The sequence below is a fragment of the Hyalella azteca genome, unplaced genomic scaffold (genome assembly GCF_000764305.2).
Source record: "Hyalella azteca isolate HAZT.00-mixed unplaced genomic scaffold, Hazt_2.0.2 contig15077, whole genome shotgun sequence".
NCBI lineage: Eukaryota > Metazoa > Arthropoda > Malacostraca > Amphipoda > Hyalellidae > Hyalella > Hyalella azteca.
This window is the reverse complement of record NW_025944942.1, coordinates 36,401-108,489: the sequence shown is the minus strand read 5'-3', so window position 1 is coordinate 108,489 and position 72,089 is coordinate 36,401. Positions and strand designations below refer to the sequence as shown.

Here is a 72,089-nt window from a genome sequence, read left to right as displayed (position 1 = left end):
TTTTAAATCATTTTTTTTCGATTTCTCTCTCTTTCCTATTTCCTCTCCATATATCTGTCCAAATATATTTTGATCCAGAGTATGAATAATTCTGGATTACAATTAGTTCTTTTTAGCTTCTATTCTGAATGTTCATCTCACTAATTGAAATCTAATCGAAATTATTCAAACATATCCTCACGCCATTTCAATATGCTACACTATTTAAAACTTATTTGCTAGGTCACTTTCAGCTCACGGATCTAACATTGTTGGGATCAATTCAATGAATAACTAAGACCTCAAGCATCTAACCAATGATCGTAAGGAAAGAGAAAAATAATTTAAATTCTATAAAAATTATCAAACTTCATATGCATGTATATAACTTTGCGTTCCTTTAACTCTAATCACTTTGACATAACTTCGGGCTCTAAAATTTGAGCCTTTATGAAAATGAATATATAGAAACATAAAAACGTATTTCTTTTAATCTAAAACTATGGAAAATCAGAATATAATGCAAACATGGCAAAAAATAACAGATTTATTCTAGTAACAATATTCATTGTCACTTATACAGATCATCGAATATATTAACAAAATATCACGTGAATAAAGAGACTTAAGACCAACGTGTCTCAGTGTGGTGGGATTTAGATGCAATGAAAGTACAAAGTGCTGCTGAATTAGGTCACATCAAAAGAGAATCAAAACTTTTAACGATAAATGACATGAGTCCTATTGCAATTCCTTATAACATGTATTCACATTACATTCATCGTACCAAATTCTACCGTTATATTCATTTAATTCAACATTCTAGAAAATTTCGGAAGCTTGTTACCTTCTATCTATTTCACATTGCTATTTAATCGGCTGGGTTATTTTCTAGGAAAAAATCACTGGACAAAATGGCATTGTGGCCCGGAATAAAAGACCTTCCTCACTATCATCTCCCAAGCCTCGTTACCCCCTCCCCTCCCCCCCTCGGCCTCGTCGGAGTATCGAACTCCGATCTGCAAACACTGGCCTTGTCAATCAGCGGCCCTCGCCAGCCTTATAGACCACCCAGCTTACGAGGAAATCTTCAGGATACCGGTCACTTATCAAATTTCGGGGCCGGAGTAGAGAAGTCAAACAAAAAAAATTGAGTAAATAACGGTGGAACAATGAAGAAAAACGTGTAAGTGAAACAAAAATATAAAAACGATTAACTAAGTGAGAAAAAGCACCACAGCTCTTGAGCAATTGTTTTTTACCATCGCAAGGAAAATTTCCAAGTGCGATGGAAATCGATTAGGATAACTTTAAATTTACGCACTTTAGAGGCTTTGCTTACTTCGAAAATCCCACTCAAAAGACAAATGCAGTTTATCTCAAAACTATGAAACAGGAAATTAAAATCCTAAACAAGGACCGTCTCGCCTCATAATAAAAAAATTCGCAAAATTTCTTTTTTTTTCACAAAGCATGACTAAAAGTTGAAGAGCTAGGCTTGAGGCAATTTAAGATTTATTTATCAAATTAGGCGGAATGATACTTCTTGAGAAGCCTGCCATTGAAACCAACTCCATTTATTTTTTGTCTCGGATTCCCTCTATGTAATTTTAGTTTATTATCATCTCGATGGCTGTATGAGTCACCCCTTCGCAGTAAAATCGGGCAAGAAAAAGTTCATGTATATTAATTGTTAAGTCTCTGAGGTAATGCAATAATTTTAGAAATTGGAACCTCGCCTTAATGAAGGTTAGCAAAGTTCGTACCAATCGCGGACATGAACATTTAATTGTGTTTCCATTTCTGCAAAGGAATGCTCTCTCAAAATCTACCATGCCGTAATACTTACTCACTTATATTATATCATTCCTTCACAATGTTTACACAATTTGTAAAGGCCAATAACCCAACAATGAGCTCTTCTTCAGAGAGGCTTTGTTGATAAGTGGATTTCCTTCTTCAGAATGCAGCCGCTCGTAATTCAGTACAGGTTGATGTGCTTAGATAAGGTGTAAAGGATAGAAATAGTTGGGTATTTTAATGTTATGCGAGGCGATAATTTTTGTTCTAAAATGGTTTCTTATTTTGAATTTGTCATTTTAGTTTAGAGTTTATGGAAGGCTATAAGTGCGGAAGGAGAAGGTGATACGATTATTCTGTCGTGGAAAGCCGGAGCGGAGGTATGTGCTGCGTTAGGATGTGGATATGTAAATATATACGTGAATAGATTGATGTGAACAAATTGTGTAAATACTTTGGTTATATATGTATGAATACTTTAATGTTTAGGTAACTATTATTTATCTGTTTTATTTGTTTCTTTTGTAGGAAAGCCTCAAATCTCAGAGTCAAGAGTTAGTCTCGAAAGCCATGCATCCAAGATGAAGTGTTAAAGTGTTAATGTGCCGAAGTTATTATATATTATTTATTGTGTTCATTGAAAGTGTAATAAACTGTTTTAATAAGTACTCGTTAATATCCAGAACCTATACGATCCTGTAGGCTAGTTGGGTGTTCTGAGAGCCCCAACATAAATGGTGCCGTGACTCTTGCAGTGACCTGTGATCGTGAAAGTGTTTATTTAGATGATCGTGTACTCTAAGTGTTTATTTAGATATCTTGGTGCATTCACTTATTTTTTCATGTGAAAACTACACGGAGGCTTTCCTTTTGCTCGGCTTGACCACCTAATTTAAGAAGTGTTTTTCCGCCCTATATCGTGGTAATTTTTTCGCACGTTCACACTGAATATGGATAGCGCTTGGGCCTTGCCGCCAACCTCTAAGGAATATAGAGAAGTGTTGAGCCAGGACGAAGAGGAGAAATTCATCGAGAACTTGGCATACCTAGGCAAATTCTTGACCAATGTTAAAAATGGGGAACATAGGTTGCCATTGTCGTCTAAAACTCGATTACAAGAATTTCGCGATGCATGGTGTCCCTTTCTAGGCTTAGGTGTGAATAGTGGCTCAACGATGACACAGAAGAAAGCAGGCAATGTTAGTGCGGCAGCTGTCGATTGGGAACGAGGCGGAGCGGTCCCGAAAAGACGTGCTGATAGAGTTGCCCAACCATGTGTGAACAGCCCCAGTGAAGTAGAGTGCGAGGACGAGAAGAGTTTCGCCAGCGATGAAGTGAGTTACTCAGTGTGTGATATAGAGGGCAGCGGAGAGAACAGCAGTTCTCTCCGTCGGAAGAAGAGATCGTGTTGAGGAAGAAGAGGAACATCAAGAGGAAGAACGCTGATCACGTGAAATCCCAAGGGATGGTTGGCGAATGGTTAAATGTATCAGCAAGATTAGATAGTCGCAAGGTGCCACCAATAGAGAAGTTTGACGCGGATTCAGGGCAACATTTGATGGCATATCTGCGTCGCTTCGAAACTTTCTGTGAGAACAACTTCAGAGGCGACAGAGACATGTGGATCGGTCAGCTCGAGTTGAATTTGAAGGGCGAGATATTGGAAGCATTCAAGTCAATGAGAGAAGGACGACTCCTACAACGATGTCAAGAGGAAACTATGCGACTGGTATGAGGATATGAAAGAGTTGCGCCGCGAGAAGAACGAAACGAACTTTACCAAGGCTCGCTGTACCAAAGAAGAACCGATTCATCTATTTTGTAATCGTCTCGAGCGCTTGTACCGGCTAGCTTATCCGCGACGCAAGGTGAACCAAAGCAAGACGCTGATGGATAAATTCACGAACTGTGTCCCCAATAACTTCAAGAAGGCCTTGAAATCGCTCAAGTTGAGTCACAGCATGAAAGGAGAGAAACTCACATGGGAACTTGTCAAAAAGTGTGCGCGTCATTTCGACATCGAGAGTGCCAAAGAAGCCAGAAACTGCAAAGCCGTGCCAGAAATGCGTGTCAACTTGAACCAGACTAAGATGAGTGATGCATGTGTGCAGGTCTCAGATTTGTTTCCCAGCAAAGAAGTGACAGCTACAGGACTAGCACACCGTTACGCCATGTCATCGCCAAGGAGACCACAGAACACATGGTATAGAAATATACGCCGACTTCAAGCTTGTTTGCCTTCCGCTCCCGAACGTGGCGATTCAGCTTGCCGACACTGTGGTCGCATTGGTCATTATGCTCGCGAGTGCAGAAAAATGAGAGGAGAGTGCTTCCTTTGTGGCTCTTCTGATCACTATGCAAGACAATGCCCTGCGTATAGACCTCGTGGAGCCAGAAGTGGGAACGAACGCCGAACAGCATCACAACCACCGCACGACCGCCACCCAGTGAACGAGCTTTCGAACCGAAGAGCTAGTGCTAACTTGAATGCAAGGATACCGTTAAACTCCAACGCTCCTGCTCAAAGGAGGTAAAGCCGGAGCGTGAGCGTAAACCATCCTCGGACCACGGCAGCCTTAAGCTGCGCAATAGATTTTCGGCTCTAGTGGATGAAGCAGATCAGAACGAAGGCAACAACGACAACGGTGGTAACGACCACAATAATGGTGATACGAACACCAAGGAACATTCTTAAATGTTTTTAACTGTATGGGGTGAATGTCAAATATCTTTGAGCATGAGTTAGGATGCCAGATCAATCAAGTAATAATTATTTCAAGAAACTCTACTACTCACAATTCCTACAATCTGTTGACCGATAAAAAACCAGTCCGGTTCGGATTTGTCAGAAGATGCTAGATTTTTCTGAGTTTATATTGAACCAAATTTGCTGTACTTTACAAATAGAAGTCCTACATTAGACCTAAAAGTTCACCAACGCACCTAAAAACTCAAGCGACATCACTAACAATGTACAACGTTTATAATTCTTCAGAACTTTCATTTCACGTTTATTCATCAATTATATTCAATTCCCCACAGTTAGAAGAATGTCTGATGAGAAAGTATCACAGCTTATGAATTTATTTTAAAATAAGAACACAGAGAACCGTCTTCATAAAAGCAACAGAAACCAATCCACGTACATATGAGGTGTGCGATATATGAGACGTCGGCCATCTGGACGGCAGTCGTCGTTTGAGAAATGAGACAGAAAAGAATACTTAGTGTCGTGCAAGCATAAGAATATGCAAATTCACGCAATACTTCTATCTATTGGAAAAAACTGCGAAAAGAAATAAGTGAAGGCTAAAATATTGAAGAGTATCACGTCGAAATCTTCCCCTTACTATTCCAGAACGAGAAAAGGCGCTATAAATGGAATGAAATATTTTTTAGCGACGATAACCCTGAAGTTTGATGCATATAATATTAGCAAAGAAAACAAAACAAAACTTCAAAAACCTTAATATACAATTTCATAAATTTTTATCCCAAGAAGAATGTATGGTCGGAAAATAAAGGTTCCGAATTATGTCTTCTCAATAAACGAAACAACCGTTGAACACGTGAACGTTGTATTGCCGTCATTACTTCAGAAGCAGCGCCAGCGAGCTGAATTGCATTTCAGGCCACGGAGAGTTTCTTTGATAGAGTTTGCTTCGTCGCTTGCTAGATAACGACGAGCAACTCGGAGAACGTGAGCCCGATAGACCGATCCTCTTCACTGTCATGTAGACCAGTGAGCCCGATAGACCGATCCTTTTCACTCTCATATGTAGACCAGTGAGCCCGATAGACCGATCCTCTTCACTGACATGTAGACCTGTCTCTTATACACATCTAGATGTGTATAAGAGACAGCTATAGACCGATCCTTTTCACTCTCATATGTAGACCAGTGAGCCCGATAGACCGATCCTCTTCACTGACATGTAGACCAGTGAGCCCGATAGCCCGATCCTTTTCACTCTCATATGTAGACCAGTGAGCCCGATAGACCGATCCTCTACACTGTCACGTAGACGAGTGAACTCGATAGACCAATCCTCTTCACTGTCTTGTAGACGAGTTTGCCCAATAGACCGATCCTTTTCACTGTCATGTAGACCAGTGAGCCCGATAGACCGATCCTTTTCACTGTCATGTAGACCAGTGAGCGCGATAGACCGATCCCTTTCACTCTCATATGTAGACCAGTGAGCCCGATAGACCGATCCTCTACACTGTCACGTAGACGAGTGAGCCCGATAGACCGATCCTCTTCACTGTCATGTAGACCAGTGAGCCCGATAGGCCGATCCCTTTCACTGTCATGTAGACCAGTGAGCCCGATAGACCAATCTTCTACACTGTCACGTAGACGAGTGAGCCCGATTGACCGATCCTCGTCACTGTTATGTAGACGAGTTAGCCCGAATTTAGAGCTATTGATATACCTAAACGAACCATGTTCTAAGCAAGGAAAAAGTAAGCAAGTCTGAGCAAGGTACTCAAAAAAAAGCGAGACTTGGGGAATTATAAGTTATCTTGAAGTAGACCGGCATTAAATCATTTAAAAAAAAATTCGAAATTATACATCCAGTTTGAATCTGTTAGCATACATGCGACTGTCATTTTCATGAATGCATTCATTAATCCACAGGAAAGTCCGTGATAACAAATCTCAGCATCCCGTATTCCGACATCTTATTATATTTATTATCTCATTCTAAAATAATCTTATTATATTTCCGTCTCATTTAGTAATCTTTTAAATATTTATCGAAGTTTATTCCTTTGCTTATTTATTTGTTTGTTTTAAGAGGAATGTATCGGAGTTGATCGAGCGCGTATCCACGATACTTATTAATTCGGGCTCTTGGCGTGGATTACAAATTTTATTTTTAACAGTGGAATCGAGTCACTGAAAAACGGAAAGAGTAAAGGAAATTGAAATAAACAATGTTTGCGAGATTTTTAATTTGATAAGTGTTAATTTAATTTAAAAATTTAAATTCCTATTAAAAATTCAAAAAGAGAGTTGAATTACAGTGAATTTCATGTGATATCTAAGTTCTAATATTTTATTTTCAAATAACATCACAATTGAGGTTCTAGCTGAATTATTCACTAAATTAAGAGCATCGAGTTACACGGAAAATGGATTCTTAAATCTCATTATCTATCACACCAAAACTTTGTATCATTAAATGAAATTTAAAATAACTTTTGCATTCATTTGATAAGTGCTCTAACCCATCCCTATTTTTCAAGGTCTTCTGGTTGCAAGATGAAAATTCAATTTCATTGCCAGGTAATTTCCCAAGACGATTTTCCTCGTACATCCCGCCTGCACCGCTCCAAAATAACTTTTTCGCCAGGCTTCAAGCACATAAACTTTCAAAAATATCAAATAGATAATGGAAGCTGCGCAGGAAGTATCTTGATAATAATTGTGTAGGTTTATTTTTGCTTTCGTTGAACTGCATTCTTTAAAAATTTTGTTTTACTAATGTTTTTGGAACAAAAACTATTATCGTCTGCTCAATTCTTAATGTCAATGCAGAGAATGGTACAATGAATAAAAGTATTTCAAATCACAGATGAATTCTCAATTCTAGATGCACAATCATACTGTAAATACCGCCAATGTGTACAAACAATACCGTCAATATGTTGAGTATTTTGGTGCATTTCAGTTTTTTAAAACCCGTTTTTTACTTCGGTGTGTAGGCAGCCGCCAGTCAGATTTTCAGGTGCAGTTTTCTTCTCGATTTACTATGAAGGTCGCGAAGTAATGAATGTGGCCCGTTTATAAGATTGATTTTGATTGAAACTGTTTTAAGCCAAACATTCACACAGAACACAATGACACACACACACACCAAATTAGTTGACGACTTTATTTCCATGGATCGACGGCAAAATTATCACGTACGATAATGTATAACTGATGAGACGGTTTAGAATTAACAGTTATACCTGCCCACTTAGTTCCGTGCGTCGTTACTGAACTAACTCAAGTCATCATTTTCCATATCTATTGCTAGCGCTAACGAATCAGTCAGCGTCGCATAATCGAGTTCAGCAAACTTAGAATAATTTGTTCATATTTTCACAGTTTGATGCAACTGTGTCATTTCTTCGAATAGTGTGTAGGGGCGAATGGTGATAGGTGTTCTTCCGCAAAATCAGGCGTTCCTAATTAGAATTTACCGAATTCAGCAACCCGTGTCGCTCATCGTGTAGTTAATACACAAAATCGGCAGAATTTGCTTGTGGCGCAATTGTGAAATAATTATTAGCAGCTTCACAAGTTCAATTCCTCAACTCCGCATATTTCCAGTTCCATTATGATGATCCATTTAAAATTAAGGTTGCATTTTGTTGGAGGAGCTTCTGAGAGCAGACGAACGTGAAGGAAAATTTTCTGTAGGAGCGCCATGCTCCCAGTATTCTAGGGAGTTTTCATTTCTATAAAACAATCTATCTGTCCTAAAAGTGACAAAAAATTCTGAATATCATTATCTCTGTCTTTAGAGTATAAAACGTTATGATTAATGACAGCGCCTTTCTAGCAAAAAGACTTTCTTTTGAACAATAGCAAACAGAACTGCTACCACATGACTAAGAAACAGAACTCGAATTTTTCAGAACGCAAATAACTCATATTTATCCGCATGGAAATGTCAAAGTTACTCCTGACATTCTTCCAGTTATTTTACGGCACGGAAGTATCTGGCGGTATTATCTTGAGAAATAACGTTATAGAGCTAGCATTCGGTCTCCCGATGGAGCCGAGTCTACGTTCCGAAATTCAGACTCGCAATTCTTTAAGCAATTTGCTCCGCCTTCAATTTAATTTCGAATTTCAAGTTCAATTTCTAATCTTCTGCTGCGTCCGTTTTTTCGTCTCTCTGCTTCGAGTTTTTGGCTGATTAGTATGGAGAAGTATCGATGCACTTTTTGCGACGCCGAATCCGAAAATCGTTCAAGACTTGTTCGAAGGTTTACAACCAACAGTGGCTGTAAAAATTGAACTCCGAACCTGCTAAAAAAATTGGTAAGCAATGAGAATTCGAATTAAGCAACCGATGCCGAAATTTCGAGTTAACGATCAAGGCAAACCGAGTCGACAAACTAATTTACATCAAATGGAAACATCATGACCATCTATAATACTAACAAAATCAGATGAACGGCAGTCACAAGGCAGATGAACGAGTCCTGAAGTCAATCAGGCAAAATAACTTTAGAGGCATAACATGAAAAAAAAATAAAATTTTTGCTTGGCGGTAATACCCAAAAGATTGAAAACCTTGTCCTGAAAAATAGTTCTAGCAAAAATTGAGACTCGTGCATTACACTAATGTTGTTTATACCTTTTCTTGTAGTAAAGAAACTTGAAGACTTCTTCGAGACACAAACCACATTGGTTCGACCACAAAGACCTTACATCACATGCCTCATACTATCTGGAGGGCCAAAGAACCACAAGAAGGAGGCTCACTGCGACATCATCTCTCGCGCAGCACAGCTATAGGAAGCTTGCACCAGCATCGTCAAGCGGCGACGCAATGCTCCAAGACGATAGCAGAATCCCTCACAATCTAGAGTGGGTTTCCAACTATCAGCCTACAAATAACGGCACTCTTAACAACGTTGAAATCATTTCCTAAGTAATTTTGAGTTTCAACTTTTGAAATGTGTCCACAATTCTCTTTGAAATGTAAGGGATTGCATTAGGATTTGTGCAATTTATCATTTAGGGTTTTGATTCATTTTTGATGTGACCTCGTTCAGACGCGCTTTGTACTTCTTTTGTATCGGAATCCCTCCATAAAGGTGCGTGTTTGTACTAGGTCTTTCATTCAAGTGATAATCATGTGTCCATTTCGTGATGGTTTGTATATGTAGGTGACTATGAATATTGTTACTAGTATTAATCTGTTACTAATCTTTTACATGTTTACGTTATATTTTGATTTGTTAGTTTTTTTGTACATATTAGTATTCTCGTATCATTTATTTATTTCTATAGCTATTCATTTAAATGTTCGGAGGAACTTAAAGTTTTGTTTGCTTATTTACATTTAATAGTCCCCAACAGGTTGTCCAAACATCATTTCAAATTTCAATTTAATATGTTGCTAAACTTTCGTTTAATTGTCAATGAATATTGTATATTTGAAATGGCGTTGTAAAAAATTAACTTTTTGTATATTGCTTTTCGATCTGACAACGCCAACAAAGAACATTTTTTAACTTATTGGAAAAATAATATTCTTGTCTTGATCAAAATAATATAAAGAAACAACTTATGCCAACTATACCAATACATCAGACATTAAAATAGTAGGAACAAGTTCCATGGTCAAAATTACAAATTTTCTTGGATGTACACTTCTTCTAACAAATTGTTCATAAGGTTTGTTCAATCGATAATTTATCTTTTTAAAAAATAAGCCATCGTTGAATACCAAACTGTATAACGCGTCAAATTACGCGCATCATCTACAGTTAGGCTTGTCTGTCGGCATTGTAGATTCGCGACGACTACGATATTGCGCTGGTAGAAAAGTTGCCCCTGACAAGAACAAAAGAATCCAAGAAACTCATCTTGCGATGTGATCCACAAAAAAGGGTTTCGTCAGTGTGGGAGCCTGGCGCGAACAAATGAAATAACTTGTGCGCCACATTCTTCCACAGAAGGAATAACTCATTTGGGCGACCGGATGACAGCCTGGCGGTGCAACAGGAATGAGCTGGTCTCGTGTACTGAACATTTCAGCCATCAGAAAAAATATTGTCGAAAATCATAGCGAAATTTTTTTATTAATTCAACCCGTTCAGTTATAACAGACATTTTGCATTAATGAAACGAATACATATAGGTTTGGGGAAATTTTCAAGTTGAACTTCAAAAGTTATTAAAACTAATCGTATTTCAAAAAACGGCTGAAGTGACAATCGTTAAATTAAGAGACTTCTTGCTGTTTTAAAGTGAAGAAGTTTCTAGGTTAAGGAGAATTTTCGAGTTTAATTTAAAAAATTATCAATTTTACTAAAAAATAAATATACGGCATAAATTACACTCGTGAAAGTATAAAAGACTTTTAGACACTCTAAAGTGAATAAATTTCTAGGACTGGTAAAAATTTTAAGTTGAATTTAAAAAGTTATTGATGATAATCCTACTTCAAAGACCGCTGGGCTGACACTCGTAAAACTATAACAGACTATTTGCCGCTTCCATGAAAATAAATTTTAATACTTATGACAATTTTCGAGTGAAAATCAATAATGTTATGATTCCTAATGCTTTTTCATACTCGACTGAACTGACGCTCGTGAATTATAATTGACTTTTTGCCTCTATGAAGTGAAATTTCTAGGTTGGAAGAATTTTCAAGCCGAATTTCAAAATTAATTAATGCTAATTCTATCTCAAAAATGGCTAAACTAACACTCGTAAAATTATAACTGGAATTATATTTATCCAGGTTTAGAAGACTTTCAAGTTGAATTTCATTCGTTATTAATTATAATCCTTTTTAAAATCAGCTGAATTTACACTCATGAAATTATAACAAACTTTTTGTCGCTTTTAAATGAATAAATTTCTATATTTTTGAGGATTTTCAAGTTGAATAATAATATATCATATAGTATAGGTTCAACTCCAAAATTGACAGACGCCAAAATTTGTTGAAAATCAATAACACTAGAAAAAAATGAAGAATGGCCTCGTTTGAATTAATTGATGTACAGCGAGAGGCTCATGTGCCTCTTTTTACTGCGATTATTTATATTCCTTTTTTCCTTAAAAAACTAATAAAATAATACTCAAACTCACACTGATGGCCGTCAAATTAAGCCCGATGGCTTCGGTTTGCTTCGACCGTCGTCTTTGTATGATATAAATCCTAGCAGGACAAATTTGCTCCTTCTTGATGATGATCACTTCAGAGTCATATCCTCAGTGCAGATATTACTTAAATGTAAGGTCATCTGTTATCACTTCACAATCAAATCATCCATGCAGTATTCACTTCATTGCTAAATCATCAATGGAGTTATCACTTCAATATCGGAACATCATGCGGTTGTTAAATCAGTGACAGGTCAATTAGTGACATTAAATTAGTGACAAATCAGCTGTACTCATTTTATTAGTACTCACTTTTTTGTCATATTATCATATTATTATTAGAATTGAGTATTATTATTAAATACTCAATTATTCAGTCCAGTGTACGATTATCCATCATCTTGTAGGGGACTTACCTGATCAAATAGTAATCCCTAGCTCCTTCCCGCCACAGTTGACCGTGATCGTTCATCGAAGCTATAACAAATTAATAAACAAGGATTTTCCAACGAATCGGCAGCTTAAAATAAATATAATTAACAAAAGAATACATTTAAATTATAGAAACAACAAACCTAACTCTGGTAACCCTAACGCTCGAACAAGCCTAACAGTGCATTTCGACATTTAATACACTTCCCAAACTGTTCACAAGTTTCATTCTAAGTAATCCCGAAATCGAGAACTTTAACACCTTGACTCATTTCTGAAAAGATCAAAATAAAGTTCTTGAAATAACTAGCTAAAATAACGAACACAATACAAATGAACAAAATTGAATTAATCAATATAAAAATAATATAAAATCAATATAAAATAATCAATATAATACAACACAATTCACCTTTTAAAATTTAACGATCACAAATAATCACAGATAATTGCCGATCTTTCTAACAACGCACCTCCACTGTAAGATTTGCCGATACAATGACAACTAAAACGCCCTTTTTACTAAAGGTCACGACTAAGGTGATTGAAAACTTAAAATGACAATGAAAAACCCTTGAACCTGATACTTAGCTTCATAGAAATTTTATATACAGCAATAAATTAAATCTATTTCTTCTACAATTTCATTGTTTTTGAATTATTTATTATCTTTTCAGCGTGCCATTATCCGTTATTTACTTTATTGTGAAAGCATCCATCATAACTTCAGTGCCACATTATCAGTTATTAGTCGAATTTGTGTTGGAGGAAGGTTAAGCATTGAGTTCAAATACGACAAGCGAAGTCTGCCAGCTGCGCATACTCAACAAAACCTGAGTATTGAGGATAAATGTAATTGAATGCAACGTATCATAATAGCAGACATGTTTTCCTAATTGTTCAATATAAGATCGGTAATAAAGGAAACAGCTAGTTCTGATCCAGTCTTTGGAGTGATGGAGATTCGTTGGCAAATCAAATTCTCGCCTGACAAGACAGATGGATAAGATGTAAATCTTAACGCACAATCTATCTTACCTTTCATTCAAATATATTAAAAAATCTATAACTTTTGTGATCATACTTTGGTTAACTCATAGTTAATTCATGAACTGCATCTAAATATCATCAAATCGAACTTTTTTGGATAAAAATTTAATTTTTTTCTAACTTTTATAAGTGAAAGTAAATACACATATCCTCTCACATATAAATTCAACTAAATATTCGTGAGCTCATAATCATAATTATTATTAATCATGAATAGTATCCTAGTACATGATTGGTTATAATTGAGATGACGACTTCACTAATTACAAAAAAAAATCCTTGAAATTCCTTATAAAGTGACGACAACGTCGTTCCTCAAGCTTCTAACAATTCTATGTTTGCGGCATTCATTTGCATATAATTCAACATGTATGTAATTTTTGCAATTTAGTAACATAGAAGTACACGGGAGCGCACAAAGCGTTGGCCCCAGAGCAGAAATGGGAGTTAAGCCAGCAGTTGGTGCGGTAGTTGGCCGAGTTTATGAGCCGTTCGAAGCACCGACTCATCTTTCTTTACGGCTTCATCAGTAGCAATTGGTATTCATATGCAATGCGGATGCTAAACAAGCAGGGGTTGCCTCAAATTTTACGGCAGAAGGAGCTATAGCTGTAGCAAGAAAAATACGAATGAACCGCCTCAGTACAATACTTTCGGTCTGGTATTGTTCATAAATACTTAATACTTAATATTAATGTTCATAATACTTAATAAATACTTTTCACAGTATTTTGAATGTGAATAAATAAGCTAAAATAATTACTCCATATCTCAGTAACCTCGATGTTGAGTTCTGACAACTGCAACGCCGAATTGTAAAATTATACAGTTATTCATATAATTTTTCATTGTTTTCCAAATTTGGATCATTCATTTATTAAGCCAAAACTGTGTGCTGTTTCGATTTTTGAAATTGAAGCTTTTTACGATTTAATCTTTTTTGCAATCTAATTTCCTTTGATGCTCTTTTTACTTATCCCATCACGAATACAAACGATGACTTTGCTAGTCGACTTTGTAAAGTTTTTAAATTATACACTATGTGTATAAGTTTTATGCTTTCCACTACAATTCTTTCCGACAATTTTTCTACACAAGTATGGGGATTGAAGTTCGAGTATCTGGTCGTTGGTCGATTTCATAGATCACTAATGCTCAGCATTTGAGAGCAATGATCATCAATAATTGCATAATTTCGAGGGAAAATGTTTGATTTATGAATGTTCGGGTAATTTTTAATTAAACCTTAAAGTAGATATCTTTATATATAAGTTACAGGAGAAAAGTTTGTCCTTCACAAAACCATTCTGAGATGAAATGCTTCAGAACGTTATTTTCATTAAAAAAACGAACCGGTATTCCCTATTACGTATAGCTCCCTAAAACATTGTAGGCAAGATTTCAAACGTAAAATAAAATAATTTTAAAAGTTTTCCAAATCATCCAACAGTTCTTTTTTATTTTGTTACATCTTCGAGTAATTTTTCAAAAGCAAAAGTCGGGACCTAGAACTGAAGAAAACTTATTTATCACAGCAGCAGGAGCAAGCAATATGATACCAAAAATACCAAGACTATCTCACTAAGTTTGTAAATAGAATGGAATTGTCTTATGAGAAACCCTGTGGTTAGACATTGTTCAATTTGGCGACCAAGTCGAACGACGTAATGTGACGTTGGACAATAGTCTTTGATGGTCCAAAAATTCTAATAAAGTCACATTCGTGTTGGCACAAATACAGCACTGGGAACTGATTTGAAGTCACAACATTCCTGTTACAGGCGTAGTATTTCCTGCAAATTTCCCGTTCATGTGTAGCAATTAATTATCAAAACATGATCGGTGTACATTCCAAATTTGCGAGTTACTCATGAAATGTGGACGAAGAGACTAAGAAATTTTAAGGGATACTGTAGCATGAACGTCTAAAATTTCCTCCAATGGTGGCTATTTTGAATTTGTAGGATGATGTCTTTTATATGGCTGTCATCAATCGCAAAGTAATGATTTATTTAAACACTACACATATTACATGAAATACTAGTCAACGTCTATCGGCAAATAAGTTCGCCAGATTTTAATGAAAACCGTTACAAAAGCCATCTCAACCGGCAATTTAAATTTTAAGAGATATGGTATAATCAATAAAGCCAACAAATTTTCCCGGAAAATATTGAAACCTAAAATGTATATTAAATTAGATCGTCCAATTTAAAAATCTTGGAATCGATGCATGTTTCTCAGCAAAAACCTCGTCCAAATAAGTAATAATAATACTAATTTATTTTTTATCCGCTAGAAATTGTCATTTTATAGGTTTGACATTACTTAGCTCGTTTATATGGAGAGTTGGATTTCAATAATTGCCTCTATATAAATTCAGTGGTTCTAGTATCTCCAACCGAATAAACGAATATGAGTATAATTGTATTCGTGGAATTTAAAACTGATGATTAAGTTGATATCCGGGAGTATCTTACTAATAATTTGGTTAAACTACTTTCTATTTTCTTCTTTCGTTCTTTCGATTCTCCGTTTGTCTTGCTTAAAGGGTTTCAATAATACTTGCGAATCAAAAATGAACTAGAAGCGTCCCTGCTACAGTATATTTACATGTGCAATGCCAATTGCTTTTGTAGTAGTTACCTCTACATCATTAAAATTGCTTCAGTTCTTGGAATTCTGAATTCAAAGGGGATCAGTTATTAGCATTCATGATTAACATCGATCGTTATTTGAGATCACTGAAATTTAAGCATGTCGCATTTAAATGGCTCACATCTCTAACAATGGTATCGCAAAATGTCCAATCCGTTGAACTATTAATTTACCCATACCCATTTTTCATTTCATTATAGAATAGTTTTGACAAACGTAATTCAGATTTTTACTTATCGAATGGGAGTAATTAGTATGTTCGTTAACTGTAGCAGCTCGAGAACCCGGGCAATGAACAATGTGTCGATATAAAATCTTGGAAGATATTTCCAAAAGCTCAATAATTTGCAAAGTATTTTTCAATGGGGTTAGTGGCTAGACGACATTAACTAGTGGCCATGAATCTTGCTGGAATAATTATAGAAAATCTCGAGCAATACTCGAAATCATTAATTGGATAATCGTTTTAATCATTCAATCTATAGTAGATGATAGAAATTGAACATTTAGTCACCGCTCCTTATAACGTAGGAAAATTAAAGTCCGTGCGTATTTCCTTTAATATTTTAGAGTAAAAATAACCTCATTAATGTAGAGTAGATAATAAATATCCATTGGTCACAGCAAGAAAAATATATGCTTTCACCGTATTGAGTATCACGTCAAGTGCATCGCTTTTTGGACAAAGACTTACTAATTTCTCTGAGTGAAATGGATGCTTGGAAATACATCTACCTCACAAGTCCAGTAATTGTCAGGCAATTGTTTTTAACAAAAACATCGATTTCTTACCGACCCGGGGGAATGTACAAGGAAGTATACGAACGTATTATTTTAGAAAACGATTGGAGATACGTTAATGGCCGCGTACGTTTAGTATGATATGGCTAGTCCTAACTGATGATATGGCTAACAGTAATTTATTATTTTAATTGAAATCGAATGATAATACTTTCATTAGGTTCAAGAAAAATTTATTTCTGTGATAACGTGTTTGCCGTTTACATTTTTAAATTAATACTAACGAATTGGGTCACGTAGGGGTGTTAATGACAAATTTTCGTTTCAAATTGATAACGTGTGCGAGAACAATGGGAGAGAATCATTTAAATGTCTTACAATTCACTTGAAATTGAAGCTAAACTCTTAATAGATGCAGAGTTTCACGAAAGAGTTTCTGGACATAAAAATGTCACTAGAAATATTTATATCGTGTTATAAGCAACAGTAGTTCGATCAGCCGTCTGACCGTAGTCCGCTGTTAGTATCACGTTTCCGGAAAGTTCTTCGTACGATCCACTTCGGTACTGAAAACGATGTTTGAAAGAAAGATGAGAACACAATCATTACTGATGTAACTATACCGGTAGATAGGAAAATAATTTTTAGCAGGATGATGAAGTGCTAAAAACTTTGGCGCATATTTAATTTGGAGAATATTTATCGTTTGGCTGATGCAGTATTTGATGACTCACCAAGCTGGCATCAGAGACACCATGCAATGAAGGCGGTTGGTAGACAACGCCCGCGAAACCCTCGCCGCTCTCGTGTTGTCTGAAGAATTGTTCACCATGCGCGTGCACTTGCAGGTCCTTGCAGTAAGGATCACCTTCAGCCTGTTTTAATAATGATCAGGGATCAGAGATTTAATTTGAGAAATATTAAAAAAAATCTGGAAAAATCCTACACGCAATGGGAGAAAAAAGTTTCGAGTATATCTAAATCTGAAGCCCGCACAACGTTCTTTGTTTATTAACGCAAACACAATTGTTTAAACTTGCCTCTGCGAGCACAGAATCAGAATAAGAATGCAACTGAAACTCAATTCACTAATACTTGTAGGTTTGGTGAGATAATCTATTCTAAACTAACTATTCTTGAGGCTACGATGTTGCACGCCCAATGTGCCTAAAAATTTACCGCTTCTTTTGGCTCCGGCTTTGTCATAGACTCCAGGCACTAAAAAAAGATTAGGGACGAAATCTACAATAATAGTCTTATATTAGAATAAATAGATCGTCGCATCCGCAGTTAAACAGATGTTCATTAAATTCACGATTTTGGACAATGACCACTACCTGCTGCAAGGGGCGTGGCGGCAGGAATCTTCTGTCAGGATGAGAGGCGGTCGCCGCTGTAGGATCGTCGGCGACAGGAGGAGGGCTTAACCTGCCGAACTGGTAGCTGGCTGATGCGTAGTGGTAGATGTCGTCTCCCGGGGCTTCATGATCTGGGGTTACGATAGAAAATAATTCCAAGGGCTTGAAGACACCAGTTGATCAAAATTTACGCAAATTGACAGAGCATAGATGTTAATCGAGTAAGTTTATCCTATACATAAAGATCGTAAAGAAATTTACGATCGCAGTGGATATTTTTCGGTTTGTTTGTTGAAAAAAACATCACTGAGAAAATAAGAATATTTTCTATATTGTTTAAACTTGTTACATAGTCCGCAAAATGCTCCTGAAATGAAAGACTTTTGCAATAAGAGATTTCGGCTTCAAGAGCAACGCATGTGCGGAAATTAAGTTGCATGAATTCCTGGGGCCATACTTTCAAAACTCGCTAAGATAACGTAAGTACTTACGCTTTATTTTCTTGTATATGATTGGTGGATTTGGCTTGAAATGCCGTCAATGATTAGCTGATAAACTTACGATCTCTTAACTTTTTTTGAAAGTATAGGCCCTGGTAACTCTGCAGAACCTCTTTAACAGGCGTTTCTGCTTTAAAAACTTAGGTTCCTACTAGAAATTCGGATATATTTTAAAGAAGACCCGATAGATAAGTGAGTAGATTTATTTTGACCACTAGGAGGAACTAATAAGCTAACGGGCCACTTCAACCAACAGGTACGTTCAAATGGACACATCACACGCTAATTTCACATAATCCAACAAGAAATGTTCATTCTGAACAGCACAAAAAAATTTTATACCAAATGACTCGGCAGAACCCAAAGAACATAAAAACCAATGAACATTTAATTACGATTTATAAATCCAACCATTGTGGGGGAAAGGCGAGCGCGGGGTTTTGACGGCCGCCATCGGCGTCGTTAAGACGTCTTTTGTGGAGTTTCTTCGGCTCGACTTCTGCGTGGCATCGCCTGCTTCTGCAACCGATCTCCCTGTGCACAATTAGTTTTTTATGGCACAGTACGTGTAATAAAATATTGAACATGTGCTTTGGTTCACGGCATTTGCGAAATGTTAGATGTTACAGCAGAAGGTATAGAGTACAATGAGATTTGAACAAAGCTCGTTGATGTTTACTGACATTGAAGTAACAAATACAGGCAATGAACCTTGAAGAATTTTACTTTTTTGGAGTAATTAGAAGTCTCATTGAATGTTTGAATTGAATCATTGAATCTATCAAGCAAAACATACAAGCATGCATGACTCACTTTTATTGAAGTAAATGACTAAGGTGGCCGCAATGAGGCACAAGGCCACTGTTGATACAACAAAGGGCACTAGGATGCGGTGGTCGCCCAAGCCTCCCCAAGTGCGTCTTCGGCCATCCACTCCTCCCACCCACCGTCGACCTTCGTCTGCCTGGCCAAGCACGCTGCCTAGTAAGAGAAATTATTTTGGCTTGTGGATAACTCATTGAATACCGGCGTAGTAATAAAAGTAATATAAAAAATATAGTTTTCATTTTTATATATTTTATATATTTTCCTGCGAATAGTGATAGGTGTGCAATCGTCACGTCAAGCACACTTCGCGGAGACACAATATTTTTCAAAGGTAGGAATTATTCCCGAAATATAGTGTAAATTTTTTATGGAATGTTTCATCCCGTTCTTTTTAGCGCATTTTCTCATTTATGGAAAAAGGCCCCATTGTGCTCGTCATGTCCGTCCGTCTGCCTGTCCGTCTGTCTGTCCGTCTGTGACTTCACCTTTTTGTCGACATGAAAATGCGCTCTCTGTCACTCACTGCAGGGAGTACTGAGTTATATTTTTCTGTATGTATGCCGCTAACGTCTCGCATTCCCATAAATACGACACGTTAGAAATACTTGGTCCGCAAATATATATGTTTATATGTATAGATCTTGTAATTGCCGGACACGGATGAAAATAAACGAACGGAATTGCCAGACTCTTTATTTTGAATAAGCTGTCGGCGGCATCTGTGTCCTTTACAACAAAAGTCTAATAATAGCATTCAATATCTAACAATGAGTAAATTGACCTTTTACTGACAATAGTTTAAGAAGTAGTTAGTCCGTGAGCTTTTTTCGATGATGGCTGCCATTACACTGGACTGCATTTTATATCTATCCTTTACAAGATGTCACGACAGTAAAAATTGTTCAAGTGTCTGAACAGCTTGGCAAACGATAGAACAAGTTTATAAAATATTTCCATGCCAGTCAAAATGTCGCCGTGTTGACGGTGTAGAGCGCTGGCGTTGCTCCTGCAGAGTTTTAGGCCTCACCTGCAGAATACAGAGCAGCGGTGGTGACGGTGTAGAGTGCTGGCGTTGCTCCTGCAGAGTTGTAAGCAGTAACTCTGATCTCGTAGCGTTCGCCAGGCTGCAGTCCTCCCACTCCGAACGTTCTCGCCGCTGCCACGTCACTGCTCACTGTAATCATTTTGATTTGAAAATTATAATAAGCTGGTTCTACCTTTTAACTTCTATTGCCGACAGCACTGCTGCTAATGATTTCGTTCAAATCAGCCGGCAGCGATGTTGACTCGTTTTTCGCGGCCCTTCGTGCGTGCCTCCACCACCTCTGATGACTCACTGCTGCCTGTATAGCCGGCAGGGACTTAAATGAATTTTAATAACCATTATTAGCTGATTAATTTACCCAGAGCGACCGATTATCACAGTAAATGTCATGATCTTTTAGCACAGTAAGGAACCCTGAAGAACAATAAAGGCTATTGACGGGACTGTGATGACAGGAATGTCTATGCAGAGGCCGCGCCAATGGAACTCGCGTCATAAACGAATGCGTCAGCTCCTAAGAGATTAATTCGTACAGATTGCACTTTGTCTCGGTCTAATCAGTCTACTACGCTTCCCATACCATTCATAGCCATATATCGTATGGACTTCATGTGTAATCTTTAGAAACCGCCGCGGTTCAAATTCATCTCTGACAAACAGAAGACCTAGTTTGTTAAATAAATTTCATGAACGATTCATATGATTTTGAATTCTTCTGTATGCAGTCATTGTTGTCGATAAATTGATCATCTAGAAGCGCCATCAAGACTAATCGGAACCATTGTAGCTCAGCAAATATCTCCCTCCAATGCTGAAGTGATGCTGAAATAATGGGAAGTGAGAAGTACGCGTCTGGATAGCACTTATATAATTAACGTATTCCTTACCGATGATGTTCCGCACTGTAGAGAAAAAGTGATATAAGCTGCCGCATTTGAGACCAGTGACCGTGTGACTGTTGGTTGACATATTCATTTCCAGAGTTTCTCCACCGGCAGACCTGCAAATATACCAATAATAATAATTTACAGTGTTTCCCAATCGGCGGATCCGTGAACAGAGTCGCTATAATTTCTGTCAGGCTAACCCAAAGATTATATTTTTAAGCTAATAACATATCAGACGTTATGTTAAATCATCTGCCAAGAAGATTTCTATCCATTCTAGCGCTGTTTGAAAAATCTACAGTGTACCTAAACACTGTGAAATCTCAGATAACATAGTTCTAAGAACTGGTAGCCGTTCTTATAATGTAAGTTTTTTCTAGTGCTATTGATTCACCATCCATATTCCACACTCTAAGGCTGAAAATAATTCGAGATTTCACCGCAGCCTGCGATAAAGAGTCCAGAGTCAGCAGTTGAACGTAAACTTAATATCCTGACTCGTAAAGTGGCAGCGAAAAATTTTACTGAGCTTGGGCAGCTCTCTGAACAGCCACGATATATATTCAACTGATTGGCTAACCGATAGTAGAGCTGCACCAAAGCAGGAATCTGTGAACCAACGCTATTTTAGAGAAAGGCTGAACGATAGTAGAGCTGCTCCAAAGCAGGTCTCTGAACATCAACGCTACTCATTTGATTGGCTGACCGATAATAGAGCGTGGCGCCTAGGACGGGCGCCCCTCCGTCGTCGGCCACCGTCCACTGGAGGCGCACAGAGGACGCTGTCGTCTCCGTAACGTGCAGCAGGGGTGGTGAAGGCGGCACTGTGGACAATAAGGAACTAAATACCGCGTCGTGTGTCTGGTGAGTATGCAGGGGACATAAATTCATAAGTGATAATTATTGGCATCTTTTTGAACTGATCATCGAAGAGATCAATGGATGCTATTACCCATGACTAGAATTGGCTACTCACAACCACCTACGCAACATTATCACGGTGAATGAACGCGTTGCTGACAATCATTCTCTCATCGCAATGAAATGGTAAAACAGGCAGTATCATCATAAATCATCAACAACAAATTTGAAGGTCTAAAAGCATTTTCATCTCAGAGATACGAAAAATAAATACCGAGAGTTGGACATCTGCAGACACGCACACAACCCGTTGCTTGTATTGTGATTCGCCGCCAACATGATCGGAAGTAATGAAAGTAGAGTGAAGAAAGATGCAAGGTGCTCGAGCATCTACCACGAGCACTGATGACTCTTAGGTGTTAGGTGAACTAGTACACCTTGTGCACCATCACTCACTGATGACACTGAGGTGGTCGGTGACCCAGTACACCATCACTCACTGATGACTCTGAGGTGGTAGGTGACCCAGTACACCATCACTCACTGATGACTGTCGCTGCCGTGGGTGTTGGTGGCGGTGCAGGTGTAGCGGCCGCTGTGGCTGCGCTGCGCGTCCAGCAGCCGTACGCCGCCGTCCGTAGCCAAACTCAGACGGCTGCACGGAAGAAATTATTTTTTAACGATGAAAAATGTAGTGACTAATATCTATTTGGCTCATAACGGAGAGTTTAATTCTTAATATGATGCTTATAATTGACGTTCATTAGTTTTTTTATCATTTCAGGAATTAAAGATTCCAAATACTTAATTGAAGAATGATTAACTTTCCATTGCCGCAGTCCTGCTAAAGGGTATCAAACCTAAACTTCGCCACCCTCTTAGGAACACCTGTCTCCTAGCATACGTCTTTCATCTCTTAACTCATCCAGGTTATTAATGGCCGAACATGTTCAGAACTTTAGGATAATCATGGGATAAGGAAGATAATATTAATGGCCGAACATTTTCATAAAATTATAAACAATCGGAAATAACACCCTCAAACAATCGGATGACATCATCATTTACACAATATGCATTGGTTGGAGATGCAGCACCATGAATTTCTTTATCAAAAGTTATACGTTTAGTAACCTGTCTTCTGGTAGGCTGGAGTCTTCATAGGACCAGGCGCGGCGCACAGGCTGATCACCAACGGTCCTGCAGGCGAGCGTCACGTCCTGCTTCCAGGCGACCGTCAGGGGACCTCCCACAGACCACACCCCCGCCTTCACTGCTTGCGAGACGCGTTTTGATGGTAATTATCGTTAGGTAATTAATTCATCATTAATAGCAATGTTATTATTATTGTTTATTTGTATTGCTTGTAGATGGGGAGGGGCATTCATGTTATTGTTAAAGATACCCCAAAAATGGCATACAATAAGTAAGCCGGCTGATATATTCCCAGAAAACCAATAGAAATCATTTTAAGTTTTGACTGGTCAAAAAAAAATCGTATTGGACTTCAGAAAAAATGAAAATCCCGGAATCCTAATAATAATTACTAAAGATCATGAGCATGATTTGTAAATTAGCTGGATAATTTTGCAGACAGAGAAAACCATTTCACTAAAATTAGTATTTCATTCCTATTCTATCCAATCAGTGAAAAATTGCTATTATGTTTCATAAGTTAATGATGATTTCAATTTTGAAATCATCATTTAACTTATGAACAGTTAATGAAAAAACAGTTATATGAGCGACAATTATAATTTTTCTACAATGCATTATAATTATTTGTGTCTATAGCAGCTGTGGAAATCAGGCAAGGGTTATAATCTTTGTTCATAATAAAATCCTGACGAAGCTCTGACAAAGCACCAGCTGCGCTCATGCAAGGAGATGTTATTTCTTCACACCAGAAATCTCAAAATCAATTTGAAAATGTACCTTTCTGTGTGGGGGTGACGATGAGCCTGGCACTGTCCCTGCCACGCCCTGCGCCGGTGTGAGCAGCAACCCACACCTTGACAGTAAACATAGGCTAAACCTTGTGTTACAGGTGCTTCAGTTTTAATATAATATATAGCGGTTTCAGCGTTTATTAGGCCGCAGGCCTATCGCCGATTCTTAACATTGCAGAACATCCACAGCTTGTTGCGGCTTGAGCTCTCAACTCACTGCTACAATTCTGCTGTGCTTAACAGCCCGGCCTCCTTGCCGATCCTGACCAGAAGCTGGCGCACAGAGCTGGGATCGAACCCGCACCTCTCTGCGCCAATCCTGGTACTCTGAACTTTAACCACTGGGCCGCCCTGCACTAACACTGTACGTCTTGATAATAGAGTAAGATTGTGAGAAAATTGTGGATCCACCTGAGGTTACTGTAATGTAACTGGCACAAACGTGATAGGAGGGGACTTTATATCCAGGATTATATGATTTATATATATAACTGTTGTGCTCGTTTGTGTTGATTTAACATTCTTAGAAACATAGCGACGAAAAACAAACAACTAAATAAAAATCATCGTTATGCATATATATAGTCACACACGAGACAGTAGTAAAGATCTTGAATTTAGTTATTTTTAACATGATGAACACTTCTCATCTAAAACAGAATTCAAAAGAAATAAAATGAATATTCAATCTAGGACATATATAAGAAAGTATTCAACAGTACTCTGGCAATATGGTCAATAGATAAGGGTAGGTCTGGTCACCAAGGCGACTAATGTCTCTCAATACAATATCTGTTTGCCTCGAACAACTAAAAAATTTCTATGGTACAGGTTACCACGTAAAGACATCTCACCTCGATGCTACCAGGCGGAAGGTTTTCAAGGAGGATGTGTTGGGTATTGGGATCAACATTTCTGAGGTTCTGGTCCTGAGGTGACCCCACATGGGTCCAGTGGACGCTGTAGTGCGTTATTCGTCCGTTACGATGTTGTGGTGGACGCCAGGACGCCATCACACTTGTGGGCCCTGCCACAACAGCCTTCACGCCGCTCGGTGATGACGGTCCTGTTCAGAAACGAAATGAACGTAATTTCAATAAAAAAATTCAATAAAAAAAATTAAATAAAAATGTATCAATATTTCAATCATATGGCGGAAGAGATAAAAAAAATTAGGGAATAGAAAATTTAAGGAATTATATAGTCAGTTTTGCTGAATAAAAGTTGAGTTACGCTCCAAGGTTATAAAGGTTGCTGAGTAATAAATTACCCTGAATTAAAAATACGATGTATTCTATGAATGGGAAAACAAAAAGAATTCATGCCTAAGGTGATCGATGCGCCAGAAAAGAAATACTGTACGATACTGATTGGACGCAAAGGAAAAGCTCCTGGAGCCATACTTTCAAAACTCGTTAAGTTAACTAAGTACTTACGCACTATTTTATTGTCTATGACTGTTGGATTTGGCTTGATAGGCCGTCAATGATTGGCTAATGAACTTACGATCTCTTAACTTTTTTTAAAAGTATGGACCCTGGATGCCAACAACATACTGAAGAAAAAGCACTCGTTTCTGCTCACTGTCTTCCATGGTGGTGCAGAACACAGGCTGGCTAGCGTTGCTCTCGCCGACGACTGTAGCGGCCGTCACGACGACGCTGTAGCGCGTGTACGGCCGCAAGTTGGAGAGTTTCGTGGACAAGCCTTCAACCACAACGACCACCATGCCTGCTGATATTCTTAACATAAATATTACTTACATTATTATTTAACATTGAATTTCAATCGCAGGAAACTTTTAGCGAGTAAAAAAACATGTGTTAAATACGGGTTTGGTACTATTGGACTCACCCGGCGTGTAGATTTGCCGTTGAAAACGATTGATCACAGAGTTCATCTATGACAAATCTTCAGTTTTTACCTGACCAAGGTAAAAACTGAAGTTTTTTTACCTGAAGTTTTTTGCCTGACCAAGCTCCAGGTCAAGATTGATGAATTCGAACTCATATAGGTACGTATAGATTTTGCTCTGAAATTATAAATCTAGCCAGCTGCCACGGTTGAGCCTCCAGCCGGGATGTAAACTCATAACAGTCTGTTTGCAACAAGTTTCAGATATCGGACCATAACCTTATTACTAGAGAAATAAAGCGGAAGCAAACTATGTTCATCTAGATGTAGTTCACAATAATTGGGTCCCCTTTTATTGGAAAGAACATTTGCTTGCAACCAACTGAGATCGCAAAATTTAAAAAAACACTGAGGGTCCATAATTTATTCATATTTGTGAGCAGGAAATTTTTTATGTGTGGCATAATACGCTCCATGGATATAAACAAATTCTAATTGTAGCATTGACGGAAAGTAGTGAAATAAATCAATTGCGTTCGAGCATGTATTTCGGCTGAGATTCATGAACAGCGCAGGTTCGAGATCAGATATCTCAACAGGCTCGCAGGCATACTGATTGAAACAAGACAATTCAACCGTTCACATAACAGCTCATCTAGCGTGAAAGCTCAATAATGTGTGTAATGCTTAGTGCTTAATTGAGACTTAATGTAGATAAAAGTATGCTGACTAGTGTCGATTCATATCGTGAAATACAATAGTTTGTTTGTGCAATGAATTTGCATATTATATAATCAAAGGGTTATACACTATGTAATACACTATAAAGCGCAAATGCGAGATTTAATTGGTTCACCTGATTGCAAACCAGATGTAGGAGTGCTTCCTGAGACACGGCTCAATAAATCCCTTGTTGAGCCTATAGGAAGAAACAAAAGAGATAAAAATTGAGTTACAAATTAGTTATTGATTGTTTAAACAAACTTTTTCGCAATGACTAACGAAATTAAAATAGGTTTTTTAAAAAGCCATAATGCATGTAATTTTCTTCAATAATCTCAAAATGGAAAAAGTGAGCTAAGTGTCTATGGTGTAACAAATGAGTCACATGGAATAAAATTCTTAAAGCATGACAGCTATAAATGTTGTCTATATTAATAAGCATTTAAGCTCTTTCTGTTTTAGCTACTACCAAATTAAGAATTTAAGAATACAAGGTTTATGTAGAAGTAAGAAATCTTAGAAAATTTAATTATTTACTACCTGAAAATGCATGGAGCCCTGCGCCAAAACTTCCGTCACTGATTGCTGTCAGTGCTGAAAGTAGGAATGAGGAAAATCAAAACACGGAACGGCGAAGACCATGGAATCACGTGACAAAAAACATGAATAATTAATAATTTACATGATGTCTAATATTAAGCAGCATGTAGTAGAGGTCATTTTGCTTCCAGTACAGTTAGCTAACTGAACATTTTGCATCAACAGAAAAATATTTTGAAAGAACTTGGCAACGACGGAAAAATTTCCAACGGGTCTGAGCAGAAACTATAGATAATTTTTACGTACCAAATTTTATTTCACTTATTGTACTCCAATTCATTTTATGCAATCATCGAGACACCAACTCAAGTACAGAAAATCCCAAATATGGTTAGTCACCTACATGAGTCAAGACTTCAAAACGGGTCCAAAAAATCATACATGAGGCCAGGGTCTCACAAGTACATAAATCAAGGCGCCTACAAAAGTATACAGACACGAAGACGACACGTACGGTCGGAAGTAGGTGAATACGTGAGTCGATAGGTAATGATGACGCCGTTGGCGAGATGCTCGGGCGGAGGCAGCCAGTTCACCACGACGCCTGACGACGACGAGGGCTCGCAGCTTACCTGCTGGGGAGGCGCACTGGGACCTGCAACACGTTTGAACATGTTGCAACACGTTTGGACATGTTGAAACATATTTTGACATGTGTCAACATGTTTGGACATGTTGAAACATATTTTAACATGTTGCAACACGTTTGGATATGTTGAAACATATTTTGACATGTTGCAACACATTTGGACATGTTGAAACATATTTTGACATGTTGCAACACGTTTGGACATGTTGAAACATATTTTGACATGTTGCAACACATTTGGACATGTTGAAACATTTTTTAACATGCTGCAACACGTTTGGGCACGTTGAAACATATTTTGACATGCTGCAACATGTTTGGACATTTGGAACATATTTTGGCACTTTCACCTTATTTTCCATGTAGTGGTTNCTACACCTGTCTCTTATACACATCTAGATGTGTATAAGAGACTGGTACTAGACAACAAATTGGTGGGGTCGATCTCAGGAGAGGCGGGGGGTGGACTGAGGCCCGGAGTTGCCATAATGGAAAGCTCCTTGTACGATTGACTCGGTCCAGGCAGGGCAACGATGGTGAAATTGTACGGCCTCACGTCAGCTCCGTTGATAAATCTGGAATTGTGATATTTATAATTAAATTGAAATAATATAATCAATATGATGTTGTCATATTGCACCTTGAGCGGCGAGCTAGCAGTTAATCTGTAATGAAGTTGTAGTTTTGGGCTCTGCTGTGGTTGGGCAAATCATCATCCTGTGGCGAATAATATCGAACATTTCGAGAATCCTGCTTCAGTTATCATGAAATCTCGCAACCCTTAACTAAATTGTTATTCAAACTTTGAATTAAGGCGAGAACGCAAAGTTATACAGCATATATATCTTAATAAACATAAATTAATATTAATAAATAAATAAATTATAATATAAAATTATATTACATAAATAAATGTAATATTTTTTAATAATTTTTTATATATTTTAATAATATATATTTAATTATAAATGTAAAATAAATGTAAATTACATAAATTATAATTAATAAACATTAGTAATATTTCCAAGTTACCCGTTCTCCCTGAAGCCGAGGTGGTAGCCCAATATGACACCGTGGCTGAGGTTGCGTTGTGGGGGGTCCCAGCGCAGACTGATGCTGGTAGACGTTCTTCCTGAAACCTAGACGAAGAATTTATTTAATTTATATTTTTTGGCGAGAATTTATCTAAAAATTCTTAACATGTATTATGAGGCATGAAAAATAAGTTTGCAAATAGGTTGTTGGTCGAATGATGAATAATTAATTTTTGATATTCATGAAATGCATGAAATATGGCCGAAACGTTAAGTTTGTTATTCTGGGACATTAAAATTTTTCGTGGGAATTTTTCTAACAGATAATCGTCAAAAAAAAACTTTGCCAGTTTGATACGAGTTCGAGGGTAGCATAAATTAATCACATGACAATAAAATGATTAACTTATAAGTTAATCAGTTCACAATAAATAGATGTGTCTAAGTAATTTTCTAACACAAACCATGGGAAATTGCTCACTAGTAATTTCTAACACTAGTTAGAAATTACTGTACTAGCAACTGTACTATCACTGTACTAGCAACAAGCAACAGTAATAAAAACAATTTTAGCATCAACTATAATAGTTATACTTTAGTGTTACTAATAATTGTCGTGATAATTGTGATAGAAAGTGTAGTAATTTACTGAACTCACTTTAAGATTAAGTGGAGGCCCCGCCGGCGGCTCTTCGAGGGTAACAACTCTGACGCCGGCGGAAAACTCGCTGCGGCCAACTCTGTTCTCGGCCGCCACCCGCAGCAAGTAGCCCGTCGCCGGCACCAGCCCGTCCACGCGCGCAGGAGGCATCGCCACTCTGAGGGTAGCATAAATTAATCACATGACAATAAAATGATTAACTTATAAGTTAATCAGTTCACAATAAATAGATGTGTCTAAGTAATTTTCTAACACAAACCATGGGTAATTGCTCACTAGTAATTTCTAACACTAGTTAGAAATTACTGTACTAGCAACTGTACTATCACTGTACTAGCAACAAGCAACAGTAATAAAAACAATTTTAGCATCAACTATAATAGTTATACTTTAGTGTTACTAATAATTGTCGTAATAATTGTGATAGAAAGTGTAGTAATTTACTGAACTCACTTTAAGATTAAGTGGAGGCCCCGCCGGCGGCTCTTCGAGGGTAACAACTCTGACGCCGGCGGAAAACTCGCTGCGGCCAACTCTGTTCTCGGCCGCCACCCGCAGCAAGTAGCCCGTCGCCGGCACCAGCCCGTCCACGCGCGCAGGAGGCATCGCCACTCGCACCTCCCCGGCCACGTCTACGAGTGAGCATTGCGGTGGTGTTCAGTGAATACAGATTCCAGATTGTGAAAGTGTGGTTATCACTTGATGAGTTACTTGATTTGATAAGGAAACGAGATTTTATTAAATAATCTGATTGTGCAAAACTAAAAGCCAATCATGGTGCATGGCTCTCTTAAATATCTGAGCTTTACTCTACAATTAATTAAGGACTATGGTTGTTTTGAAAGTCATTTAGCGCCTGGACTTTCTTTATTGTTTGGTTGTAGGTTATTTGGAATATACAGTAGCTATTTAGATTTGTCAGTTGAATGAAACATGCTATTCTCAATTATAATAAAGAATTATAAGATTGTGCCTCGGCTGATGCGACAGCTGGCAGGCCCGACATAATAGTCAGAAATGTAAAAGTTTGAATTTTTTATATAAATTATAATCAGAATTTATGAAAAAGAAACATTGTGCTTAAAAGCATAAGTTATTAGGTTTGGTCATTGCATGCTACGTATGAAATTTAAAGCTAACAGTAATGCATGATGGAATGAAGTATTGAATTAAAAATAGATGAGATCAGTTAAAATGACTTGCATTACAACTCCCAGTCCATCCGACTTTAACGAATCAAAAAAACTTGTATTAAGTAAAATTCTATCGAAGATAACTTCTTATATTTTTAACGATATTTCATTTCCGATGAAATAAGGACGATATGCGCTGCCTCCAATCAGTCAGTAAATATCAGACAGTTCAAATTAACGTATTTAAACATTAAGTGTAACATTTAGCAAAGTTTCTCCCAATTCACGATGCAGAGTCTTTCATGAATTTTGGAAAATTCATAGGAATAAATTCTTGAGGAATATTACGAATGACCTTGAGACTCTTTGTTAAGATGTTATTCTAGCACAGAATTTGGGTTCACAGGACTCAGATGTCAGAGGGGTAGGTGGGAATGTGATTCTAGATTCTATAACATCATTAGTACTCACTGGAGTCAGAAGTGTAGGTCGGGATGTAATTCTTAATCATCGTTTGTACTCACTGGAGTCAGAAGTGTAGATCAGGATGTAATTGGTAAGAGTGCCTGCAATGGACGCCGTGGTTGACCAGTTGAGACTAACGTGCCGAGACCCAATTTCCGTTAAACTCACTTCAGTTGGAGGAGATGGTACATCTGAGATCCATGTAAAAATGAAAAAGTAAAAGTTAATATTCCATAAAATGCGTTGAATATATTTTACTGAATGAGCTGCTAATAATAATATATACTTTTCTATTTATAAACACTTATATAACAATTAGTGCCCGTTTACTCTATTAATTATTTTTATCTACAGTGACGTTCATTGGAAGGACAGGACTTCAATTTCATATATGATTGGAAAAGAGTCATAGATCAATCAGGATTTGTTCTTCACATTTTACTTTAACTCTAATAAAATATCGGATAAAGAAGTCTCCCTCTCGCATCTAAGCATCGATGATATCTACAAGAAGTTAGTTAGCAAAATGTAAAAAGGAACATTGCAAGTAAAATTAACTCGTACCATCGAATTTCAACGTTATATGTGAGGCGCAGGCAGAATTTTGCGAGGTCCAAGCACATTTGCGAGGCCCAAGCAACATCAGGCGAGTCCTGCTACTCATATTTATAATAATATAAGTAGCAGGAATAATAATTTGTAGTCCTGCTAACAATATTAATTCATGATTTATACCGCATTGCCCTCACCCTGCACACTGAGTGTGACGGTGTAGGTGTTCACGCCGTGCACATTTGATGCTCGGCATTGGTACAAGCCGCTGTCGTCTGAAGACGCAGCGTTGACAGTCAAAAGAGAAACTTCCTCAAGCTCCTCACGAACAGACTGCACATTGTACCTGCAACCAAAATTGCGGAAAGTGGCGTAATTATCTACAAGCGTTTAATTACTTATAAGTTATAACTATCATAAACTAGTAGAACCTACTCATCTTGAGTAACTACGGTTTTTTCGCTACAGTTTCTGCTTATATTCAGATACAAATTTGGTAAACACAAATGGGTGTTGTAATCGCAATATCCATTGACGTTTTATAACCTTCACCGTTTCTCAATACTGAAGCATAACTCTCTTCATCCATTACTAAGCCTAAGCTCAAGTGTGTCTTCGGCGTTAAATTTTCCATCGAGTTCTTTTTTATGCTCCAAACAATTGCATGTTCATCTCTAGTATCCGAATTATGTGCATACATTTATCAGTATTGTCCCCAATAAACACTTTTGTAACAAATTCTAAACGTTATTGTAGAAACTTTTTAATCGAGATTTGAAAACTCTCTTGTCAGGAAACTATTGAGCTTTTAACTATAAGGATAGAAAACTACGCCTAAACTTAGGGCAACAACTTTGTTTATGAAATTTGCATTTTTGTTATTTTTCTTATTTAATTCACGATTATATAATATGGGGACACATTTCTCGACGCATTTACAGTGACAACTATTTGCTTGCCTAGTTATCTTTTTCCGACGTACTATTTAATGTTATCTTAAAACACAATTAATTCTTAAAACACAATTAGGAAACTATTTCCTCTAGTTTGGACCTCCACTGAATGGCTGACGACGGCAAATTTACATCAATAAAAACGAATATATTTTTTAATTGTAATAAAACGCAGTAGTTGGAGATTGGAATATTTTGGATCGGTCGCCACTTCTAGGCATAACAGGATCATAACTGATAATGAGCGAGACTCGAGCCCGAAACTCACTGCTCTGCAGGTGCATTACCTAGCTACCGCCGCCTCTTTTATTTAAACAAAAAAATTTTCTCGTTAGAAGCGAGTTGCAAACCTGCAACTCAATCTTTAGTAGCCGCAACCAATCGGCTCTTTTAAGTGTAACACCAAATAAATGCTGGTTGGTAGTTTTAAATAGAAAGTTCTCATTGATAAAAACATACCACCATGTAATAGTAATTTTCTAGTAATATTTAATGAATGATGAATAAATATTTCTTTTGTATAATAAATCAACTCTTCCATGCGACAACATTTCTTCTCGCTTCGAAACACCGATATGTGGAACAGCCTCCCCGATGACATCGTTGACGCTTCAAGTATGAATGATAAAGCAGGAACAGACTAGATAAAGCTATGGAAAAATATATCTTCAGACTTGAAATGCCTAGCACCATATCGAACCCGGTGCAAGTCTATAGTAGCTACTTCAAACTATCGTCAGATTGGACAAGATCCGGTCGAAGGACCTGTTTTAGATCTCCTGTGGACAAGTCACGAAAAGTACAAGAATCGGCGACATTTCAAATCAGGCCTACTCTTCAGCGCCAATATTGCTATGATATGTTATGCAATGTAATCATAATCATTAAGTACTCATTACTTATCGGAAGGCGCGATGGCATTGCCGCGGTAGCTCCAGACAACGGTGAGCGGAGCGTCGCCTCGCGCCCTGCACTCGAGCGTCGCGGCCACCCCCGCCTCCACCTCCACCGTCACCCGCCCCCCCTCCGGGAACCAAGGGGGCTCTGGCACCGAGTGATTAACGTTGATTTAGCGAAAGATTTTTTTTATATTTTACGTAATAACATCATTAGCGTCTTCAAAATTGATCTAAACAAAAATAGAATAGGAGGAAATCAAGTTTTTTTTTCAAACTTACAATATGCTTCTCGAATCCTGGACCATCTCCAATAATCCAAAAATTAAATTTTGGGTTATCCAGTGGAATTAAAATTTTTTAAACTAACGCGGCTTTGAGAATTCACTAACACGGTAACTGAAATCAACAACCTCGAATAGCATCGATTAAAAAATGCAATTGAAAATTCACGAACTCGAATACAATCTCCTTAAAATAAAATAGATCATCGACACATGCACGCCCATAAACAACGAAGCTTCTCGAGACAAGTAATTCTGGCATCCAACAAAGCAATTCATTTAGTTTTAGTAATATTATGAGGAAATATTTGGAACACACAAAGCCTATATAATAATTATTTTACCTCACGGAAATGTAGCACATTGGCATCTGAGGAAATGTGGAGCCGTTTTGCCTTGTGAAGGCATGAATGAAGGCGAGATTTTACGATGAGGAAAATGTTGCAATTAAAGAGATTTAATAGCAATTTCTCAGGGAAAAAATTATTCCATTGCAACACTTCGATTATTGCTCTCGCGACCACATTTAAAATGCAATAAAACACACTGTTGGTACGGGGTACCGGGCATTTGCACAAAATTAAATAACAAAATCCAATAAGTTACAAATACAAAATGTATGAACAACTAACTCACTCCTCAGTTCAGATATTTCCAGTTTGGTTAGATTGCTAATTTCAGAAAAATCACAATATACATTATAAGCCATAAATCAAGAATATAAAAATTTTATTTTATTATCAAATTTGAATGCAGTTATTCGTATTATGGCGCAGTCATTGAGAAATTCATTTTACATACACAGTAGTTCATATTAAATATTTGTTTCCAGACGGTCAAACCCATTCAAGTCTCTCTCTCTGATACTAAAAACATTTACGCCAATTCACGAGAGCTTTTGGTAGTTAAAATGTTGCAAATAACCAGATTGGACTTCAATTTTTTAATCGGTTTCATTGCAGCTTCGCAAGGTTTGCTCTCCAAGCCACACTTACAATTCGGTAATGTTGAGGCAAGCAGTTTGCTTCACTCAGGCCTCACCGAGGACTGTGATGGTGACGAGCTTGGCAAGTTCGTTGCCGACATTGTTGGAGGCTTGGCAAAGGTAGCGGCCTTCGTGCTTTCTGGTCGCTCGGACGATCGTCAGTACACTTCTGCCTTCACTCTGATATGGACCTAAAACGCAATATTTTGTGCTTATGTTGACATACATGTTGTAGTTGAGATTATTGAATACTTATTACACTAGCTTGACTGGGCTAGGCTATGGTCGCTCTAGTACGCACCTAGCCGTAAAGGGAATCATTTTGAGCCATGTTGATTTTGAGATCAACACTAAAAACTTGACGATATTATATAAGAATAGATTATATACCTGTATAATGGGTTTTCTTCTGAAGGGCAGTTCGCAGTTGCAAGAGGTATATTTTTTAAGTCAGTACCGCTTTGGAATTGAAAAAAGAGGTGCAAAGATATCGAAATAATTTTTTTTACATGAAAACCTGTACCTTAATCTACTTTTTTACATAATTTCATGAATATTTAGGCACTTGTCATAACGTGGCACCCGTTTTTGAATACCCTCCTGACTTGTTAACCACTGCATCACAAGTGACGAGTGCAGTGTGATGCATTTGATGCATCAAGTGCAGTGTGAAGCATCACACTGCACTTGAAGGAACACTTGGGCGGTCGGCGTCTTCAAGACGATAACGAAGTCAAAACATTTGTGATGCAGTGGTTAACAAGTCAGGAGGGTATTCAAAAACGGGTGCCACGTTATGACAAGTGCCTCAATATTCATGAAATTATGTAGAAAAGTAGATTAAGGTGCAGGCTTACATGTAAAAATAAAGCTATTGCGATATCTCTGCACGTCTTTTTTCTAATTCCAAAGCGGTACAGACGTAAAAAAAATGCCTCGTACATGAAACATGTGATACATGAAATTTTTACATAAACTGACCTTTTTCATGGTATTGTCACTGCTTTTAATAATATTTGTACCCGGAAACATTCATGCAAAGAAAATGAGTAAATCTCATTGATGGAGGTAGAGAAAATTAAACTGAATCATCCATTTAATTGCAAAACAGAACACGATACCAACTCCTGTATTCAGTGCCTGCATACCTGAATATGGCCGCTGGCTGTCGTCTCCCGTGGTCACGGCGTAGGGGGCCTCCTGCTTGTCCTGGTCGCCGTACTTTTGGCTGATGGCGCCCCAGCCACCCGAGGCTGTGCAGCAAGCGTACATTTATCAAGGGTTTTCCAATCTAAACTCTACTCATTTATTTCTTTAAATAAATATTATCCATAGGTAAGTAGCTAAGACTTTATTTTGTTAAAATATGATTTTCAGAATTGAAAATCTGAACGACATTGAAAATCTAAACGTCATTGGAAATCTGAACGTGATTGTAAATCTGAACGTGATTGAAAATCTGAACGTGAATTCAAATTATCCTACATCACCAATACGCCGTGAAGTGTTTATATTAGAAGAATAATTTTATATTTATTCACTGAGGATCCAATTATGGAACTCACGTGTCTGTTGCCGCCAGCTCACTGATGGTCTGGGGAAAGCCTTGGCGCTGCAGGGCAGCTCTAGCGCCGCGCCCAGCGCAACACTCGCGTCCTCAGGCTCCTGCACCCACTCGGGCGGCACTGCACATTTAATAAGTTAAATTAATTGATTATGGAGACGTTAATTTGTTTACTTCGGCGGTGAATTTTGCATGATGACTGATCAATTGGTGGGAAGACAGGTAAGTTGACATTAGGTTCATAGGATAACTTATTAAATTTGGGGAATTATTATAATAATAATTGAAATCTAGGAAAGCCATAAAAATAATTGAAATCTAAGAATTCCGGCCATAGATTGAAATGGATATATAATAGTGAACAAAAATGATCGAAGAATTTTCGGTAATACTTTCTTAGTTGTTTAAAACAATACAAATATAATAGCTGAAATAAATTCTTTTCCAATCTGCAATACACCTCAAACCGTCAAATGTCACATGTATAAATAAAAGAAAAATAGTTCGTAAACCACATGTTTAGAACTACAATTATACAAATTGATTTTCTTTAATCAGACCTAAAGTCATGAATATAAACACATGTTTAAATGCAGCACTTTAATTTATGATCCTTCACAAAAGCTCGTTTATATCCAAAGGCTGCCAAAAACAAGGTCTTGCAGTAAGCTGTTAAAGTCGTTAAGTAAATTTAATGGTCTTTGGATTTCTACAATAATTAATTGATCTCGCTCTAAAAATAACACTGTTTCTAGTTAAAAAATAATACACTTGACATATTCTCCTCCCACAAGTTCACTAGTCCAGCAGAGACAACAAATGACCTACCACTGACGGTAAGTTGCGCTGAAACAGTGGTCGACATAGCCGAGTTCGAGGCTGTGCATGAGTATTTCCCAGAGTCCTCGCCGCTGGTTTTCTCGATGGCAAGAAGTGAAGTGAACTCATTAACGTGCGTGATGACCACGTTGGAAGTCTGCTCGAGTTGGGTGCCGTCTTTGGACCAGGTGAGGGTGATGGGCGTGTCGCCCCCCAACACGAGACACGTGGCCTGGGTCCGCAATCCAGCGCTGTTCTCACCAACGAAGTAGACGTTCGCCAGCCTGGGAGGAACTGTCACGAGACCAACAATATTGTTTCATATGGGGTTACTGTCTGTATATATTATTGTGTATGGAGGGAACTGTCAAGATACCAACAATATTATTGTATATATGGAGACCGACAAGCGTAACTGTCACGATACCGACAAGCGAAGACAAAAATCTCCCATATTAAATTATTTCAATTTCCATTTCCGATCTCTGTACCCCTATAGCTAAAATATCCTATAATTCATTGTATGAACCCACAATTTACAACCTACAATGCCAACCGGTGTGATCAACAAGCATCGAGAAATCCAACAATAAGACAAGACTTTCCGTCAGCCTTGTTATTCGGTGTCCAATAAAAATAGAATTAAAACCTTTGACTTGAATGTGGAGCGTCTGGTGGTCAGAGCGGCCTTGCTTGTCGAGCGCCGTGCAGGAGTAGCTGCCTTCGTCGCCCGCTCGCGTGACCGCAGCGATCGTCAGCGTCCCGTTGGCGTGCACGCGCTGGTGGTGCGTCGCCGGAAGCTGCACGCCGTCTTTTAGGAATATTAATGGCGATAGATGTGTATAAGAGACAGACNATACGGGTCAGAGCCGCACCACAAGACTGACGACCGGACAGCAACGGAAAGCATGAGTACAGGTACGAGCTGCACCACGATGCCGACAACCAACGCAATGATCAGGAATTCGAGCCCTAATGCACTGCCAAGAACACACAACCGGGGTGGCAGTTACGCCTCAAAATCGCGACTATTGAAGGGTACGTGCCTCCAATAAGCTGCTGATAATTTACTCGAGCGCAAAGGTTATTAGCCTCTACGACACGAGGGTGCGAATGGAACGGCTGTTAACCGCCCAACGCAGTGAAAATCCGGAACTATCCAAGAACTCCACCTTCGCCGTTATTAGTCCGTTAAAGGAACTCATGAAGAGTTATGCCCAGAACTGCGGTGGAGTTTATTCTTGTAAGCCCAAATTTGGCTTGCCTTCCTTCGAGTCGAAACCGTGGCAGCCCGACCCCGGACCACTGAGCACACACAACTTCTCCGCGTGGGGTAACTCAGCAAAAATGAGCTTACCTCAACATCCCGTTTACAATGTACGAAACAGACCGTAAATGCTTTCTAAGTGTAAAAAAATAATATATTACAATACAATAAAGTCATCATAGTTTTACTCATTTGGCAAACTAATCACAGTTAACAGTAGAATAATCCTAAACCAATTCCAAAGTGATCAAACTCTCCATCGTTCATGACTACCTAGCGCACCGTCGCGAGGCCAGGAGCAGCTCAACCAATCACGTTGGAGGTACACATTCAGTCTCGTCTTAAGACGCTAACAACTAACTCCTGAAAATATCACAGCTAGACGAGACTCCACATTACAGTCATGAAATAAATATATGTTTACGCATTACTTAGTCATACATAAATTAAATCCTTGAGTTAACTCAGAAGCGAAACAATGTTCTCAAAAAAATAATCCACAAAAATTGTGTTCCGTCACACATGCACGTGGCTGATCACGTCGCCATGAGCTGACACGTACTGACCCATTACGAATCTGATGAGCAGAGATGTTTTAATGATCTCTGTCATGTGACTCATCCCATTACCATCAGCAGATACGGACTGACTAAAATTCAAGAAGAATTGAACATCCCCCGTTTTATTTCCCTAAAAAGGACCATCAGCTGCCGTTGGTATCGAGTGAAGAACCTACCTCTGATCGTAAGGCCACTTGTGAACACCTACTATCGAATATCAGGTGTTTACGCAGAAGAATCGTCCTGAACGCACTTGAATGTACATGCTATCGTAATTTATTCATTTACCTGTTCTCGCACCATGTCTCCAAACCGAGCCTCTAAAATTCGTTTCCGCGGGCTGTAGAATGAAGAGTGCACTTATGGTAACCTGAATTTTATTGCCTTCTTGTAATTTAAAAAAAATGCATTTGAATGGCATTTAAAAAAAATGGCTAAGCTGAAAAAGTATACTGACAAATGAAAGCCGATGGCCTAGTGCAAAAGAAAAATAATTAGAAAAAACACGAAAAACGACGTTCTTTCTTCACAGCAACACAACTTTTCTTTATGTGTTATACTAGAGATCTTATGCTAGGTAAAGCCATAGATTTTCGGAGCAACTTCGCTTTCAGCCGCCGTCCGAAGACTGTTTGTCCCCTGAAACTTTGGAGAGGTAACTTCTCGGCAGAATCAGCGGAAGATGGATCCTCAGCTCACCAACAATGGTAAACATGTTAGTAAAGTTCGGTATGGCGCTTACGAAAAACTATTCGCTGCATGGTGCTCACGACACTTTGTCAAGGCTCAGCAGATATTGCAGTTTGCTGCTATTATAGCGTCTGTCTAAGTTTCGAACACTGCGTTCTTTATTCGCGTCGTACTCGAACACGAAATCATTTACCCATCTTAGAAGCTAAAATTCAGACAATAAGGAGCAAATCACATTGAACAACGTTCATTCTGTCTGATATCATCTACGATATTATAATATATAATATCGTAGATATATAATACCTACGATATTATATCTGCATGATATAATATCGTACTACGACTTATTGATACGTTAGTCTTACAGTTTGATTACGCAAGCCGATCAGTAACGTAAAACTCCCCAACAAGCAAAATATTTTAAGTAGGATCGATAACAGCACAGATTAAAAAATTGTATGCTAATACGCTTGCCGTATTCAGGTCAACATCTGCAGGGGTATTTAACACAAAGCGAGTGTCCATTGAACACGAAAATTTCACAATTTTAATTAGCATATTTCACATGTCTACACTTTCAAATTTTAATGGACTCAACTTACTAAATAATGTGTTTCATGAGTAATAATAAATTAGAAGGAACTTGATAAAAAATGTAAAAACAGATGTCCAATTTGGTCGTCATTCATGTCTTGCAAATCACGAAATAGCAATTTTACAGAAAATATTGAATAATGAAATAAATTTTCAGGTTTAAATATTACTTACTACGAATGACAACAAAGGAGGATAAAAAAATTTGCCAGAGGTAAAATTTTCTATTAGGGAATTTATGGACAAATTTCATACTGTGATCGTTAACCACCGTATGTACGGTTTAAGCGTGAATAGATCAACACTCGTAACTGTAGACAAAAAAGAAGAAATTTGCTTCAAGTGAAATATAGTGAAATATCGCTCATACCATGAAAAAACAATGCTCAATTAACTGAAAACTTTTACCGGGAACTAAAGAAATTAGAAATTTCAACCAGCACTAGAAAATTGAGCACTGAATAATGAGAAAATAAAGTTCATGGAATGGAAAGGTCATTCATTTGACGAAATCGAAATTTGCCTTCAATAACTTCCAATATTAACTTGCTGCTGTGATAAAATGAAATTTGGCCGAATTCCTGCTAATTCCTAATTTTGCCTAATTCCTGCTGAATTTGATTACGCATTTAGAATGTTCGCGTGATTAAACAGTAGCTCCTTTAATCATTTTAACCTCATTCCCTTAACAATTTCTGACGTATTTTGATGGAACATATTTTTTTAATCCGTATTCGATAGTTAATTTTTGAACCCGAAAAAAATAATTCCGGCAAAAAATTAAAGCGTCTACGGCCTTATCCGTCCTCTGCGGAATAATCATCTGAAATGTATATGATGAAATTTTTGTATAAGCTGGAACAAAATTGTCACACCTATGATTCTAAAAACGAAAAGTAAGCCGCTTTAATAATTTTTTTGCGCAATGAGCACCGACGAAATAAAAATAAAAAAGCTAATGTTGAGGTTGTAGAAGAATAGTGGGAATTGAGAGAAAAAGAATGCTAGTTTTCACGCAATTTTTGTCTCAATTTCGGTGGAGCTTTCTGAATCAATGTTCATGTATTTCGTATGGCATGCTATGTACTTTTTTCATTGCTAATGTTAAATAATTGATCTTGATTAGTTTTACCGAGGTCATTTAAAAAAACTGATTATGTAATTTTTGCCTCTGCAGTAACTAATTTCCATTTAATTTATATTTATATTTATTAGTAACTAATCCGTTAACCTCATCTCTGATCGCATCATTGCCACCATTTCATTGGCACTCAAGCACACAATAAAATGATGCAACTTATAACTGAGATATCGTGTATTAAAATAGGTTCATGACTTATATGGTTATTACTTTTTGTATAATAATTATTGTTCTATATGCAATTATTACGATTTAAATATTGTTCTAAATGTAATTATGTTACATGTGTGTCACTAAGAGGAATGAATTTTAAATTGCGGAATTTCTCATTTCTTTGTCCATTCATTTGGATGATTTTCAAGTGTAGTGAAAGAAAGCGATCATTCAAATTCATCACAAGCAGTGATCGCAGTTCAAGAATCCACATGTAATCAAAACTGAAATGCCACGGCATCATTTATACACCTTATCACAATGCAAGGTTCTTGAATTACATTTGCGAAAGTAAAGAGATTTTTGAAATATCGCTCATACCATGAAAAAACAATGCTCAATTAACTGAAAACTTTCACCCACCGGGAACTAAATAAATTGAAAATTTCAACCTGCACTAGAAAATCGAGCAGTGAATAATGAGAAAATAAAGTTGATGGAATGGAAAGGTGAACAAGAGACATAGCTACACGACGAAATTTGACGAAATCGAAGTTTGCCTTCAATAACTTTCAATAATATCTTGCTTCTGTGATAAAACGAAATTTTGCCGAATTCCTGCGAATTCCTAATTTTGCCTAATTCCTGCTTATTTTGACTAAACAATTAGACAGTTCACGTGATTAAACAGTAGCTACTTTAAACAAATTTTAACCTCATTCCCTTGACAATTTCTGACATATTTTGATAGAACTTTTTTTTAATTGGTATACGATAGTTTATTTGAACCCCCAAAAAAAAAAAATTGGCAAAAAATTAAAACATCTACGGCCTTCGCCGTCCTCTGCGGAATAATCATCAGAAATGTATATGATGAAATTTTTGTATAAGCTGGAACAAAATTGTCACACCGATGATTCTAAAAACGAAAAGTTCTCCGCTATAATAACTTTTTTGCGCAATGAGCACCGACGAAATAAGAATAAAAAAGCTAATGTTGAGGTTATATAGAGTTTCAACAATTTTTCAAGTTTTCTAAAAACTTCCTTTTCAATTACACTTAGGCGTCGAATAATGATTCTGGATAAAAAAGACACGTTTTTGCTTCAGGTTATTGGCAATGTTGTTAATCTCATCTTTAACTTTTTGCGTTTGGTTAGTACTACATGAACAAAATTTGGTAGGGTCGCTCAAAAGCTCTGATAATTTTTGCATATAGACTGCTCTGTCTAATATCTAAAAAGGGAAGTTTTTAGAAAACTTGAAAAATTGTTGAAACTCTATATAAAAATAAAGTCCGATTTATTATTTCTAATGTTGAGGTTGTAGAAGAATAGTGGGAATTGAGAAAAAGAATGCTAGTTTTCACGCAATTTTTGTCTCAATTTCGGTGGAGCTTCCTGAAACAATGTTCATGTATTTCGTATGACATGCTATGTACTTTTTTCATTGCTAATGTTAAATAATTGATCTTGATTAGTTTTACCGAGGTCATTTAAAAAAACTGATTATGTAATTTTTGCCTCTGCAGTAACTAATTTCCATTTAATTTATATTTATATTTATTAGTAACTAATCCGTTAACCTCATCTCTGATCGCATCATTGCCACCATTTCATTGGCACTCAAGCACACAATAAAATGATGCAACTTATAACTGAGATATCGTGTATTAAAATAGGTTCATGACTTATATGGTTATTACTTTTTGTATAATAATTATTGTTCTATATGCAATTATTACTATTTAAATATTGTTCTAAATGCAATTATGTTACATGTGTGTCACTGAGAGGAATGAATTTAAGATTGCGGAATTTCCCATTGCTTTGGCCATTCATGCAGACGATTTTCAAGTGTAGTGAAAGAAAGCGATCATTCAAATTCATCACAAGCAGAGATCGCAGTTCAAGAATTCACATGTAATCAAAACTGAAATGCCACGGCATCATTTATACACCTTATCACAATGCAAGGTTCTTGAATTACATTTGCGAAAGTAAAGAGATTTTACTACAAACATTTGGTGCTATCAACGAAATAGTAAGATCATAGCTTCAGATATCCTACTAGAGAATTGCTGAACTCTAGCTCCATGAGCCAAAGCACTAAACTTTGAGCGTAAAGAATCATAATAAGTCTCTTTAAGTTTAGCATCACAAGGGTTAGGGTACTCTATTGCAAATTCAAGCCTTCAAGTGCAGCCAGTTTTATTTTTCCACGGCTGCTACTCTGAGACGCAGTTTAGCTTTTCCTCGCCAAGATTGAGCCGCTCAGAGACCTAACATCTTTTCTCTCCATTGAAGTTTCAATTGAGCTCAATAAATGCAAATGAGGAGGCTGCCCACAGGCGTGAAGACCGCCGTGCACATTCTGGCTGCATTTACTAATACCTTGCAATAAATGACTTCCAACATTTCTGGTATAATTTAACCAAACCGTAGAGCTATTAGCTATTGTAGACTCTTGGAAAGTTATTTTGGTTGTTGACTGTAGGGAGATTATTTCTTCGTGGATATAAGATATCGGGTTTGAATCGATCGCTAATCATTTGGCTTCACAGCTCGAATTAATTTCTGGGAAGACTAGACATTTTTATCTGTTGTAGGGGGATGAATTTCTCTATTTTGAGATCACAAACAGAAGAACTAGTAAAGGAAGTTAAGAAATAATCTCGAAGTTATGGTGATTGAACTTACCATTATTGTTTCAGGTAGTGCCAGGCGTATCAACAAATCCATATCGCAATATCTATGTCCGCTTTACAGTGGAAGAGGAAAGGTCTTGCGTTTTTGTACCGTCAACCAAGACAGCTCCGAAATGAGACTCAATTTACAAAGATATGTGGTCTGAATTCGTCACTTACGAAAATTAAAAACCTGAATGATTTTGCGGATGATTGAATTGATGTAGCTACAGAAGTGTTTAATAAAATGAATATAAGCGGTGAATCGTCTACGGTTCAGCTTATTCAGTCAGTTTTCACCGTGGGAGTGAGAAAGTAAACCCGTGCGTAAGGGGTCTGTCCACATTTATGCAATAGTCTTTTCCTTCAATACCGTCACTTTGCTCAGTGCTGGGTCTCCTGAATAAAACTGTCGACCCTATTCTCCCACACTGAGCAGGTGAGCAAATAGGCATAATGCAATAATTGTGTCCTTGTATTTTCTGTATAAAACTATAAATATTTGGAATTCTACTTGGATAATAGAACTAGGTAAGATAAATAGATGTAATCGCATCGATATGAAGGGGAGCGTCTACCCTAAAATTTATTTCGGCTATTTACAGACGGATCACTCTGAAACTTGGTACGCTCAAGTAAAATAAAAAAAAACTTTTTGTTCATGTGAATTTTTCGAAATAAATGAAAGAAAACGTGAAAATCATAGAAAACGGCCAAAATGGGGGTACCGTAGAAATCTATCTCCTCCTAGGATTTTCAAGCTATAACATCGAGACGCATATCATTCGATGCGTAAGGACCATATCTACAAAACTGTCTAGGCGTTCTTTGAAATTCTAATTTTTGTTTGAGGGGGAAATTTTTCGTTAATTTTTCGGAAATTTTTCGATTTTTTCGATTTTTTTCCCACTTTTTACTAAATAAAATCTACACTATAACGAAATTAGAAAACGCCTACACAACTTTGTCGATCTTTTATTTGCGAATCAAATGATATATGTCTCATTGTTGCAGCTTTAAAACTGTAGGAGGAGATAGGTTTGCAGTGAAAATAAGTTAACTTTCCAGTAGAGCCCGACAAAGTCGCGCGCGCCTCAAAATAGACATTCAAGGGTGCAAGGTTGCAAGACAAGACGATACTGGAGCTCAATTTTTGTCAAGGATGGTGCGAACGGTGGCACGAGAACTATCCCGTACGACTGCAGGTGGATAACTGATGCACAGCGTGTTCAGCCTAGCCATTTAGGTGGACAGCCGGTAATTTCGGCCTATCTTAAATGTTAAAGAACTTCACTACCCCTAACCCTTTCGCGATATGTCGTGAACGCATAAATCAACGTACAGAGATGGTTATGGTACCGTTGGATAGGTCAGAATGTCAGCTTTAAGATGAGACTAAAAACCGGAAAAGCCGAAATCCAAAATTTTAGGGTAGACGCTCACCTTAATTTAGGCTTATATTTTGAGCAGGTCAGCTCCTAAGGACTGAACCTTGTCCCACGGGTTCAATTATATCCATTTTCTTCCAATATCAGCCATACATTCTCGTATTACTTCTATCTTCAGCTTGTAACGTAGATCCTAATTTATAAATGCGACCTCCAAACTTGATTTTGTTTTGCATACCACCTCCAAATGATAATTCAGACCGACGTTCCTGGACACCGTGATATGAATGGATAATAGCCGTGAGAATAATTAGGTTGAGAAAAGAACCCAGAATTGGCCTTTCCTATGCTTTGACGAAGAGACCTCTACGTGTGATTAAGCATCGACTGACACATAGACTATAAATGCACAAGGCTCTTTAATACCGAAAATTAGTTTGAAACTGGAACAATCGCAGTTGACATACAGTTCTTACGAACAGCGTTGGACTCAGGACTTAGGATCAGCCAATGAACCGCAACATTTATCTCGAATACGTACGGTACAGACCAACTGTATAGTCTGTGCTACTGCGGCGTATGGAAGCCGTCCAGGGTCCAGGTGATGTGTGGCGTGGGTGTGGCAGTTACCTGTGTGACTGTGGCAGAGGGAAGCCGTCCAGGGTCCAGGTGATGTGTGGCGTGGGTGTGGCGCGGGCGATGCACTTCAGGGACACGGCAGGCCCAGGTTGCAGCGTGTGCGCGATGAAGCGGTACAGCAACACCGGCGCCGAGGCTGCAAGAAGACAAATCACTACTTGCAATTTCGTCTCCATAGCCAATAATAATAAATAATGATCATCTGAATTATGGCGACAACGTGCACCTCTGCCAATTTTATAAGCGAAATACTTTTGATCTTTGTTCATGTTTCTAATGTCATGGGATCAGAAACTGAATAAAATATAAGAGTTCTAATTAAAACGATATAAATAGTTTATTCAGAGGAACTTTCCCGCTGTTGGATGCTTTCTTTATAACTCAGAACCAAAAGCTGCTCGCAACATAAACCTAGACCCGACATGTTAAGAAAAATCAAGGAAACACAGGAAAATATTTGAAACCAGACAAACTGGCTCGTAGATAAAAAAGTCAAACTTTATAACAGCATTTAGCACAGCTGCGAAGTGAAAGCAACTATAGGGACCGGTACGGAGATCTGAAAATTTGAGCGGCGTGCCACGAGAGTCTGGGATAACCTTCGATGGTATATAGAATGTTGCCAAGACACCCACCCCACTTCGGTAGGAATGGAAATGCAGTTGATGCAGTTGATAAAGCAGTGTGTGTTCGAGTACATCACGTTTATTGACACCGGCCACGTTTCTATGCACATAAAGAAACTCGATAAAATTATTTGAACAAAAAAAAAATGTCATAGTCAATCCAACATATTCGGCAGGAAATCTTTCATTGCCGTTTAGAAACCAGCTTCCAATTCTCAAGAGTCCGCATGTCCTACAAACAGCTGAAAGAAGTCTCTTCTCAGAGAACAGTTACAAAGCGAACACTAATCTCTTAGCCACTCACTGCCGAGAGCAACAAAGACGTGTTGCTGCACGATGTCGTCTCTGTATTGAGCACGGCACTGGTATGCCCCGACGTCGTGAGGCTGAGCGACGTCCAGACGTAGCGAGCTCAGCACAGCGGCCGCCTCCGAGGCTGCGCCAGCGCCACTCGCCCGCTCTTCTGTGATCGTAACGCGAGCGCCACTCCTGTCAGAGACGATGAATCGGGCAGTCAGATATATGTATACTCGTCACTATGTTGGAATCTATTTTAAATTTTATAATTTTCAGGTTCGTCGACCTTATTGCTAAAGATGATATATACAATTCATAACTAATAGGCACCGTTCCCGTCAGGAACGATGAGTCAGGCAGTCAGAAGCGTTTAATTGTATATACTCGGCACTTTGTTGAAATTTAATAATTTGACGTTTATAACATCAGGTTTGTTGATTTTATCCCAGAATATAATAAATACAATTCATAACCTAAAAGTTACCCCTAATCTCAGAGACGAGGAGTCGGGCAATCAGAAGCATTTAATTGTATCCATTCGTCACTAGGTTTGAATCTAATTTAAATTAATTAATTTGACTTTTAGAATATCAGGTTCGTTTATCTTTTTCCTTAAGATGATAAATACAATTCATTAATTAAAAGTTTCCTCTCCTGTCAGAGACGATGAGTCGGGCCATCAGAAGCATTTAACCCTCTACCGCCCTATGTCACTCATTGGGAACATAACTTAACATACCAACCAACTTAAGGGGACCGACCTAGCATACGGAAACTTCTACAGTTATTATCCGATTGTCATGAAACTTCACATACATACGTAAAATGTAAAAAAAAAACATTTTGCTCCTATGAATTTTTTGAAAAAATTGATAGAAAACGTGAAATTCATAGAAAACGGCAAAAAGGGGTACTGCAGAAAATCTATCTCCTCCCACAAATATCATCCTACAACATCGAGACACGTATCATTCGATTTGTAAAGACCATATCTATCGACTCTAAGTGTCACTTTTTTCATTTTCCACCTAGTTTTTTTTTGATTGGCTGCTTAATGCCAGGCCTTCCTTTGTGGAGTGACCAGCGCGTGATTTATCCTCGTAGAGTTTTGTTAAGGGACCTAAAACCCACCTCCCTTTGAGGAGCTGTCACAAAGTCATTTTTCGACGCACAGGGACGATACTTATATCGTTCGATGCGCAAGAAAACAACCTTTAAGATGAGATAAGAAACAGAAAAACTCAACATTTTCAAATTTTTGCTAGGTCGGTCCCCTTAAATTATGCGTAAACTATTTAGTCTAGCAACCTGAAGACGTTTGTAAGCAATAGAGAACATTTTACAGTTGTCGTACGTGGCGGCAATCATCAGAGCAATTCATTTTGCGCCCACTATAGCAATGTATCCATTTGGGTAGGCTTGTGTGACAATATTGCTCCGGTTACTCATGTCAGGTGGTAGAGGGTTAATTGTCTCTACCCGTCGCGTGGTTTGACTCTAATTAAGATTTTATAATTCGACGTTTAGATTATCAGGTTCGTCGATGTTATCCCTGAATATAATAAATACAATTCACAAACTAAAAGTTACCGCTACTGTCAGAGACGATGAGTAGAGCAATCAGAAGGGCTTAAGATTACCCACTTATCACGTGGTTTGAATTTAATTAAGATTTAATTGCTATCTCTTCAGAATTCCAAGTTCATCTTCCATATGTGTCACAATAATCAATAAAATAGGGAACTAAGTTTGTGTTTAGATGGCCAAATTGAAACTAACTCGTGGCCTTTCAATTAATTTTTTAAGAAAGCGGAAAAGCATCAACTCGTGATATGCTTTATTCCTTTAAATGCAGCTCTATATCATATCGAATGCTTACTTTATCTTCTACGCTCATATATCATTCGGCAATTGTGGAACTACTTCAAAAACTAATAGCTTCTCACAATATGCGCAAAACCTAATTAACCCTAGTAAATATACCAGGATGATGTGATAGTTAGGCCAACGATATGTCAATAAACCGAAGTGCCATCGTTTGAGTCATAGGGAAATTGCAAGGCTTGATTGCAGTTCATGGGATCAAACATCAAATATCCGGAATATCGACCGGTGCTTCCATGCGGGTTGTAACGCGCGTGTTAGCAAGTAAATCGGCTTCATCGACCGAAGAAGCAATTCCAATTTAATTTGTCGGTGAAATAACTATGCCTAGAATTAACGGCATAATTTAGAATGGCGTTTTGCTGCTTTGTCAACACGTTTTGTTATCATTTGGTAGCTTATTAAGTTAATAAAAAGACATTTAATCCATTTGATTCAATATTTATTTCTATTTAATACGTTTACATTAGTAAGACAGGGATGCGACGCTAATGCATTCATTGGCCAAATAATGCTCTGCATAGTGGTTTAAGAAAATTGTAGCATTATATCATTCAATCCAATTAATTATCTTTGTTCAAATCAGATTAAAATCATCAATTACACTCAATAAAATTCCCACGCATCATCTATACCTTTCCAATAGCGTGATAATCATATTAGACTTAATCGTCTCCTTAATTGAGCTGGCCGAGACTGCGTACGGTTTGTGCCTTATGAAATTGATTCAAATAAATAGCCTGTGCAATTAATAGAATTCGACGGTACCTGGAAATGATTGACGAGTTTACCAGATCAAATTTTGGAGCAGCAAGTGGTTGCGCCACGAGAAACTCCCAAAACACTCAAATTCTTGCGTATAGAAATCCACGAGGGTGATTTTTTTCGCTTGAATGCAAGGTTTCCTGCTCAGCAAGCGTCTGCGTAATGTCTCATAAACGAGTAACCACGGGCTTCTTCCTATAATCTCGCTTTTTCCTAAACTGACAAACTGATCATATGGTGGAACGGCAAAAATTTGTAAATTTTTCTAATTTTTTACGAATAACTCAGCACCAAAAATATTGCAAATTGAATTCAGTTCCGAAGTGGACCAATTCCTGGACGTGGAGTGTGACCCAGGAAATTTTAATTTTGAAACCGTATAATAATAATCAGGAAATAACTGGCGCGTGTCCCAGTAAATTCTACTATAATACTAAAAAAAAACGATTAAGTGTAACAATAAAAATGAAGTTCCGAAACTTGTAGACGTAAAGATTTAAAAAGAACCATATAAAAAGTTTTGCCGTTTGCAATCGTCCTTCGTGAGAAACTTAACACGTATTTCCAAGAGCCCAGTTTAATACCAGCGGGCGAGCAATGCCTAATAAAACAGGACTCAGAGAGCTTCGTTGTAAAAATAAGAAATAAATAAAATTACACTTAATGTGTGAGGAAGTTTCCCCTTTGATTGAAGTTACCTCTATTACAGCTCGTTTCTTTCAGATGATACGTCCATGTATTCATTCTTTTTTCGTTCAGATCATCGCGTTATGTTTTTTTCGTCAAGTAAAAAGTCCATTATATTGTAGAGGATATTAATCATTATTATTTAACAATCAAGGTATTAATGCAAAATTAGTAGGCAATAATTTTTATTGTATAAATGGTTTATTATCCGAATTTTTTAATTATCATCATTTTAGTTTGAAGTTTACTGAAGGCTATGTGCCCAGGGATGAGGTGATAGGACTACTGTGCCGTGGAAAGCCGGAGCAAAGGTATTTGTTGCGTTAGGATGTGAATAGGTAAATAAATTTGTAAATAGATTTGATTGTGAACAAATTGTGTAAATTTTTAAGTTATATTTTGTAAAAACTTTTTAATGTTTAGTTTACATTAGTTACTTATCTAATTTATGTGTTTCTTTTAGGAAAGCCTCAGAGCAAGAGTTGGCCACGAATCTCAGCACTAAAGCTGATGCGCAAAGCACCGCAAGATGAAAGCCGCGAAGGTGAAAGCGTTAACGTACTAGTGTTTTGTTTATCATGCTTTGTAACACCTCAATTATTTAATTTGTTCATTCGAAAGTGTGGTGCAATAAAGTGCATTATTTAAAATTAATTAGTAACCTGAACCCATACGATCATGTAGGCTAGTTGGGAGTTCTGCGTGCCTCAACAATATTAGAGTCTATCTATCGTGGGCATTGAGATGAGATGGAACATAAACATCTTGTTCACCATCAAATTACGAATAGAATTAATTTATATCACTTTTTAAGTAAATATTATTTGCGAGTGACCAGTTATAAATCAGTTCTGAATGTCAACTCTTCTACTAACTTCCTAAAATGCTCGAAATCACTGAACGATAAAAAGATCTCTTGTTCGTCACTCAAACAATTAATTCTGGCACTTTTACGTCATGGACACACAAAGAAATTTACATGTTGTAAACAGTCTTCTTCCGTCTGGTAAGTTACACGGCGGTAGCAAGGAGCCTTTGGGCAATAACTGTGAGTTTGTAGTTTTTTATGGGAACAGACTTTTTCTTCTTAATCGATCACTGAAAGACCACATATAATCACTTGCGAACAACTGACTGGTACACAAAATATATTCGGACCTCACCATATGCTTAATCAATCATGTTCGTCAGCCTAAAATCACTCTAAATATTATAATTTTTCAATAATTTAATTACATTATCCCTCCAGTTATAAATGTGAGAATTGCTGAATACTCACAACTATAGGTTGAATTAAAACACGAAAAATATTTGAAACGAACATTGCCCTATAGTCCGGCTCAAATTATCAGTGCTTTTGCATTACGATTTTTGTGGACGAATATTTATTCTTGAATTGCTGATAGCGAGAGCAACTCTCACCCCGACATGGAACAGTCAGCAGAAAGTGGCTCTTACAATTGTTTTTTTTATTTATACTGAGGCCAATAATAAATTTTTAATCATGAGACGTATAAGCTGAACCACCAAAACTAAATTACACATTGCAAGACTCAAGATAAGTTTTACTCTCATAAACAATCGTAATGCTTATATTTCAAGAAATTTCTTCAAAAAATAAAATTTGCTTTTCCTTATGTCCATCAAGATTATACGTATGTAGTCTCGCTTAAAAATTCGCAACGCAAATATTCTTTACCAAATATTATTCTTTACTAAAATATTTCTGAGAATTTCTCATTGGGTTGGATCTCATTGGGCTGGAAGTGTTTTCAACTGAGAACGTAATCACGACGAACTGTTTTGACTCAAAGTCTCTGGCAGATGGTGAACCTGGAGTCAGTGTACGGAAGGCAATCAGTGGCAGGGAAGAGCTCGTTAGTCGCGCACCTAAGGCCGTCTTGATGCCATTAAAGCGGCTAACGCGAGTCTGAGCACCTGACGCTGCAACGGCCACGACGCTCTCCGACAACACTATTACCCGCTCACTATCACCGGAACGTGTATTCCTAACTCAGGAGGATAAACGTTGCAACGTGCGGAAGGTGACTTGGCTCAGTGGCAGTTGGTATTTAAAATTCAGGGGCAAAATGACATTTAATTTCTGTTGTAATAATTACAGCCGTTAAACCAAGAGCCTTTTCGAAAAAGCTCGGTCCATCGGGATCCTATTATAAAACACTACGCAAAATGAATATTTTAACTATATCATCTAAATAATTTACTTGTCTTTAATTATTATTCATACTCATATTCTACAAACTAAAATATAGCTTATTACTTGGTTAAGACCTAATACTCGCAAATTCAAATAACGTCCTATAATTACTGTTCTCAGTGCATGACTGTTTTTTATATTATTTTAATGTTTATATAATAGTTTGGTAATTAGCAGTGTTGGTCATTCCAGAGTCAACAAATATTTGAAGCAGTAGAAAAAAATGGAACGAATTCTAAACAAGGGAAACGCATGCAAAGATTGATTATTAGAATGTACTCGGGCAATATATGTAGTCAGAATGAATGGACCTTTCGTAGCCTGATAACACGTGATGTGGTCCAGCTGGCTGCCCGTGACGTACCTGATGGCACGGGCGTCTTTGTACCAGGTGATGCGGTCCAGCGGGCTGCCCGTGACGTACCTGATGGCTGTGATGCGGTCCAGCGGGCTGCCCGTGACGTACCTGATGGGGCGGGCGTTTTTGTACCACGTGATGCGGTCCAGCGGGCTGCCCGTCACTCTGCATAGAAGCTGCAGTGGACGGCCCGTGGTGAGCGTTAACCTCATTGGCTCCATCTCAACGCAGAGGAGAAAAAAATGTTAGATTTTTCGATATTCGAGATTTAAGATCTATGTAAAATGGCGTATAAAACACTGTAGGGGTACGCTCACAGTGAAAGCAGGTTGCCAGCGTGCTGGTCACCTGCTCAGGCTGGCACCTGAAACCATAGAATACAGAAGCCTATTCGTACAGGTTTTCACTGTGAACACTTACACTATTATCCTATGTTCATTCTTGTGGTAGGTTGGAGCAGGTTGCCCGCGCGGGCAAACCTGCTTTCACTGTGTGCGTACCCTAGCACAGAATAGGGCTGGACGTGTTAGAATGGAGATGACGTTGAGAGTACGTAGTGTCATTGATTTTAAAGTAATGAACATGTGTCGGTGTATAAGTAGTTTAGACGCAGCTAAATTCTGGATTTGCCGTAAATGCCACAGTTCCTTTTGAAACTTGAGATTCTACCATCGGTTTTATAGAAACGTTCCACCAGACGATTGATTTCCCGCGCGTTCACCGCGAATCACCTCAGCGTGATTACTTTTTATGAGTGAAAGGTGAAGTTACCAAGCATCTGCCAAGCCCCTAGAGCCATAAAACCTGTCATTTGACTTGGAATCGGCTGCTGTACACAAATAAAGCTTCGCTGAGGTGCATTGAACGCCAGAATCACACTACATCAGTTCACTGACAATGCTGGACATTGCTTGAATGTCGTGAGCACCAGGCACTGTTAGGATTCTAAAGCAATTAAAATTATTTTAAAAATAAACTCAAGCGTTGACGCTTTGATGCCAAATGACATTTTCTGGTTCATATCTAGTTCTGTTGTTTTTTATGACAATAATCTATATAATTTATACGAAGATAGCGCAAGAAAACTATAACATGGAATAAAATAAAAAATTTTATTTTGTCCTAATTCTTCACCTTATTAATTGAGTGGCACTTCTTTTTAAATCGAGTTATGCACAATGAAAACTCAGACGTGCCCGAGAAAGTGCACGTCTGAGTGTAATAACTGTCGTATCAGTTTATGAATATCGGACAACTCATAGAAAGAATCTTTTTGTTATTCAAGTGTTGTGAACACAGTAGTATATTAATATAACAAGAGCTACTCGGGCTTATACCTACCATGAAGGAAACGTTTCCAAGCAGATCAAACTTTATATTAAAATAGATTTATGAATTTACTTTGAGTTATAGATGTTAGGGAATAGTATCGATTAATATAAAACAGAAATTATCATTTTAGTTCAATTCAATTCAATTCCCATCCAATTTGTTTAGAGTTTTCAGTTTTCGTTCAGACTTTTCCGAAATTCAGGCTTTCGTCATTCCAATGTTTTGTTCATTCATGTTTTTGAGACAAGCTGGAGAGGATACACGGCACATCGCATTGTAGATTCCCGTTTTTTAAATACATGTTTGAAAACTTGGTGTCTTTTATACGTACTAAACCTGCAAACATATTACTCGAGTTGAACAGAGATTATCCCCCAGCACAGTTATGGGTATTGGTGTTAATTTTGTTTAGAAAATGAATACTTCTCTTCACTATTCGAAAATTCCTAATTTCGATTCCAACATTCTCCAAAACATTCTTACACTTCTACTTCTAATTAATTCGAAACATAAATATTAAGTGGAACCTTAATTATCGAATAAAAAATGACGTTCAATCCAAGACCTTTACAGTATATGGATTGTGTTCAATGTGACAACTATGATAGGCAAATGAGAGTTTGCTTGTCACAAAAGCTGGCTAGGATGAACTTATTTCCTCTCACGAAACATGATGATAAATTAAACTAAATGAAGAACAGGATTTACTAACAGTCACACTCACCACGAGAGTGAGAGGTGTGGTGACTGACAGACGCGTTGAGATGGTGATCGAACCGACCGAGTTGTTCACCACACAGCGGTACTCCCCGGCATCAACCAATCTCGCTGAGCTCATCACTAGGTCACCACCAACCTCCCAGACACCTTCATTCATTGTGGCTATTGGTGATCCGTCTTTGTACCACCTGAATATATTAAAAAATTGTGAATGCTATCATCACGGTCATCTGCTTAGAAACTTTCTTCAAATTAAATTTTTGGGGAATTTATTTATTTAAGCAGCTCAAGTTTACGTACCAATGCATTTGGTTAACGTAACTAGTGAGGCTTTTAAGCCTGTGTCAGGCGCACAGATAACGTGTGGCTGGACACTAGGTAGGCTTGGGCGGGAAAGCATTATATGAGTATACATTATAAAAAATATGATCAGTACTCACAGGAGTGAGTAACATAGCGCATTTTCTCGTGCATAAATCAGTTTTCATTGTGATTAGTACTGTGCACTGAACTTATTACATCATTTTTCGTTTGGTTTATTACAATGCGGTTTGTTTGGAAAGGCCAATCTTCATTCAATCTAAAACTATATTTTAAATCACGAAACGTTTTAAAGTATTCTTAAAATCGGCGACAACGGGAAGTCACGGACGGACAGACATGAAGAGCACAATAGCGCATTTTTTTCATAAATGAAAAAATGCGCTAAAAATAATGTACATTCTTGTACGTATACTCGTGTACATTACAAAAAAATAAAGTATATTCTTGTATGTATACTTGTATACATTCAATAATGTATGTGAGTATACATTATAAAAATAATAAAGACTATCTCGTATCCATCACACAACTAACGTGCGCATGGGTGGCGGGAAGGCTTGGGCAGGACAAGGGAGTCTCACAGCGGCGCCCACAGCTGCCACCACGTCCAGCTGTCGGGGTGCCTCCGTCGCCGGCGCTACCGCTGGTTCTGAACCTGTAAAGACACGCTATATTTTGAACACAAATGCATTGCAATTTTAAGAGCAACTTAGAGTCAGGAAATCTTTATACAAAAAGAAACACAAAATCGTTAAAATTTAAGAGCAACTCAGACCCAGGAAATCTTTTGACAAGAAGAAAATCTTAGCGGAAAACTGTTTGCCTGTTCGTAAAGGTTTTCATGAATGCAAATTACATCCGTGTCACACACTAAAAAAATATTCTAATAACTTTTTTATAATTTATAAACAAATTAGATTTCTAAACATAGGAGAGCTGAACCATTTTTATATGACTAATTAACAAAAATCGTTTAAGGTTATTGCCACCTTTCGTAGCTTATTGAAGCGTTCATTTTACAGACAAACAAAATAAAGGAAACCATTGTATCTGGGACCGAAAATAAACATTCGCTAAATCAATGATCATTTAATAATTCTATCGTAAATCCGAAAAGAATATGGAGTAAGTTCAGAATTTTATCGATTATAAATTTGATCATATGATTATACCAGATTTATTGACAATTTAGAAGACTTATGCGGATTAAAAATGTATTGCTTGTAAATTTTATACAATATTCTTCATATTTTATCCACAAGTTTAGGAATTAATTTTCTTATTAGGCTAGTGAGCTTAGATATATAAATAATTTACATACTAAGACTATCAGTAACGTTGTAGCAATACGACACCAGCCTCTTCATCCGACCTCGTCCTGTTAAAACAAAGTGACAGCGCACGGCACAGAAACCTTCAGTTTTTCTTAACAGAATTTCTGTTCAGCAGAAACCTCTCTTAACAGAATTTCTGCTAGCTGACTCCCGCTGAGCACACTGAGCAGTTCTAAGGGGCCATGTTGGTGTTTATTTTGTTGAATTCAGCCGCTTTGTTGAAGTTTCCGTCACATTAAGCTGTGATATAAAGCGTTGTTTATAGTCTCTGTTGACAGGCAGTTGTGTTTAGAAGACGGCCGTGATGGTTGGAATTAAAGTCTGGGCTTTGCAACCTTGAACGGAGAATTATAAGTAACTGCACATTTGCTTAAATGAACAGTAAATATTCTCAGGTTTCGCTGTCAGATTCATCACACATAAATTTTGGTCTTGCGGTATCCCAAAAATATTTCAACACAATGATTCTAAATCATCAAAGAAAATTTTTTAAGGTGGAAAGCAATGATTGGAAAACATTGATATTTGTTGAAGAACAAACTTCCCTATCATTTGAAGTGTAAATAAAAAACTAAATAATAATGCGTACGATATGATTCCAATGATATTACGTAGGCTCATTCGAATTAAAATGTGGCAAGAGGTGATTTCAAAAACTTTTTAGCGTTGACGATTAACGAGAGATACTGAAACAATGGCTTACAAACCCGTGGATTTGAGGATATCACGTCACGGTTTGTTTTGCCATATACAGTAAGGCTTGGCCTTGGCTTTTTCATTACATATCGACGTAAGATCTCAGTGGCATGTGTGTCAAGACACTGCACTTGCTCTGCAAGTACGCGCTAATCCGTGTTGTGCTGGGAGAGCTTCCGCGCTGTAGTGCGAGACAATACACTGAGGGTTGGGCTAGGTGGTGCGAGACACTGCACTGAAGATTGGGCTAGTGGTGCGAGATACTGCACTGAAGGTTGAGCTAGTGGTGCGAGACACTGCACTGAAGGTTGAGCTAGTGGTGCGAGACACTGCACTGAAGATTGGGCTAGTGGTGCGAGACACTGCACTGAAGATTGGGCTAGTGGTGCGAGACACTGCACTGAAGATTGGGCTAGTGGCGCGAGACACTGCACTGAAGATTGGGCTAGTGGTGCGAGACACTGCACTGAAGATTGGGCTAGTGGTGCGAGACACTGCACTGAAGATTGGGCTAGTGGCGCGAGACACTGCACTGAAGGTTGGGCTAGTGGTGCGAGATACTGCACTGAAGGTTGAGCTAGTGGTGCGAGACACTGCACTGAAGATTGAGCTAGTGGTGCGAGACACTGCACTAAAGGTTGAGCTAGGTAGTGCGAGATACTTCTCTGATATTGCATTGGGTGCGGGTTTGTACAAAACAAGTTTAGGCACATAGTCTAATGAGAAATTGGCGGCCTAGTCGATAGCATGAATGATTTGTAATAGATAATAAAAATTTCCCTAATGCAATTTTTGTAATTAAACCATCACCAGTTGTCGGTGGTGTAGCGACGCGACAACTTGTGCTATTACTGTTCGGGATTAATTGATACTAATCCCGAACAACTATAACTCAAAGTAACTTCGTAAGCCTATTTTAATATAAAGTTTGATCTGCTTGAAAACGTTTCTTTCATGGTAGATATTAGCCCAAGTAGATTATTGTTAGAAAAAACAACAGAACTAGATATGGACCAAAAAATTTCATTTTGGCATCAAAGCGTCAACGCTTGAGTTTATTTTAAAATCATTTTAATTGCTTTAGAATCCTAACAGTGCCTGGTGCTCACGACATTCAAGCAAAGTCCAGCCTTGTAAATGAACTGATGTAGTCTGGTTCTGATGTTCAGCGAAGCTTTAGTTGTGTACAGCAGCCGATTCCAAGTCAAATGACAAGTCAAAATTTATGGCTCCAGGGGCTTGGCAGATGCTTGTAACTTCACCCTTCACTCATTAATTAAAAGTAATCACGCTGAGTTGGATCCGCGGTGAGCGCGCGGGAAATCAATCATCCTGTTGAACGTTTCTATAAAAACAGTTGTAGAATCTAAATGTTCACTGTGGAATTTACGTAAACAAAATTTAAAAAGCACTACCATTTTGTCTAAAGCTCTATAATTCAGAAAAATTTTAGTTTATAAAGCTCAAGGTTACAATGATTTTGAAATTGAATAAAGTTCAAATTTAAATTTTTAGTGGCTGTCATTTGGTCACACGGAGGTTCTAACCATAAAATTGTAATTCTAATTATAAAAAAATTGATTGCTTGCATTTTTATAATTGAATGATGGAGATAGAAATTGCCGTCATGATTAAATTAGGTCCAATACAAATTCTCTATCAATCGGCACTCTGAAATAGTTTTGCATTATCAATACCGATTTTAGACACATTAAAAACAAGGACGAAAATACACAGTTACAACAAAACCAAGAAGCATCGTTGAACTGCACGATAATAAATTTACAAGCCAAATTATACGTACACTTAATTCAGGTCAGTATTTGTGCAAAATTATTTTAATAATTAGAATAAATAAATTGGGACTTCGTGGGTAACTGGGCAGGACGTTCCCACTGCAGCTTTGCTCGGAACATTAATTCCACATTCTGCTTGAAATGTGCGAGGTTTCCGTGCTCAGAAACTCACTTGGAGAAATAGCCACAGGAGCGGAAGACATCAAATGCCAGCGGAAGGTTTCATTCTAAAAGCTCTTTGGTGGCTTCATCAAACTACATCAAACACGAGGGGAGAATGAAGAACGAAATCACGAGCTAGAGGAAAATTAGATTTTGCTTTCACACACGCCCACCTTTTAAAGATCCTGCTGGCGCAATTTTGCTCCAGAAACTAAAATGCAAAATGAAGCACTTTATATCCATAACTATCCTCTTAGCTGAATATTTAACTCATGGACCTACCAGGCTTTAATGATAAGAATAAAAATCTAAAACTTTTCTTCCCACTTGATTTCGTTCAAGATTTCACCAGAATTGCATATACGTAGCCTACTACATAAAATAATTGCAATGACACTTGAAAATATTTAAAGTATTGATATTCCGAGGATCTTGGCTAGCAACTGCACTTCTTCCTTAAGTAAATGGTGCTAAGAATTACCAATTTTTTATTTGTGGTTTGTCGTAACTTTTACAGTCTGAATTATAAATTTTGACATCTTATACTACTCTAGATCGCAAAAATATTCTAGATAGTCAAATAAAGGGAAAACATAAATTAATTGAACTATTTACTTTGGGATACAGTGTGTAATTGCCAAGGATTTTGATAGATGGAAACTAAAGCAGTCGCTTCTTTCTAGAGCTGGAGAAGCAAGGATCATACGCGAAAAAGCACCTTGCAAGAAAAATGTATTAGGGCGGCGTGGCGGAAATGTGGCATCTATGCATTGTCCTATAAACACCTAATGGGAGATTGAGGCATCAAGAGGCAGAGAAATTGACAATGTCGAGCATTGAAAAGCCCTAGTGTCATAATCATTTTAGATTATGGAATAATATTTGACACGGTTATAGTTTAACTGAAAACAATCTTGAATCGTTTCAGTTCCCTGGTAGATGTTTGTACGTATAATGTAACGTAGAAATATACGTACAGATATTTTCATGTATATAGAAAACTAAATCAAAATGATCATCAGCCTAATTTCGTTTTTTTTATGTCTACAATTGTTTCAACAATTAGGAACTGAGCATCAAAAACTGTAGAGTATGAAGTGTAGTATAATTAAATTAAGTTCTTAAATTAACTTATTAAATTAAATCAGAATAATTAAAACTGTAATTGAATTTAGTTAATTTTTGTTGAGACTGCTCATTTTTTTGTGCTCATATATAAGCTCCGTACTGGAGTTTGTAGGAGCTCCAGGACATTTGCACATTTAAAAAAAAATTGCAACCAATATTTGACGGCAAACTAGTCTCGTTGGTTGCATTAGAGTTCGCAAGGCTCATGCAAGATATTGATAAAAAAATTAATCTGCGGGTATAAATGCATTTCTAACAAACAATAGTATTTTTTAACACGTTTTCTCTTAGGGAGACAATCGTGCGAAATTAACGAATAATTTTCCTCAACATTGAGCTGAATCTGTTTCTTTACCAGGAAGCAAAATTAGTCTGAAGCTTGCAGAATTATTCATGCTAATCTAAAAATTTCGGTCGCGTTGAAATGATTGAGATGAGTCATCTCCAATCAAACAATATTCATAGATAACGAAGAGCATTTCCTTTCATTTCGTGAGTGACGATAATTCAAGGAAAACCGCAGACGATAATTCAAGGAAAATTGCATTTCGCTTCAATAAACCTCGTTTCAATGCAAGCTAGAGATACGCATGAGAACAAGCATTCGAATCCTTGTAAATTATAACCCAAATCCAGGCCGCTCTGGTCGAAAATTTATTGGCTACGCGTTGTGAACATGAAAACGCGATGCGGAACTCGTCGAAGATAAAACGTGCTCTGCTTGGAGTATGAGCCGTGACTGGTCACGACTCCCTCATTATGCATGGAGTATGAGCCGTGACTGGCCACGGCTCCCCCGCATTATGCATGGAGTATAAGCCGTGACTTGCTATGCGGCTCCCGCATAATGCATGGAGTATGAGCCGTGACTAGCCACAGCCCCGCATTATGCATGGAGTATGAGCCGTGACTGGCCACGGCTCCCCCGCATTATGCATGGAGTATAAGCCGTGACTTGCTATGCGGCTCCCGCATTATGCATGGAGTATGAGCCGTGACTGGTCACGGCTCCCGCATTATGCATGGAGTATGAGCCGTTAGTATGAGCCGTAACTGGCCACGGCTCCCGCATTATGCATGGAGTATGAGCCGTAACTGGCCACAGCCCCGCATTATGCATGGAGTATGAGACGTAACTGGCCACGGCTCCCGCATTATATTTCGTTTATATTTCTTTCGAGAAATTAGAAAATGTTATCTAATCATAAACAAAAACTGGATTCCAATAGCTACAGATATCCGTTATCAATATCGTTTTCCGAAGAAGGTTGACAAGAATTGCATTGCACTTAATTTCGAAATCATTTTTAACGAATCAAAGGTTTTTAGTTAAGATAAAAAACATCCATGTTTTTGAATCCATGTCATCACTCTCTATAATTTATGGACCATGAACCTTATTCTTATTCACTTGAATTCGTATGATACCGCCTTCTGAATCTCATTCTGAATAAGTCAATAATTTAATTCAAATAAATTGAATTAATTAATTTAATTCGTAATCCATTCCTTTGATTCTCAATTCGTAATTTAGTTATCCTCAATTATTTTCATTCAGCCGAAGGCATCATTTAAAAGTGCCTTCAGTTTGTCGATAATAAAATGCATTGACACAGCCGCTTGCAAACGTTACATGGTGGGGCGCTATAAAAAATAAGTAATTATAGCAAAATTGATTTGTATTAAAAGGTATTTTTAAGTATTTACTGAGCCATTGAATTCTAGAAGATTCTGAATACATGAGCAATCATTATACTAAAATAATTAATATACTTTGCGTGGTGAAGAAGTAACTGTATTTTCTAACCGTATGTTAGAATTTTATAGTTTTTAATGATTGATTTACTTTTATTGAAAACACATGCTCTAGCGCAATCAATTCTGCTTGCAGACGATTCCAAAGAAGGAAATAATAAAATTGTTCCAAAATTTGAAGAACTCAAATTTGCTTCAATCTGCGTTCAGCGAACATCGTAAGCGACTCTGATATGAGCAAACCTTATCGAGGTCTGTATAATAAATTGAATAATGAAACATTAAGTCCACCATCCTATTTCAAATTATTTCCCGTCTTTAATGTAAAGTCATCACAAGTCTCGCTTCTCTGCCGGACAGTCCACCTCGCATGTTGATCAGTGAGCCGTTCTCCCAGGTCTGCCCAGTAATTGTTCTTCTCTAAATTAGCCTTGGCGTAGCGCTGCTTTGGAGGAAAGAAGGCCGTTTATTTTGGCCCTGTCCTGATTTAAACACGGCCCTAACCGCCAAGATCTGCTGTATGCCCAAAGTTCGTCTATTATGATGAACTCGTAGTGTATGGTACGAAAGACACGAATGCACAGTTTCCATAATCCTAACGAAAAACGCAAGAAATTATTCATTTGAAACTCCATTGTGCTCACTATTGTATTTGCAAGTTTAATCACCAAAAACTATTTGAATATGCTCATCAAATGTCAGACAGCTAAATATTTCCCAAAAATATTCAATTACTTCACTAATAATTATGAATGCTGAAAATAATACGAGAGCCATCAAACATGAGTGAAAATTTTAGCGCATTATTTTAAGACTCCAATAAATTAGAAATGGAAAATATGAAAAACATAGGAATTTGATGAAACCTTTTTTCCCATGCACGGCTCATTTGGTCTGCTTTTTGTGGCTTTTGAATGACATTATCAGGATAAAAGTAAGCCACTGCGCAAATGATGCGGAAACTAATGCTGAAGGTAAAGAACATGTTAAAGATATGGAAATGCTTGCTGCCTATTGTGACACAAGCATGCTCAAGAGCGACTCTAATAAAGAAGGTGGCTCGTATCTTAAATAAATTAATCTTTAATTAAAAATTAACAGTGCTAATTTATTGAACACTCTTTATATTTATCTACTTAACACTATTATTTATATTTAATTTAACAGTGCGTAATAAATGTGTCACGTGCGATAAGCATATCAGAAGCAAAATATTAACATAAAATTAAAATATATTCTCTAGCTAGCGCTGCATCTCGATAGTTCTACACTTTAATATTCCTCGCGTGATGAAACTTAAATCCTGCAGACTTAAGTTGTAGCAACATGAACTAAAGTTCCAACGAAAGGAAGAAAGAAGCGTGGTGTAGATTCAAACTTTTAGAATCTAAAACTTTCGGAATCTAAAAGGCACTGCAATTTTTATTTTAGAATATCCCTGAATAAACCTCGACAGTGTGCGACAAAAATTACATATTTTGTGTTTTCCAAAAACCTGGACGTGTTGCATGAAGTTGACAAGGGAAGCTCCGATCCTCTAAATATTCCGACAGCTCTCAGCAGCAGCTACGAGAATGATTCGACTGGGATGATTGCAAAAAACTGAATCTGAACGAAAATCATTTTTTTCCGCGAAATATAGACGGAAAATGAGAGGGTGAACTGATCCCAGAAATACGAACAAACCGACGCACTATCAAGGTTTTCCGGATAGATTTCCTGGTTGTCACTAGCGTGAATTTTAGGCAGAAAATTCGGTGTCATAAATCAGTAATAAAAACTTTTTGACCGTCACAATTAATTTTCAAACAAAAAATGACATATAACGAAAGAATTACAAACTCTTCTTGGCAACTAATTTGATTTAGGAATTGTTTTCTCGAATCAGTAAAGTCAAACATCACTTATTTTCTAAAAATTAAACAACATCCTCTTCTCAGTTAGCACCAAAATTTTTCCTCAACACCGTTGCTGAAGAAATGGAAAAAAACTTTGCATTTTCACTTTTGAAACAAGAGAGCCGAGAAAAAAATTTCATGTTAGGAATTAAATTTTAGCTACAGCGTGTGTTATTCCGAATAGTTTTGGTTCGTAATTGAGGCGTAAACATGCCACATGACATGCTCATTAAACAAAGTCAGACGAAATTAGTGGCAAATGATCCTGAAAAAAATACGTAGAGTTTTGAAATATTCACTATGTGACGAGGATCATTCTGTTGTTAGAAATTTATTAATTTTATTATCATCGAATAAATTATTTCACAGCTCATAATTAGTGGCCTAAGCAAATAAACAATTGTTAAACATGTGTTAACAATTAATAAACAACTGTTAAGCAAATAAACAATAACAAAAAATTTTACCTCATACTGCTAGAAGCAGGAGGAGTATAGAAAACAGAAGCTCTACCAGATAATCATCGAGAAAATTTCGCAGTAAAAATTTCGAGGTGTGACATTTAATTCCTAGATCAATTTCAATAAATTTTGCTTCCAACAATCTCAGGTATAAAATCTTAGCTAATACAAAACAAAACAAGAACAATGTCGCCTATAAATATGACTGCAGACATAGAGCATATGAAGCACATTATTCAAGCTGCAACGGAAGACCAAGCGTTCCACGAGGTAATCTAATCTCTATTGCCGGGTGGCCCTGGAAAAATCCCTAATTCTTGGCTGCGCAATTTCGGAAAATTTCACGCAAAGCTAACATTTGCATGGACTGAATTTATGGCGAGCAGAAAATCCCGCAGCCTTATCTAGCAGTTAAACCAGCAGAATTTTTTGAGGTGCAGTTACGCGTTAATTTGAACTCTTCAGCCAGGAAATAGAGACCAGATAGGAATAGGAAAGATCGTGCGGCGGTGAGGTGTGGGACTTGCAAGAAATTATTCCCTGAACGAGCATTACAGACCAGCGGCCTGAGAGTCACTAGAAGCTTTTTATGGCCCGTTCTTCCCGCACCGAATTCATTGCAGTCTTCCACAGGCGCGCGCCCGCAACGTGCAATCTTTATTCGCCGAGGCGCTTGTAGGCCAAATAAAACGGCGCGGAATGCAAATACGCGCAGTACATTTCCTGCAGCGTTAAGCTATTGGGGCTTCGTTTTAGCTTGGCTTTGGCATAAGGATTGTCCGGAGCAAGCGCTGGGTGGCATTGCAAGATATAAAACAGTGCATTTTCTATGGAAACCAGTTCCAAAAAGTCATCAATTTATCGTGAAAAGATGTATAAAGTAGGCCATTATTTTTACCCCTGATAGAAATCAAAGTTCTTATTTCATCGGTGCAAGTTATGAAGAATTGATTTAGAATCAAAAAAGACTCAAAGAAAATTTGTGCAGTTTTCGTATAACGGTTAAAAAGAAATTTAATCCAGGTAGATTTTAGGAAAAATAAGGAAAATTTAATTTGACGTCATCTCTTTAAGAAAGGAAGCTGTATAAGCATTAAATCGTACAATTAAAACTAGATTGAGTTTCGCAACGTACCTGTCTTGAGTGAAGGCAGCAACGTACCTGTCAGCACGATGCGTGCTGCACCGGAGAGCTGTGCTGCAGCAGTCAGCACGTTGAGGGTACGGCAGCGAAAGGCAGCACGGGTGTCAGCAGCGGTGACGGTCAGCACGCGCAGCACGCCGCTCTCCGTCACGTGGTACTTGCCGTCTGTAGGAGGTACACAATAAATCGTACCATGCATACAGCGCGAGGAAGCCAATAGGCAAATGGAATGATTTATGCCAACACGGATTCCATGGAAACAGGAATCATCGAGTCCGCGATTCATGGAAGCTGCCAACAACCAAGCTGTAGTAAACGAATTTAGTTATTTTAATTTACTGCGACACAGTTGAATACAGAGCACACATGATGCGATTAAAAGTATAAGGAAATTACAAGTCACACACTGGAATTTCCCAGGTTGAATTCTCCAATTCATTGAGTCATGTACGGGTTCTTTTAGTTTTTCGTTAGGGGAATGTAACTCAATAATTGTCAAGCTTAATGTTGAAGTTAAAAATCATATCGAAAAGAAAGAATGTGTACTTACTCATGTCGTGATAAAACAGAATCGAAAAGATATTGCGTCCAATATATAAAAAATAATAGGAAATTTTCACTGTAAGAATAAATATTTTCTTGCAATGCAGGTTACAGTATTTATCGCAATCGTAGCTTTCTAGAGTATGAACAATGCCAGCCGTGGCAATCCAGACGAGGCTTGTCAGGCCAGTAATTTTGTGGTCTTTGTTTGGCGACAGAAGAAAGCGAAGGCGCACATGCAACGCGTCTTTGATGGAAGCTACAAAGATTTATGACTAGCGTTAATGAAAGCTGGGAACATACGCAAAGACAGGGTGGAATCTTTGCTGTTCGGGTTGATTTATAAATACACGCCGAGAAAACCAAATTTGTAACATAATTTACACTGGGCACACATAGAGTACCAAATGGCAAAAATTTAAAGTAATGACTCATTTCGTTAGAGAATTACTCTCGGATTTGGGCTGATCAGTGCAGGCATCGTCGCAACAGCGCCGATCAGGGCAGTTTAATGCAGAATAAGATAAGATTAGACACTGTCATGCGACCATTCGAACTTTTAAGCATCTCTGTTTGTAACTTCTGCAGGCTACTCTCGGCTTCATATTCCAGTTAGAAATTAGCACAATCAAGAACCAAAACTTAACATGGTAGATGACATTTTTCATTTAGGGGTTTCAAAAAAACAAGCTAGGACCTTCGTTGGGCACAGCAAACTGGTAATTTAAGGCTTTATATGCTCGCCTCTGATCCCGACAAACTTCACAGTCTCTCGTCCTCATTTTTAACGTCTACAAATAGTTTTGTTCTTATGTGTTCATGCATATATTTATTTTCCAGGCGACACCGATAATGTGAGCTACCAGGAGACACTAATTACAGACATTCCTAACGTTGCCTTTCCAAATAATAGACGAAGCTATGCAGTTCAAAAGGCTCTTTATTACTCAGTATCTGCAGCCGACGTCTCGTTCAAATCAGGAAGTTAGAATAATATTACCATACAAGAACCAAAGCGAAAATCTCTATCACTGAATCCAAGATGTGTGACATGATTTGTTGCTATCCAGTTAGTCCAAATATGTATTCAATGTGTTATCGTGAGTTACATCGTATTTAATTTTTCCATTTATCAATCTACCATATTTTTTCTACATCTACTGAGAGAGCTTGCTCCTAAAATAAACGAGCATATTTCAGAATAATATACTTATTTACATTACAGATTATAAATGACAATTACAATAAATTTACACAACTACAAGTTATCTTATTGTTTTCCGGTATCTGTTTTTGTTATATTCATGTTTTCTCATGAGTTATTATATGAAGGCAAAAGCAAGAAGTATCCGAGTCTGTCGAGACAATAAAGGCAGGGTGGGACCTGCGGTTACAATAATTATTCAGAGTACTATTAATGTAGCAGAAACTCGGGGGCTCGATCCCAGCCACCTGCTATACAGTATAGTTCTGATCAAATTGCAATTGGAGCAGTGAGTTGTGTGTTCGAGACCGCAACAAGCTGCGAATATTCTGTTAAAAATCAGCGACAGCTCTATGATGTCCTAATCAACGCGTACTCCGCTATACAAAAGTAAAAATTCATTTGCCAACCTAGTCATCGAACTTTCTAATCAAACTAAAAATCTAATGCACATAACTGAGATGTGCAATAAGAAAATAGTTAATAAAATTAATTCAATTGGCTTCAATGAAGGTACATAACGTAACCAGGTGAGTGATTGAGCGAGCAACACGGAAGGCCACCACAACAAATTCATATCGAGTGGCTCCCTCAAGCAGCCTACGTTTCATGTATTGACCACTACACACCGTCACGACAACGATTTCTTCTTCTGTGGAAGATAATTTCCAGGAGCCGTGGCCCGAGTGTCTATAATGCATGCGAAAAACGTCCTTGGCTATAGCCATGTTGGCCGAATATCGTCAACTACTGCGTGACAGCGAGTTCAAGTCGCACAGCTCAAAGATGTTGCGTGGATGCTTCGCCGAAAAGCCCATCAATGGCGACGGGGCATATAAAATAGGAATGACTAAACCAGTCATTTCCAAGTGAACTATAGCAGTACTTATCTCATGCTTTATTAAAGTTGACAAAATAATGTCTGAAATGTAAGCAGTCATTTCATGTATCATGCTTTAGAATTCCATTGCAAGTTCTGTTCATTGTAATGCGTACGATGTAAGGCTTCAATCTTCTCACTAAATGCTCGGATTTAAATTTTAATTCAGTATTAGATATTTTAAACCATTTCCACTGAAAATACCCTCTAAAATAAATGACCCTAATGGTTCTACACTTTTAGTTCTATTACAAAACTATTTTATGATCGTATTGGTAACAGGATAAACAACCAATTCACGTACTAATTCATGAACATCCAGTAAAGTTTCTCTTTTTCAATCTTCTTTCGATCGCTACAATAATTATCGAGATTGGCATTTATATCACGTATTCAGACTTACTACACATATAACTGTGGGAAACGCACCACACGTCCTCTGACCATGAGACAGGCCGCTTCGCAGGCCAAGCCGCTGCCAATAGCAATTTGTGCAACAAGTTTGGGTTCCAGCTCGATAGCTGCTCCTGCTTTGTTATTAGCGAAACCATAAAATGCCTTGCCTTAACTAAAGCGTCAAAAACTTCTGAGCAGCCAACAAATTCCGACGTCGTGCTCAACTTTGTCGCCCACTTTACGGCTCCATCTTCAGAAGATAACACTTGGGTGCTGGTGTGCTGCTGGCGATGCTATAGAATTTCAAGTTTAATCAAATACTGGCGAACATGACCTAGTGTCGGCATCGAGTCTAGTCTTAGGAGCGAAAGATGCGTCACTGAAGGTATATTAGATGATAATTGGTACTTATTGATATATGATGCACTATTTAATATATGAATTCAAAAGCCGCAATAATTAACGCATATTGATGAACGATATATTGCAAAGACCAATATTATGATGGTGTTACTCAGTAACTGTTCAGTGATTGACCTTTATTTGAAGCATTCCTAAAATAATTCACATTTTAATGTTTACTTTCCCAACTAAAAGTTTGAAGATGTAAGGAAATCAATGGCAACTTTTTTGTGGAATATCAATCAGAAGTTAACTCCTGGCTCGCTATTTAGACTTTCATGGTATAACTTTGTATCATATAGTATGGTAGTATGTATAGTATGTTATAAAAATTTAATTTGTGCGTTTGTTTTGTACGGCATTGGAAATTTAATATAGTTCTTGTGATCTCATATCCAACTTGCCGAATCACGATTTCGCAAAAGAAAGTTTGGAAAACACAAACATCTGTAAAAAGAGACCCTAGAAATTCGTACACTTATAAAAGTTGGATATAAATGGCTCAAGAATTAGCATCCATTTCCATTCATTGTCAAAATGTTCACGCAATGACGAAGACCGTACACGTAACATGAATTATATCACACACTATTTCTTATCCGCTACCAACATCAATGGATAACATTTCGCTGCTTTTATGTCACCACCAAAATGACAAGGCATCTGCTGAGGCACTCGCAGTACAACGCTGGCGCGGTGGTCTCTTCGCTTGACCGCGCTAAACCGACTTGATTGCGGCATTCACGGTCCAGACTGACGTCGTTGCTGGAGTGTTTGAACTGGATGGCATATGGCATGATGCGAATTTTGAAATTGGATTTTAGCGCTGATTTCGATACAGAAGGTGATATCCAACAAGGTCCACTTATATTAGATATGCATAATTAATAGTTTTCGTGCTAGAGCATATCCATATCTAGAATTATTTTGGTACTGTATCATTTATACGCATATGTATTTATTTATTCCACTTTCGGAAATCTATAAGAATATCTCATCACAGTACGGAACAACTGACATCAGTCCTTCACGCACGACCGTGCAATTCTCAAACGATTTTGCTCAAAACATAGCGACTTCACGCATTCGTAAAATACTGTATTATTCTTTGAGATTACTTATTGTTATATGTTTGTTTCATAATTTAAACAAAATTTTTGTCGTAAATTCATAATTTGGAGAAAATTATGAACGGAAGCATCATAAATCACACGACTCGTTGCTCAGTATAGGGCTATATCTCAAATTTAACTATTCAAATGGACTTCACAGTGTCGATTTTTCCATTCCAAAGAGCCACAAATTTAGTTATATTATTATACACATTGGAAAATTTTCAAGCTTTCATATATACTTGAAGCTGAAATTTCAGCACAGGAATGGTCGTTGGATGTTCCATTTATAAACACAGGCAACAGAGCCAGGGATTAAGGAAAATGATCCCATGAGAACGGCGGCGCATTCCCGACAATGGCGACGTTAGAGGTAGTATTGTCGCTTTCATCATTGTTTCTGATATTGTCGTTGCAGTTGTTGCTGCAATATTCATTTCTGCAAACGTTACTGATGTTGTAATTATTGCAGATATTACCATTGCCGAAGCTGTTGTTGTTAGCATTAGTTTTGAATGTATGTATGCTCACTAGTGCTAATAGATTATTCACTCTGTTACTATTTGAGGCTACATTGGATTGAATGATAATAGGTTTGGAGCAACATTTGATAAATATTTTTTTAACCGAGTTATAGGCACCAATAAGTTCAGTTAGGCATGTTGCAAGGGCAGGAGAATGAAGGACCTGCAGTAGGAAATGCAAATTGATAGAATTTTTCATTTCGTTTTTTTTTTGTTCCTCCTGTTTTAATCTTTTTCATACATACTCAAATTTTCTTTAATGAATTTACTTCTATTATATTCCGAAACAATCTTTTTCGCTGATTGACTTGGGATCTTGTATGCCCAGTCAACAAAACCACGTTAGCACGAGCGTCACATGAATGATATTATAGGGCGTTAAAGTATATCATCCGCTCCACACTGATCTTCGTTCTTTTCTTGCGCAAACTCCGGGCCTTGCGTTTTAGAAATTTTTCATAATGTCCAGAATCAAATACTACTAGGCATATTTAGGACACCAGCAGAGTATCCGTATTTTTCACCATCCAAAAACATAAATTACATAAATGGACTCCGCTGATTTTTCAGTAGAAGGCCTGTGAGAAGCATATTTAGTTTACAACGTGATGCACTGGAACTGAACCAGACGCATAAAAATGAGGTAGAACTTTAATGAAATCTAATAAACCTCACTGCTCACCTTCCTCCACTTTTACTGAAATGAACACCTTGATTTTCAGGGATAAGTTTGTCGGCACTTGCTTAATGAAAAATGTTTCCAACACCAGTTTCAACTTTCCGTGGGATCAAAAACTTAATGCATTCACGAACAGTTATGAAAAATAAAAATGACATTAGATTACAAGTAAATGAGAATGTCTCATAGTTCATGGTGTGTTATTTACAAATTACCTGCCTAATAATAAATTTTTACTAAAAATTATGAACATTCATAAAAATGAACGGCACACTTGTAGAGACACTCTTTATTTTTCAACCTTACAGCAATAACGACAATGAAAAAAATTTATATGGATTCGGAATAATGCAAATTCCGCCGAAATGTTTTATTGCAGGAGCCGATTAAGGAATTAATAGAATAAATTTCTTAAGCCCCTGCAAGGCAAACAAATTTCTCCTGAGCTAAGAATGAGAAGAAATACTGAAAAATTACGTCATGCACATTCGCTAAGAAATGATAAGCTCCTGATAAGCTCCCTAGGAATTATACATTTAACATGCCCCTTTTATATGTAATGTGTGAGCCCCTTACATCTGTGAGGCTAC

The 72,089-nt window shown here is 37.6% G+C and overlaps 5 protein-coding genes across 5 annotated transcripts; all 5 read right to left on the bottom strand.

Moving 5' to 3' along the window:
- Window positions 1-16,977: 16,977 nt before the first annotated feature.
- Window positions 16,978-20,383, bottom strand: LOC108664621. The gene is made up of 6 exons (XM_018151246.1): window positions 20,227-20,383; window positions 19,185-19,352; window positions 18,783-18,905; window positions 17,851-18,002; window positions 17,248-17,388; window positions 16,978-17,079 (listed from the first exon to the last, which is right to left on the bottom strand). The coding sequence occupies exons 1-6, from the start codon at window positions 20,381-20,383 to the stop codon at window positions 16,978-16,980; spliced, it is 843 nt and encodes a 280-aa protein (XP_018006735.1).
- Window positions 20,384-20,465: 82 nt separating this feature from the next.
- On the bottom strand, window positions 20,466-27,704 carry LOC108664620 (Down syndrome cell adhesion molecule-like protein Dscam2). Its single transcript, XM_047884275.1, is given in 11 exon segments — window positions 20,466-20,542; window positions 21,132-21,244; window positions 21,838-21,955; window positions 22,493-22,647; window positions 23,127-23,265; window positions 23,928-24,003; window positions 24,796-25,007; window positions 25,526-25,675; window positions 26,652-26,714; window positions 27,059-27,112; window positions 27,573-27,704. Coding segments are annotated over 8 exon segments (1,035 nt in total). The 5' UTR covers window positions 25,671-25,675; window positions 26,652-26,714; window positions 27,059-27,112; window positions 27,573-27,704.
- Window positions 27,705-28,092: 388 nt separating this feature from the next.
- Window positions 28,093-29,552, bottom strand: LOC125179107 (protein sidekick-2-like). The gene is made up of 3 exons (XM_047884274.1): window positions 29,400-29,552; window positions 28,740-28,846; window positions 28,093-28,282 (listed from the first exon to the last, which is right to left on the bottom strand). Exons 1-3 carry the CDS (start codon window positions 29,550-29,552, stop codon window positions 28,093-28,095), a joined length of 450 nt encoding a protein of 149 aa, XP_047740230.1.
- Window positions 29,553-29,638: 86 nt separating this feature from the next.
- On the bottom strand, window positions 29,639-34,255 carry LOC125179106 (Down syndrome cell adhesion molecule-like protein Dscam2). Its single transcript, XM_047884273.1, has 6 exons — window positions 34,249-34,255; window positions 33,405-33,549; window positions 31,750-31,898; window positions 31,060-31,191; window positions 29,856-30,034; window positions 29,639-29,650 (listed from the first exon to the last, which is right to left on the bottom strand). The coding sequence occupies exons 1-6, from the start codon at window positions 34,253-34,255 to the stop codon at window positions 29,639-29,641; spliced, it is 624 nt and encodes a 207-aa protein (XP_047740229.1).
- A 17,986-nt stretch (window positions 34,256-52,241) lies between these two features.
- LOC125179105 (brother of CDO-like) lies at window positions 52,242-59,414 on the bottom strand. Its single transcript, XM_047884272.1, has 5 exons — window positions 59,384-59,414; window positions 55,920-56,040; window positions 55,066-55,249; window positions 53,016-53,230; window positions 52,242-52,323 (listed from the first exon to the last, which is right to left on the bottom strand). Exons 1-5 carry the CDS (start codon window positions 59,412-59,414, stop codon window positions 52,242-52,244), a joined length of 633 nt encoding a protein of 210 aa, XP_047740228.1.
- Between the last annotated feature and the right edge of the window lie 12,675 nt (window positions 59,415-72,089).

Excerpts from the sequence above, each read along its gene's own strand:
- LOC108664621 (XM_018151246.1), bottom strand. The coding sequence starts at position 20,383 with ATGATTACAGTGAGCAGTGACGTGGCAGCGGCGAGAACGTTCGGAGTG. Across the intron at positions 18,003-18,782 it reads CTCGCCTTTCCCCCACAATG|ATCATGAAGCCCCGGGAGAC; the intron begins GTTGGATTTATA and ends TCGTAACCCCAG. Across the intron at positions 17,389-17,850 it reads CGCCACGCCCCTTGCAGCAG|GCTGAAGGTGATCCTTACTG; the intron begins GTAGTGGTCATT and ends TTATTAAAACAG.
- LOC125179107 (XM_047884274.1), bottom strand. The coding sequence starts at position 29,552 with ATGCCTCCTGCGCGCGTGGACGGGCTGGTGCCGGCGACGGGCTACTTG. Across the intron at positions 28,847-29,399 it reads GGCCTCCACTTAATCTTAAA|GTTTCAGGAAGAACGTCTAC; the intron begins GTGAGTTCAGTA and ends TTCTTCGTCTAG. Across the intron at positions 28,283-28,739 it reads CTCGGCTTCAGGGAGAACGG|ATTTATCAACGGAGCTGACG; the intron begins GTAACTTGGAAA and ends TCACAATTCCAG.
- LOC125179106 (XM_047884273.1), bottom strand. Across the intron at positions 31,192-31,749 it reads CGTCACACTCAGTGTGCAGG|ATGTACCATCTCCTCCAACT; the intron begins GTGAGGGCAATG and ends CATGGATCTCAG. Across the intron at positions 30,035-31,059 it reads GATCTACACTTCTGACTCCA|ACGTGGCCGGGGAGGTGCGA; the intron begins GTGAGTACAAAC and ends GCTCACTCGTAG.
- LOC125179105 (XM_047884272.1), bottom strand. The coding sequence starts at position 59,414 with ATGTCTTCCGCTCCTGTGGCTATTTCTCCAA. Across the intron at positions 53,231-55,065 it reads CCACACCTCTCACTCTCGTG|ATGGAGCCAATGAGGTTAAC; the intron begins GTGAGTGTGACT and ends CTCTGCGTTGAG. Across the intron at positions 52,324-53,015 it reads AAAGACGCCCGTGCCATCAG|GTGCGCGACTAACGAGCTCT; the intron begins GTACGTCACGGG and ends AGACGGCCTTAG.